Source organism: Mercenaria mercenaria, chromosome 13 (assembly GCF_021730395.1).
Source record: "Mercenaria mercenaria strain notata chromosome 13, MADL_Memer_1, whole genome shotgun sequence".
NCBI lineage: Eukaryota > Metazoa > Mollusca > Bivalvia > Venerida > Veneridae > Mercenaria > Mercenaria mercenaria.
This window is the reverse complement of record NC_069373.1, coordinates 4,471,406-4,527,889: the sequence shown is the minus strand read 5'-3', so window position 1 is coordinate 4,527,889 and position 56,484 is coordinate 4,471,406. Positions and strand designations below refer to the sequence as shown.

Genomic DNA, 56,484 nt, shown 5'->3' with positions numbered 1-56,484 from the left:
GCTACACGCTATAACAATCCAGACTAGAATTCCAGCACATGGTGTAGCTCCACATTGTATTCAATCCAGACTAGAATTATTCCAGCATATGGTGTAGCTCCACATTGTATTCAATCCAGACTAGAATTATTCCAGCATATGGTGTAGCTCCACACCATAACAATCCAGACTAGAATTATTCCAGCACATGGTGTAGCTCCACACCATAACAATCCAGACTAGAATTATACCAGCACATGGTGTAGCTCCACACCATAACAATCCAGACTAGAATTATACCAGCACATGGTGTAGCTCCACACCATAACAATCCAGACTAGATCTATCCAGCACATGGTGTAGCTCCCACACCATAACAATCCAGACATAGATTATTCCAGCACATTGTGTAGCTCCACACCATAACAATCCAGACTAGATCTATTCCAGCACATGGTGTAGCTCCACACCATAACAATCCAGACTAGAATTCCAGCACACTGTGTAGCTCCACACCATAACAATCCAGACTAGAATTCCAGCACATGGTGTAGCTCCACACCATATTCAATCCAGACTAGAATTCCAGCACATGGTGTAGCTCCACACCATATTCAATAAGACTAGAATTCCAGCACATGGTGTAGCTCCACACCATAACAATCCAGACTAGAATTCCAGCATATGGTGTAGCTCCACACCATATTCAATCCAGACTAGAATTATTCCAGCACATGGTTTAGCTCCACATCATAACAATCCAGACTACAATTATTCCAGCACATGGTTTGGCTCCACATCATAACAATCCAGACTAGAATTATTCCAGCACATGGTGTGGCTCCACATCATAACAATCCAGACTAGAATTATTCCAGCACATGGTGTGGCTCCACACCATAACAATCCAGACTAGAATTATTCCAGCACATGGTGTAGCTCCACACCATAACAATCCAGACTAGAATTATTCCAGCACATGGTGTAGCTCCACACCATAACAATCCAGTCTAGAATTCCAGCACATGGTGTAGCTCCACGCCATAACAATCCAGACTAGAATTCCAGCACATGATGTAGCTCCACATCGTATTCAATCCAGACTAGAATTATTCCAGCATATGGTGTAGCTCCACACCATAACAATCCAGACTAGAATTATTCCAGCACATGGTGTAGATGCACACCATAACAATCCAGACTAGAATTATTCCAGCACATGGTGTAGCTCCACACCATAACAATCCAGACTAGATCTATTCCAGCACATGGTGTAGCTCCACACCATAACAATCCAGACTAGAATTCCAGCACATTGTGTAGCTCCACACCATAACAATCCAGACTAGAATTCCAGCACATGGTGTAGCTCCACACCATATTCAATCCAGACTAGAATTCCAGCACATGGTGTAGCTCCACACCATAACAATCCAGACTAGATCTATTCCAGCACATGGTGTGCTCCACACCATAACATCCAGAATATGATTATTCCAGCACATGGTGTAGCTCCACACCATAAACAATCCAGACTAGAATTCCAGCACATGTGTAGCTCCACACCATAACAATCCAGACTAGAATTCCAGCACATGGTATAGCTCCACACCACAGCAATCCAGACTAGAATTCCAGCACATGGTGTAGCTCCACACCATAACAATCCAGACTAGAATTCCAGCACATGGTGTAGCTCCACACCATAACAATCCAGACTAGAATTATTCCAGCACATGGTGTAGCTTCCCACCATAACAATCCAGACTAGAATTCCAGCACACTGTGTAGCTCCACACCATAACAATCCAGACTAGAATTCCAGCACATGGTGTAGCTCCACACCATATTCAATCCAGACTAGAATTCCAGCACATGGTGTAGCTCCACCATATTCAATAAGGACTAGAATTCCAGCACATGGTGTAGCTCCACCCATAACAATCCAGACTAGAATTCCAGCTATGGTGTAGCTCCACACATATTCAATCCAGACTTGAATTATTCCAGCACATGGTTTAGCTCCACATCATAAACATCCAGACTACCATACTCCAGCAACATGGTTTGGCTCCACATCATAACAATCCAGACTAGAATTATTCCAGCACATGGTGTGGCTCCACATCATAACAATCCAGACTAGAATTATTCCAGCACATGGTGTGGCTCCACACCATAAACAATCCAGACTAGATTATTCCAGCACATGGTGTAGCTCCACACCATAACAATCCAGACTAGAATTATTCCAGCACATGGTGTAGCTACACGCTATAACAATCCAGACTAGAATTCCAGCACATGGTGTAGCTCCACATTGTATTCAATCCAGACTAGAATTATTCCAGCATATGGTGTAGCTCCACATTGTATTCAATCCAGACTAGAATTATTCCAGCATATGGTGTAGCTCCACACCATAACAATCCAGACTAGAATTATTCCAGCACATGGTGTAGCTCCACACCATAACAATCCAGACTAGAATTATACCAGCACATGGTGTAGCTCCACACCATAACAATCCAGACTAGAATTATACCAGCACATGGTGTAGCTCCACACCATAACAATCCAGACTAGATCTATTCCAGCACATGGTGTAGCTCCACACCATAACAATCCAGACTAGTCTATTCCAGCACATTGTGTAGCTCCACACCAATAACAATCCAACTAGATCTATTTCCAGCACATGGTGTAGCTCCACACCATAACAATCCAGACTAGAATTCCAGCACTTGTGTAGCTCCACACCAAACAATCCAGACTAGAATTCCAGCACATGGTGTAGCTCCACACCATATTCAATCCAGACTAGAATTCCAGCACATGGTGTAGCTCCACACCATAACAATCCAGACTAGATCTATTCCAGCACATGGTGTAGCTCCACACCATAACAATCCAGACTAGAATTATTCCAGCACATGGTGTAGCTCCACACCATAACAATCCAGACTAGAATTCCAGCACATGGTGTAGCTCCACATCCTAACAATCCAGACTAGAATTCTACCACATGGTATAGCTCCACACCACAGCAATCCAGACTAGAATTCCAGCACATGGTGTAGCTCCACATCATAACAATCCAGACTAGAATTATTCCAGCACATGGTGTGTCTCCACACCATAACAATCCAGACTAGAATTATTCCAGCACATGGTGTAGCTCCACACCATAACAATCCAGACTAGAATTATTCCAGCACATGGTGTAGCTCCACATCATAACAATCCAGACTAGAATTCCATCCCATGGTGTAGCTCCACACCATAACAATCCAGACTAGAATTCCAGCACATGGTGTAGCTCCACACCATATGCAATCCAGACTAGAATTATTCCAGCACATGGTTTAGCTCCACATCATACCAATCCAGACTAGAATTATTCCAGCACATGGTTTGGCTCCACACCATAACAACCCATACTAGAATTCCAGCACATGGTGTAGCTCCACACCATAACAATCCAGACTAGAATTCCAGCACATGGTGTAGCTCCACACCATAACAATCCAGACTAGACTTTTTCCAGCACATGGTGTAGCTCCACACCATAACAATCCAGAATAGTCTTTTTCCAGCACATGGTGTAGCTCCACACCATAACATTCCAGACTAGAATTCCAGCACATGGTGTAGCTCCACACCATAACAATCCAGACTAGAATTATTCCAGCACATGGTGTAGCTCCACACCATAACAATCCAGACTAGAATTCCAGCACATGGTGTAGCTCCACACCATGACAATCCAGACTAGAATTCCAGCACATGGTATAGCTCCACACCACAGCAATCCAGACTAGAATTCCAGCACATGGTGTAGCTCCACATCCTAACAATCCAGACTAGAATTATTCCAGCACATAGTGTGGCTCCACACCATAACAATCCAGACTAGAATTATTCCAGCACATGGTGTAGCTCCACACCATAACAATCCAGACTAGAATTATTCCAGCAGATGGTGTAGCTCCACATCCTAACAATCCAGACTAGAATTATTCCAGCACATGGTGTGGCTCCACACCATAACAATCCAGACTAGAATTATTCCAGCACATGGTGTAGCTCCACACCATAACAATCCAGACTAGAATTATTCCAGAACATGGTGTAACTCCACATCATAACAATCCAGACTAGAATTCCATCCCATGGTGTAGCTCCACACCATAACAATCCAGACTAGAATTCCAGCACATGGTGTAGCTCCACACCATATGCAATCCAGACTAGAATGATTCCAGCACATGGTTTAGCTCCACATCATACCAATCCAGACTAGAATTATTCCTGCACATGGTTTGGCTCCACACCATAACAATCCAGACTAGAATTCCAGCACATGGTGTAGCTCCACACCATAACAATCCAGACTAGAATTATTCCAGCACATGGTGTAGCTCCACACCATAACAATCCAGACTAGAATTCCAGCACATGGTGTAGCTCCACACCATAACAATCCAGACTAGAATTATTCCAGCACATGGTGTAGCTCCACACCATAACATTCCAGACTAGAATTCCAGCACATGGTGTAGCTCCACACAATAACAATCCAGACTAGAATTATTCCAGTACATGGTGTAGCTCCACACCATAACAATCCAGACTAGAATTCCAGCACATGGTGTAGCTCCACACCATAACAATCCAGACTAGAATTCCAGCACATGGTAAAGCTCCACACCACAGCAATCCAGACTAGAATTATTCCAGCACATGGTGTGGCTCCACACCATAACAATCCAGACTAGAATTATTTCAGCACATGGTGTAGCTCACACCATAACAATCCAGACTAGAATTATTCCAGCACATGGTTGTAGCTCCACATACATAACAATCCAGACTAGAATTCCATCCATGGTGTAGCTCCACACCATAACAACCAGACTAGAATTCCAGCACATGGTGTACTCCACACCATATGTAATCCAGACTAGAATTATTCCAGCACATGGTTTAGCTCCACATCATACCAATCCAGACTAGAATTATTCCAGCACATGGTTTGGCTCCACACCATAACAATCCAGACTAGAATTCCAGCACATGGTGTAGCTCCACACAATAACAATCCAGACTAGAATTCCAGCACATGGTGTAGCTCCACACCATAACAATCCAGAGTAGAATTCCAGCACATGGTGTAGCTCCACACCATAACAATCCAGACTAGAATTATTCCAGCACATGGTGTAGCTCCACACCATAACATTCCAGACTAGAATTCCAGCACATGGTGTAGCTCCACACCATAACAGTCCAGACTAGAATTCCAGCACATGGTGTAGCTCCACACCATAACAATCCAGACTAGAATTCCAGCACATGGTGTGGCTCCACACCATATTCAATCCAGACTAGAATTCCAGCACATGGTGTAGCTCCACACCATATTCAATCCAGACTAATATTATTCCAGCACATGGTGTATCTCCACACCATAACTCAGTCTTTGGCTAAAAGCAATGGATAAACTATTATTGTGTTTGTAAAATAATATATTTTTTAGCAAGAGAATACTTCCGGGCCATTTAATATAAATGATCCTTGCCATTTCCTCTATCAAATGATCCCACTAAAATTAAGTTTGAAAAAAAAATCTTTATGGGCTACCCGATGATATATATGTCGCTAATCTTGCTTTTCATGATGTTTGTAATGTAGGGATAACGCATTTTTTTTTCGTGTTATAACGTCTGCAGAATCCCGAGGGATTGGTTGGTGCCCGAGCCCATAGGGCGAGGTTGCCAACGTATCCCGAGGGATTCTGAACACGAAATAAACATGCGCTTACGCTATTCTAGCATAAAACGCGAAAAAAAAAAGAAAACATTATCCCTCAATGAATACATTATGCCTTAAATTTCCATGAAATGCGCGGGATTATTTGAGTTGTTTCTTAACGTTGACGTCATTTCCATTTGACGTATCCGTTTAGGGGCCGTGATCCGTTTACGCTTTGCCACGGAAAGCCTTATATAAAAAGGAGTTATAACAGCACGTGAGCGCGAGAATCTCTCTGTTAACACACGATTTCTCTCTTGTTAAAACACCCCCGAAAAGTGACAAGAAGAGCAGTTTTATGCTAGAATAAAGTGTGTGATATATTTCTATTTTTGCTGCGATTATAGGTTACTTATAAGCGTGCATGACCAGTTGACACTCAACATGAGGTTTGTAGATATTGGTTGAGCTCAGGGACCACTAATTTTTCTTCTGCATGTGTTCGACTCAACGTTTTTGAATAAAATAGGCAGTTTTATATTCAACTGGTTATTTGTTATGTTTATAGAACTAACGATTCCTGCGGACGGGTAATCGTTGTGTAAAATAAAACAATGTTTTGCTTCATGTAGACGGTCGGGTCTAAAACCATACCCGAGGAAACAGATGTCGGACGAAACGGAAACCGTTATCCATCCATCTAGATTAAGCTCAAATTTGGGAAAAAGTAAACGGTAATGAGACACTTTTCTTACCACCATTATTTTTGTATTGTCGTATGTTTAAAAATATACGCATGCTTTAGGCCAGTCATTTGCAGATGATATGTGACAGGTCGCACAAGGTGTGCATTTTGCCTCAAAATTTAACGTACTAAATCCGGAGTTTTACTCATTTTTTCCCCATAAAATTAACAAAATCGGCAAGCTGAAAATATCACATGATTAAGTGCTAAGTATATGCAGTACAATCGCTCTACATCTCCCTGACATTTCTCAAAATTGTATTTTTTTATGATTTTCTTTCGCACTGGTATAAATCCAAATAATTCATTCTCCCCTGTCCCCTAAGATCAAGCATAGCTGTACTGTTACGTGATAAATCAAAATACCTAATTACGGAACTATATAGTCCGACAAGGCTATTCAGATTTATGTACGTCTGCACAACTTAGTTGAAGTTTTAAACATTGGCATATTTTTTCCTTGAATTACCGTTACCTGAATAATATAGAATCTTCTGAAACATGACCGCTAGTTGATGTGATAATTTCCTTATGTGTTATTGTAGAAACTTTAAAAATCCTTTCATCAGAAACTGCTGGAAGAATTTGATAACAAAATCACAAAAATGTTCCTTACATTCGTCACAAACATAGCCGCCATTTTCTTTGTCAGCTATCGGTATGGCGGTATTAAATACATGTCTTCTTTGCGTTATATTAAATTGTCTGAAGTGTTTTATTTTACTTTTCCATTCTTTCACTTGTTGCCAGACTATGTTCCTTGTTTGAAACAATCCAAGTGCTATTGAAAAGACAGAAAAACAACAATATGTCTAAAATAAAGCAAGAGCACCGGCTAACTTTGAATGACATCACTATTGTAAACAACGTATTCCGCCAACTTTCCCAGCATCCTCAGCTGTCACTAAGTAACACCCTGAAACTACAAATTACCAACTTCCATATATCTGACCTCTTCTAATATACTCTATGAGGACATGATTACTGATCAAATTGAAAATAAAAACAATAACTAGCATGAAAATGACTTTTTAACCCTCATGCCAAAAGACTTTTACATTCGAGCGGACCACGGAGGAATATTGAGGAGTGGCTCACTACTACAGACATACCTATAGTAGAAAATACATGAAAAAAATCCTGTTCACAATGTTTCAGCATTTAGCCTTCTTAAGGTGAAATATTTATATAAAAATATTTTCGTTGAAATGTTTCTACTGATGAAACCTAACACTCTAATAATATGAACGAGTGTAGTTTTATCTAAAGAGGGTAGCATATTCGGCTATACTTTGACGTATGATAGAAAGCGGAACACCAATTGTGAAATAACATAAAAGGTACAGGCAGAGCTTGCAGTAAGCGCGCATTTTCCTTTCCCTTCTTGAAACATCATGCTATTCCATATTTTCTTGTGTCGGGTAATTTGCTTACAAAATGATGACAATGATGATGATTCGAACTCACTATCAAAATTAGAAATAGACAACATCGTAAATATATTTTTTATTATTTATGTTTATGCATATTTCGTTGTATGTATTCCCTACAATTATGTTGCAACTACATGCACCTTGAAAAGAAGCACGTGCAGGCATATAACACCACAGTTACACAGTATGTCATTAATCAGCGCAGGTGATGAAACAGATTTAACAAATATGAAGTTAATATACAGTTTCAAAATGCCTTTAGACTACAAATATAAAACTATTTTGAAGTGAATTGTTTCATGTGGTGGTTAATTTAGGACAGGTCGTTATGTCGCGTTGGCATGCGCGCGGCTTTTATAGCACATTTCATGTTATTATACCTCACTTTTGTCTACAATGATAAAATCCCATTACCCGAGAAAGAGATATTTTGACTATCAAAAACATTTTCAACCTTTCTGACATGTGACCAAGCGAAGGTGACTGTCAGGTCACGTGACCGCGCTGATATTTTGAATGTCACATAAGGGCAATTAACTGCTTCAACTTTTTAGCCAAATGATTGCCTCCCTTGTACACATGTAGTAATGAGGTCACTGTTCAATGTATACACAGGCGATTACCGCGCTAAAGATGAAACTGTTGAATTAAATATATAATTTTTTTTAAACTTTTTAATGTACTACATTTTGTTCGGTATAATGAAATAAATATCATATGGCAGCGTGTGTGACATTGATATTGTAAACTCGAGGCTCGCCTCGGGTGACATTCTGCCCTTGGGTTGACAATATCAATATCACACACGCTGCCATATGATATTTATATAGTGTCGTCTCGGCGCGCACGCCAACGTACAATAACGGAATTTTGAATGTGCCGTTTTTGCAAGTTTACGACCAGTACCAATCTTTTCATAAAATGTATCTGTTTATATAAGCATGTTTATTATTAAATAAGGCTAAACTGTTATTCAACGGACTTGAAACTGGTGCTAGGGGGCGTGGGAAGTGTTGCACTTTCCATTACTACCAATGAAAAGACGCACGCCTGATTTCACGTTTTAACATAAATCGTCATCTCATGGCATAAACAATACTACCATGTTATAGGTCTGTTTTACAACCTTCTTCTGTCACATATTGTTTCCCTATTCAATCCACTGGATATGCCGGGGGTTCACTTTCATCTGAAAAGAGAATTTATTTAAGAATTTTAAAAATGCTATTTTTACGCGTATATACGGGTATAAACCACACTTGGACTTCTTGCGAATCCATGTATCTCGTATAAACGAACAAAAAGTAGCATTCAGTTTTCTTATATTTATATTTTACGGTAGCTTTGTACAAAAATAAATGATTTGCTTTCAATGAGTTACAGAAAATCAAAAGAAATGTCAGAATATTGGTCTTTTCAACATCTTAACAGGACAGCCAAAAAGACTCGCCCACGTTCAACTGTAATTCGCCTTCCGATGAAAATACAGTGCCTGGTTTCTATTTAAAGAGCTCGCAGAGCATTAAATGCTCCCCCACCCCCCCCCCCCCCCCCCCCCCCCCGGCCCATTGACGCATTTCGTAACTGCACGAGGAACAGTAATTATTTGACATTTGACGTACTGACCTCAAACCAATAATTATGGGTCATTTACCAGTCATCAAATGTGATCATAGACCAAAGCATTCTCTAGTTATTTGGCAAAAAGTTCTACTGTTCTGGATCATTGTGACATTGACCTTTGACCTACTGACCACAAAATTAATAGCTGGAGTTATTGTGCTATTGTGCTTTTCTACCATTCTGCTGGAGTTATTCTGCTATTCTGCTATTCTGCCATTCTGCCATTCTGCTGGAGTTATTCTGCTATTCTGCCATTCTGCTGGAGTTATTCTGCTATTCTGCTTGATTTATTCTGCTCTTCTGCTTTTCTACCATTCTGCTGGAGTCATTCTGCTATTCTGTTATTCTGCCATTCTGCAGGAGCTATTCTGCTATTCTGCTATTCTGCTGGAGTTATATTGCTATTCTGTTATTCTGCCATTCTGCTAGAGTTATTCTGCTATTCTGCTATTCTGCTGGAGTTATTCTGCTATTCTGCCATTCTGCTGGAGTTATGCTGCCATTCTGCTGGAGTTATTCTGCTATTCTGCCATTCTGCTGGAGTTATTCTGCTATTCTGCTATTCTGCCATTCTGCTGGAGTTATTCTGCTATTCTGCTAGAGTTATTCTGCTATTCTGCCATTCTGCTGGAGTTATTCTGCTATTCTGCCATTCTGCTGGAGTTATTCTGCTATTCTGCTATTCTGCCATTCTGCTGGAGTTATTCTGCTATTCTGCTAGAGTTATTCTGCTATTCTACCATTCTGCTGGAGTTATTCTGCTATTCTGCTAACTTCACACAGACAAATTCATGCGACAGCAGTTTTAGTTTCGTCACTATTTTCTCGGATTTGCAGCTTCATACGACTGTCGCACATTTGAGAACTTTTAATGTTCATAATACGAAATGCGTTTGAAGTTCGTACGTGAAAAAACTATCATGTGAAGTTTTGAGAAACAGGCCGTAGGTTTCTTGCATGTCTAACAATGAAATACGAAATCATTGAGCAACATATCTTTTATGACTAATCACATATTTAAAATATTCTCCGAGCATTTATGATCAAGCTCTTGAACGTTTAGATGGAAAAAATGTGAACATCAGCGAGTCAGAAATAATATTTTCAAAGGTTAAGTGACATCGGATAAAAATAAACTCATTTAAAGGAGTTCATCACAATATTTTGTGCGCAGCTCAATCGCGCAGCAAGCGATATCCACTGTAAAGTTCAGAATTCGCCGCCGAAAGTGCATAGTTGTCGGATATGCAGCGCAGTCGCGCAAAATATATCGTATGTACTGACAATATAGGTCGTGCATCCATATTTTACCTTTAAAAGTGATGGTGTTTTATTGGAGGAGTAGTTGTAGGAAGTGCTCGAATCGAATACATTGTGGACAGCCAATTAGAAAGTAAACTATTTCGTCCAGTAATGATGCAGCCGACTCCAAGTCAAATAAAATTCCAGAAAATCTTAACATAGATATATCTCCTTCAAGTTCAAATGTAACTTCCTAAAAACGTTGTTATACTTTTTGTGCCCCATCCCGCATTTCACGTAGTAAGACCAGAGTTATGGCCCTTGATAGTCAAATTATACATAAAGGGTCTAAACATTTGTGTCGCATGTATCTCAAAATTATATGCGCCAAGAGTCATGAAACCACACAAGAATTAAATTCAGCATGCGAAGTTGTGCACCAGTGCTTTTATTTGAGGTTTCACTCAATAAAAACAGATTTATGTCCCTTGACGTGGTCAAATATATACGTAAATGGGATGTGAAAGCTTATGTAGCACGTATCTCAAAAAGTATTTGACCTAGAGGCATGCAACCTTAAAGGAGCATTATTCCGCATGTGAGTAAGAATATTGGTTAAGGAACTGATAATTACATTGTGCAATTTGTTTTGTAAGAAAAAAAATGTTCATAATTTTTAGGTGGGTGGGGTAATGAAAAAATACTTTTGTGAGTGTAGTGAATATTTTTTAATTTTTCTTGAAAACAAGCACGGGTCGATATTATTTTTTTGGTTTAGATTTTTTTTGTTTTAGTTCTATCTTACATAATATAAAATTTGGAAAAATTCTGTCCGCTAGATTTTTCATATCATTAAGAAATACTTCGTGTTTTTCTCAGTTTCAAATACTTTCGACATCTGTCAAGAGTAATTTTTTTGAGTTAATATATCTATATGTTGACATTTTATGCATAGTTATAGTGGTGTTATTAATTCGGATGCATAAACAGTAACATCAGAGTGAAACTTCGAATAAATAATTGTTTGCAGTAGTTTTATTATGACATGTATGTACTGTTTCTTCAGACAAAAATACCGATTTGGTGTTCTTAATAAACTTTGAATATTGAAAAAAGAAGCACGGGTACCTATTATTTTTATTTTTTATTTTAACTTGTCATACGTCAATCTATAAATTTGCAAAGTTACAAAAAATTCTGTCCGCTAGAAATAATTGTGAAAAACATCTTTAAAATGTTTTAAGAGTCGATTACAGGATTTAATCTACAATCTGAAACATAATTATCCAGGATACTGTTATATGCGATAATGTTGATTTTAATGGCTAAAACGAGATGGTGTGACGCGCTAAAAGGTTTAGCTTTTTATTCAACCAATCAAAGATGAAATGTTAGTTATGTAGATATTAGTAACTGATAAACATGAAACCAAAGTGTTATGGTGATATACGTATCGAAATCGCCTATTTGCGTTTTCACGCATGGAAACTTTGTATTTTAAAGGTGGTACACGGTGGCGAGTACTCATGCACTCAGTATGTTTAAATAAACAAGGCAAGATATCTAATGTTGGCTCTTTATACCAGTCTCATCAGCATACTATAAGACATTTTCTCTGGTTGAATATCTGGCTAGACGGTAACTATTTAGGCGGTAACGAGGCTCTGTCGAGATACCGCAAAACTGTTATTCCAAAGCTGAATATTCCCATCCGCCACACACAATTAGTGACAGATTTTTTTTTCTTGTACATCGGTTTCTTCAAATATTAGAAGAAATAAAATAAAACGAATGTTTTTAAGCCTTATTTGATTACAGTAGCGAATGAACTTACACATTCCTGATCAATAAACTGCATCACGTGAGTCATCTTTAACCCCGGGATACAAGACGAGTTTTTTCCAGCATTGTAAAGACTCCACCGTAAAGACTCGAAAAAAAAATCCTGTACGTCATGCAAAAGAGATAATTTCCATACCCTTAGCAGACAAGTACGTGTAAAAACCAGTACATGGTAATGAATGTTAAAAAAGATTTGTTTTCTACTTTTATAAAACACAGGCGTACACTATTGACCTTTGTTCTTAAGGCGCTAATTGAAATAAAGCACAACATCCTAGATGTATCCATATATGGACATGTATTAGACTCGTTTTCTGGAGTTTCAGTCGTTTTTGTTTTTGGACTTTGAAATATTACAATTGTGTACTCAACTGCTACAGTTAGATTGATATAGAAATGAAACTTGGAGTGAACATGCGTAAATTATCAATGAAATCTGTAAAATGGTCCTTTGGAAGCATAGAATGCAACCAAGTAGAATAATAACAGACTCGGTTTAATTGTGTCTGTGTAAGGCAGATAATGAAATACGCGACACCTCTCACGCTCCCTAGCATCGGCTTAAACGGAACTTAGTTACACATCTGTTTAATAGCTCCATGAGCCCAAAGGACCAGAAAATATAACAACACTGAATCCAAGTACGGGTAGACTTTTTCAGCCGCCCCACGCCAAACCTTCATGTCCGGTTATTTTTTAAGGGCTACAGCCATGAGCATGAAGTGGACATGCACATGCTATCTGGACTGTGAGGTTCAGTCATTTTTTTCCCAGAGTTATGAGCCATTTCAGACTTGAAATTAAAACAACATGTAATGCTCGGTAGGCCAATTTGCTGCCTTGCATTCTAAAAAGCTTTGTACATCTTACGTGACTGTAACTCCAAATGTTTGTTGATCACTTCATAAAGCTGTGAATTCTAATTGTTTGTACGTGAGTTTATTTACGGTCGCGATATGGGCGACTTCACAGAAGAATGTTAGTTGGATTAGATTTTGAAGGGTAGTGCAAGATACAGATGATACCTCAGTTCTAGTATTAAACGTGGAAGCTGTAAAACACCTGCGCATGACCTCGATTTAAAGTCATATCTAAAGCAACGAAACATTTGTAGAAATGGCATTTTAATGGGCTGATATTGCGACGCTATATTTATGAAAATGTTACTGTCACTGAACGGCAGTAACATAATAACGTGAAAATGGCCCTTTCACTGATAGGGCTACAAGATATTCATGAAAATAGTCCTTTCACTGATATGGATACGAGATATTTATGAAAATGGCCTTTTCACTGATAGCAACATAAATGATTACAATGTAGTTAGATTGGATGAACTTGTAATGTGACACCACTTCCATAAGAAAAAATTGTCGAAAATAAGTGCACTTTTTGTTTTAAATAAGATGTTACGCGAGAACGTGGAAAAGAACTATGATAGTATCTTAATGTTATTACTATTGAAATAAGTTTTCTTCAAATATAAAGAAACATAATAATAATGTAGCAGTAAACACAAACTGAAAGAAATAGAAATGGCACAAATCATCCACCGTATATTTGGCTATTTAATAAAAACATTCTCACATTAAACTACGTTTATAAAAGTTATAAAATAGTTTGTGTCTATGACTGCCGCTTAATATAATTACAGGTATATCTGCGTAACAAAATGACAAAAAAAGGAGAAAAAATAAAAAACAACAACAAAACAAACAAACCTATATTTTGATGTTTGTTTTTGTTCGTTTTTTTTTTTAATTTTTAATGTTAGTACGTAATGTTTGTTTTCACGATAGATTATTACAAGTATTTTGTGGTTTTTACGTCGTTATCCAATCAGAATATAGATAGAAGTATTGATACATGAATCAGTTAACCTTACCCGGATAATTTGATTATCAATGTATCTGATATCCGGATTGAAGACGAAAGACATCACGATCAAGCGGGTATATAAGGCCGTGCTTGTGATCATTTCAATAATAAAATCAAAGAAGACATTTTTTGACTGCTAACGTTTGCAATCATTGCACGCAGACTGGTATGTTCACACATTTTTTCTTTTATGAATCTAATGTTTTAGAAAAGTAAACAAAACGTGATTTAAGAAGAAAATTAAACTTTGCAATTTTCAAGAAAAAGTGATGCTGATGCGCATACATTTTATCTTGAAAATGCTACAGCTTTCATTATTTAAAACTATAAGATAGCTTTGAAAAGTGATGTATAGAAAATGTGAGTGCAAAAAAAAAAAAAAAATAACATTGTTTTCATTTTCAATCATACACTCTTACTTGTAATTTGCCATTGCATTGTTTCTTATCATAAGTTTGTTTGTAGTTGTATTTTATTTTCATTATGTCATGTCGCTCGTAAGTTATTTTAACTTCATACCATAAATATACCATAATACCTTCTTATCTATTCAATTATTCGTCCATTTATTCGTTACAGAACACAGAAGTATGCGTCTTAAAACAGTGTTATTCGCACTTGCTGTGGTAACTTTGACCGCTGTCACGGAAGGACACCCTAGTAGGAGACACAACAAGCTTACTTGGTGGCAAAGTAAGTACACATTCTTATTCCTATACACTTAAGCCTTTATTAAAGGTCGCCTGTAAATACAGAACACGTAGTTTAAATTCAATTTTTATGCGTATTTTTAGCCTGTGAATAAAGACCATTCCCATAGAAAAAGGCCACATTTTGGTTTTCTCTGTGTATTATGCACAAATAGGTTTGACAGTAATTGAAATGTTTTGATAACTAAACACTGCAAAATATGTTTTATAACATAAGATGACCTTTCACTATATTTTTCCATAACATATGTTAAGGAAGAAAACAAAGTAGGCTTGCGAATCAAGTTTCGCTTTCATTCAACAACGTCCTTTAGACTAGTTTTGTTGACTTAGACAAATATTGTACATGAATCATGACGACTTAGAATTTTTATTAATAAATCGTATGTTTACGAACCAAAGAGCATCTTATATACCGATCGCCTTGTACTGTACTGTCAAATAAAGATTTTCTTATTCGTCTTAAAAGGGATCATCGATATTTTTCTAAAACTAAAAACATTTCATCATATTTTACAGATTTCTTATGTTCCAACTGGTATAACTGGCCATGGATACAAAACGGTAAGTTTTTTCTCTCTTTTTGCTTGTGAAATTATAGTTATAAAAGGTATATGCATGTACAATGAACTGGCTGATATTTCGCCATATTGATGATTTAAAATTATACAAACGAAATACACCTGTGATAGAGCTATTGGTTACTGCAAACATATCTCAGCGGTAAATTCAAACAAAAGCTTGCCTTAGCATTCGACGTCGATCTGTTCAATACAAATGACTATAGCAATTCTGAAAAGCACACAAAAAATTATACAAACATTGCTGTTCTTTTACAGTAAACATGTGTATAAACAGCAATATTAAAAGTAATGCATAAAACTTACTCCCTAGTATAGTGACTATTCTCCCCCACTTCATATATTTTACATTTTTTCTTTTATTGAAACTTCTCTAGTAAAATACGACCATTTTTCTAAAATAGTCATTTTCACACATAGGCATAACCCCAGAACCAACAGAACGAATTTCACAGATGAGAACTCTGGTTGGATCTTGCCGAGCCGACGTTGGCACATGTCCAGTGCGTTCCTGTTCAACTAAAACTAAACATTTCAACTTTTGTCCTGATGACGGCTACGTGTGCCCCGAAACAGAGACACGAACTGCAGACTGTGGCTTTTTTGGAGAGAGAACGTACGAGTATGTCAAACAATGTGGATGTTGTAAGGACAATGGTGTCATTGTAACAGGTATTGTTAAAGATGCAGACACTAATGAACCACTAAGTAAAATAATTGTTTATTTTAACGGCAGATTCGTTGTCTACACTGGAGAAGATGGTCAGTTTAAATCGACCATAAAGTCAAGTGTTCGATCTATTGTTGTAACAACAAAGGACAGGAGTAGAAATTACATGGCTGCTGTCAAAATTGTTGATATACCGGAAGGTTTTAGAGGCCCAGTAGAAGTTGAACTATTAGCTATACAAAAATCTAAACCTGTGGAAATTAACTCAACGGTTGATACAGTGCTTTCTCTTTCCAATGATCCACTAGACCCAAATGCTGGTAATACTGTTATTGAAATTCAAGCCAATTCGTTTACTGATCGCCGGGGTAGACCTTACAACGGTAAAGTAAATGCCCGCGTTACATTTATTGACACCGTCGGCAGCCCGGACGCAGTTGCCCCTGGTCGATTCCAAACCTTAGATGGAGATACGATAGAACCTCTCATCACCGACGGAGTTGCTTCATTTAATTTCGAAAGCACTGGCGGAAAATTTATCAAACTCTCTGCACCCGTGAAGTTCACCGGAAGAGAAGGTATGAAGGTTTGGGAACTAAATACGAGAACAGGTTTATGGGAACCTGCAAGGATTGTTCAGGGTAGAAGGAAACGTCAGGTTACTCTTGATGACATAATCAACATTGAAAGCGATCGTTGGTACAACATTGATAAAATCCCAGGTGCCCCTAGGTGCTACTTCAAAGGTAGAATCTTCAACGAAACTAGTGGAGACGAGATCATGAGTAGTGCTACTACGTCATTTCGACCGGAAATAACTGCCTATACCTCTATTGGACAACGGCTCCGATTGTACTCTGGCTTTACAAGTGAACCAAGTACTACCTGCTACGAAGTAAGATGTCCTGTTGTCAACAATCCCAATAATTCTCTGGCTGGGTTCATTAACATGTCTGCTACAGAAGTTATTTCTTTTGGAGGGATAAATTTACCGTCCAAAATTTACCTTACTCCGAGGGAATTCGTTAATTATGATGCCGTTATAAAACCGAGACTGTCTGCCGTGCAATATGAAATTGCACCAAATGACGTAGACGTTTTCGTTAACTTTGTTTCCAATACTGCTGGGCCATTTTATAGGAACAGAAATGCTTGCGAAAGCTCGAGCGTGACACAGCCTGCATTGCATTTCTTAAAACCAGAACCACCAAACTACGAACATGCTCCAGATGTTGATGAAATTTGTACTGCAAGGATCGCTTTCAAGGAAGAAGGATACTTTTTTAATTACGCGTCGAATTTAACAAACTTACCAAATGTAACGGGAATCAGCGTATGGGAACAGAATGGCACAAAATCGTACTTTATTGATGATGCTCAAATGGAATTTTCAACGGACGGGAACGAAACATTTATATTCATATGTCTAAAGTACCGATGTAGTCAAGAAAACGAATCTACCACCGTTTACCTCGATATAGATATTCCTACAGTTAACGTAACGTACAATCGCACGTATCCGAACGGTTCTGTCGTTAGCTTTACCTATCCTAGACAAGAGTTTGGTTGCTATGGAGATATTGCTGAAGGATCTGAATTTTCTAAACAGGCAGGCGGTGATAATGTAACAACAATTGAAGGATCATTCATTGCCCCAGAAGACGTCGCATCAGGACCAGACTTCTACGACTCGGAGACCAACGACTGCACACAAGAGTCGGACCATGAAACATTTGCATATGTGTTTTATTGCTATAGCAAGCAAAGGGGTCAAGTGTCTTAAACTCTTAAAACATTTACATTATCAAAAGATTCACAATTTTCCAGCGTGATTGTGAATCTTACAATAAAAGTTTAGCAGTTAAAGTTCTGTTACTAGAAGGAATTTTGAATACTTGTGGAATTTAACATACCATTTTGCAGTAATTATGAATAGATTATTCTATTAATATAGATATTTGTAACAGCGATGATGCCCATATTAAGGCATGTTACACATTTTAGTTTTTTTTTATTTATTGTCTAATTTTACTTAACTTATCCCGAGCAGTATAATCGATTGAATGTTTACTTAGAGTTCATTGACTTCTTAATAAGAATTTTGATTTGATAAATGTCTTGAAAGTACAATTTGAATTTCAGAAAAACGAAGCGCTCGTTGCACATTAGGAAAATGTTTACTATTACAATGTTGGGTATATTTAGAGGTTTGTATGAGTAAAGAATATTGTAAATATGTTGCCTGATTATAATTTTATTCATCTTTTGTTTTGATTCCTTTCAATACCTATATTTTGTATTTGTAATAAACTCTACATCAGTGTTTCATGTCGGATTGTTTAGTTTCCCTTTGTCAAAAATAGTTTTTAAGACAACTGATAATATGCCAGTTTTCTATTTGAAACGATAAACCAAAATAAGGCACTAAAATACTTTTCAGAGCAAACTTTTAGGGAAATGAGAACTACACATTTTTTTAATCTACCATTATGCATCACTCGTTCTGATTTGGCTTTTAAATGTAACTATACCTGTATAGTGTTATGATACGCTTTAACAACATCATGCTGACTGGTCCGAATATATGATCTTATCTGCATAAGTAAAATGCGTAATATTTTATCAGATCCTTATTTAAAAAGCGATATTGTTCTAGTCAAGCCCTATATGTTTTCTTTTCATCCTCGTGCGTACATTAGTTTCTGCTTGACAAACTGTGAACAAATATTGCATACTGGGATACCTTTGGTTCGCGGTTTTTCTGTCAGTGGCCACGCATAATATAGACTAAATATTGTTACATGAAATCACGTAGCCTTTTACCTGTATGATTTTTCAAAAAAATATCTGACATTTGTGTCAATGTATCACACTAAGTACAAAAAGATTACATTTTTTATTAGTTGTTTAGCAGCATTTTATGCTTTGAGTGTAAAGCGTTCAATCAGAATATTAATACAAACAAATTGTTGAAAACTTTGGCTATTAGTATGTTTTTTTTTTTATTTTATAATTTTTCATTTATATATTTTTGGATATTTTAGGTGAAGTAAAAAGAATTTGATACATTTTATGATTTCGAATAAAGTTATGCAGACACAGACAATGCTGAACAAATATTTTTAAAACTCAAGGTAGTTTCGAGAAAAGAAAGAAATAGAAAACAAGTGAATGCTATATATAACTGGATCTATTGTTTTTATTGTTAATTCTTCAATGTGTTTACAGTTAGTTTTTATCAATTCACAGGCTTATTTATTTACTACGTTTATCAAGTCATGTAATACATAAAGAGATAGGTTCAAGTGACATTGGGAGAAACTGATCCCATTAAAGGCAAAATAATATCAAGATAAAAATCATGACAAATAAAGTAAAGAGGATGTTCAACTACATCCGTTATTGTCCTTCAATGAATTATTAAGCTATGTAGAACCTTAATATGCTCTGCAAAATATCCTTAAATCACTTCCAGAATAGTAATTGTGTTGATATAAGCAGACAGATGTTAAAAAGGTTTAGAACTTTAAAATATTGGAATCTTTCGACCAATTTGTCCGGCTTAAAAACATCAAAGTATTTTTTTTTATAATGCGAATTGAAAACTGGAAAAGCAGCGTTTTGTGAATCCTGCTAACGCTTTGTCTGGATTACTAACTTCTGGACATCGTACCTGGTATAAAGTTTTGCTTGGAGATCTTGTAAATCCGGCATACAATCTCAGTCGTCGGTTTTATGCTGTATATGCAATTATTTCCGGTTTGAATGAGGACGTAACGCTTTCTGTTAATTCTTCATGCCTGGTTTCGTTAAAGATCCTGACTTTAATGTAGCATCTTGGAGCTTTTGGTATTTTATCGATGTTGTACCATCTTCCGTTTGAAACTTTGATCAGGAATTCTTCAGTTAGAGTAACTTGTCGTTTACGTTTGTTAGGAAACACTTTAGATGGCTCCCACACTCCGGTGTTTCTGTTGAAACCCAAGTCTCATATTTTCTCTTACGTTAAGTTTTATAGACTTTACGTTCAAATTATCCCCTTTGTTATCCTTAAATTCAATGGACACTATTCCGTCGGATATCAAATGTTCAAGACTTTCTCCCATGGGAGTTAGAAAATGACCTGGAATTACAGCTTCAGAATCTTAATTAGAGTCTATTAAAGTTACACTTGCACTAACAGGTCCATTATATTGATTTCCATTTCTGTCCGTAAAAGAATTTGGGTCGATGAGAACAAAAGCGTTTCGGGCAGATTGACTGTTGGATCATCTGACAGAGTCAGAGTTGCTCCAACGGTTGCGTCTATCTGTACTGACGCTGATTTCTTTATCATTGCCAGCTTAACATTTACTGGGCCGCGAAATCATTCTGGTATGTTTACGATTTTTACTGCTTCTATGTATTCTTTGACTCTTATGACAACAAATTGTAAATTGGAACAAATATAGTTGTATTAAATACTCACTCAAGATCAGTGTCGGTCCGAGGTCCCTTTGAAACATTTATCTTTATATAACTCAATGGTTTCACTGTGGCTGATCAACGACTATCACCGTTATGTAGATACCATTATCAGTGCAGCATTTACACTGGGTTACGTGTTGGTATTCCCTGAGACCAAACATTCCGCAGTCTGCAGTTCGAATCTCTGTCTCGAGGCAGACATATCCATCATTAGGACAATTAAAAATCTGGAAATGAGGTCTAGTTGAACAGGAGCCGACAGGACACGTCCCAACAACGGCTTTGCAAGATCCAATAAGATTTCTCATCTGAGCAATTCTTTCCACCGAGTTCGCAGACTCATCTTTAACGAAATAAAAATAAACTGTATTATAAATGTATGTAGAGTACAGATATGTAGGAACGAAACATTTACTTGAAATCTAAATTTTGTTTATTGTATATTAACGTTACGAAACTGCACTATGTCCCTTGAACATAAAAGAGATAAAACAAATTCATTTTTAATAAAACATGTTTTCTAATGAGCATTTTAAGTAGTCACCTTATTTAAATTGATTGACATGATAAAACATCATGTAAATAGAAAATATTGGGGATATAACATTACTTTACCTACCTTTGATCCGTGGCCATACCATTTTGAGCATAGAAATTCTAAAATAAGTAAAAGTAGACTGTCAAAAGGTACAAACAAAAAATAACAACTGCCTCATTGATATGAAATAACGAAACGCTAGAAATGAAGGTCTGCATTTTACTAAAGAGAGTAAAAAATTTCATCAGATTGTTCTTTTCTCTCTTTCTTCTCGTAATATCCAAATGTAATACGTCGATTAAACCCAAAAGCCCTTGCACAGGACCCAGGGATTTGAAACTGAGAAAGAGCTCGAAAAAAGACTACAATACATAATATACAATATATAATATTTCTCGAAATATTTAAACATCTAATGCATAATATAGGCAAAGGTTTTTACAAATGCCACCTAACAGTAAGGCAAACGACTGACCTTTGAACAAAGGTGACTTGCATTTTTAAGTATCCTTGCTCTATTATCTTAGTGCAGGTTTCGTACAGTCTCACCTTTACCAATATCAGAACAATGGTCTTTCTTGAGAGGTGGCTGATTGCACAACATTGGCTGAAAATTGACTGTGAAGAAAACAACAACAGCAAGACCCTCTAAGTAGTTACACCAACGTAATCGTTAAAATGTAACACTTGGATTATAGCTGCCTTGTTAATGGTAGCAATTAAATCTGTTAATCTATATCCAAATCTGGATACCGAAAAACATTTTGCCAATATTAGATGTTGTTTACGTTAACTAGAAAAAAGTTACGTTTCGCGTGAGAAAACTTGAAATGTTTGCGATGTGTAGGTAGATGCATTTATCAAAAACCTGTCAAAATACCGATGCAGAAGTCATGCATTACATTAAACATTGACGAAGATTTCAAAAACGATTACAACAAAAAATTAGTAAATCATCACCTATGCAATCTTCAAATTATAGAGAATATTAAATAAATAAACAAATAAATAAATAAATAATGATAATAACAGCTTTGCACACGGTTCGAATATGCGATTTGTTCACATGTGTAGCAGTTGGGATTAGGTTAGAGTTAAGATGAAGTTACCCTAATAGACACATTGTTAGGACCCTTCGGCGATACACAATATGCCTGCGCGGGTCTTGGCACTTGCACAATAAAATATATCATAGAATGACATAGTGTTTTAGTGACGCAAATATTTTGAAACGTAGTTATATATCCACTGTTACTGTTGATTTAAAGTTGTTGTGTCCTGGAGTGTATTGTATAGAGTAATTTATAGAACTCTTGATTTTTCAACATTTTAAGTCTGGCATAATTCATTTTGTTATTTATCGTTGTATCGAAGTAATTCAAGGAAAAATCTGCGAAATAGATATTAAACATTTTAAAACCTTATATAAAATTATTAATGAATATTAGTACGGACCAAGTATCGTGCCAGAGCAATTGAGCTATTAAAGTACACACTTTTCAGGGTAAAGTTACACAGGACTCTATACGAAAACATAGTTATATTCCTCAAAATTTGCAATTTTTGACACTGTCACGATCCCTGCCCGTAAACATGAGCGGTATGATAATATATGAATTTTATGGATGATCTTTGTAATATGTAGTACAAATATCACAAACAAAATATATTAACGCTGGAATATAGCAAGAGAACGCATCTCTTGCCGAAAAAAAAGAACATTTTCAAGGGGAGGCCCCAAAAACCAATTCCGCCGGGAGCTGGAGACTCCCTCCCTCACCTACTCCACACTCAAGCATCTCTGCTTGGTTCGTAGCTATGCTGCTCATATCTGGCGTACAGTTCGAAATCATCCAGGTACGCCACTGGTATAAGTACGTTAATAAACATGTTTTCTACATAATGATCTTAAATTACAATGCAAGCAAAGATACAAGTGTTTCGCGGTTTTAACTTAGGTATCCAATCACAATATAGATTGAAGTATTGATACGTGAATAACCCAATCTTACCCGGATAAACAATGTATCTGATATCCGGATTGAAGACGATGGACATCACGATCAAGCGGGTATAAGGCCGTGCTTGTGATCAGGTCAATAACAAGAGCTGTCCGTAAGACAGCGCGCTCGCCTTTTCTCAGTGCTTGACTCTGAATTAGAGCTTTCCCAGTATAAACTTTATAAAACTTTAACCAAAAAAAAAAAAAAATAAATAAATAAATAAATAAATCAAAATTAAAAAGGGGCATAACTCTGTCAAAATTCAAACCAGAATTATGGGGTTTGTTTCTCCTGGTATAGACTTTGACAGTAAATAACTATTTTGAGTTTCAAGTCAATAACTTTGATAGTAACAGAGATATTTGAATTAATCAAAAACTTTTACCAAATATTCTAAGTTAGAAAAGGGCATAACTCTGTCAAAATTCAAATCAAAGTTATGGGGATTGTTTCTCCCGGTGCAGACTTTGATAGTAAATAAGTATTTTAAGTTTCTAGTCAATAGCTTTGATTGTAACATATATTTGACTCTATCAAAAACTTTAACCAAAAATTCTAAGTCAAAAAGGGGCATAACTCCATCAAAATTCAAATTAGAGTTATGGGGATTGTTTCTCCTGGTGTAGACTTTGTTTAATAGTAATAACTATTTAAGTTTCAAGTCAATAGCTTTGATAGTAACAGAGATATTTGACTTTATCAAAAACTTTAACCAACGGCGACGCCGACGCCGACGCGACGCCGACACCGGGGCGAGTGCAATAGCTGTACCTTTTCTTTGAAAAGTCGAGCTAATAAAATCAAAGAAAACATTTTAGACTGCTATCATTTTCAATCATCGCACGCAGAGAAGTATGTTCACATTTTTTTTTCTTTTATGACTTTAATGTTTAAGTGAAGTAAACAAAACGTGATTTAAGAAGAAAATTAAACTTTGCAATTTTCAAGAAAAAGTGATGCTGATGTGCATATATTTTATTTTGAAAACGCTACAGCTTTCATTATTTGAAACTATATGATAGCTTTGAAAAGTGATATATTGATAATGTGACTGCAAAAAAGTAATGTTAATTTTATCATTGTTCTGATTTTCAATCATACATTCTTAATTGTGATTTGCCATTACATTATTTTATTATTTTAATCATAAGTTTGTTTGTAGTTGTATTTTATTTTCATTATGTCATGTTGCACGTAAGTTATTTTTATTTTATACCATACATATACCATAATACCTTCTTATTCGTCCATTTATTCGTTACAGAACACAGAAGTATGCGTCTTGAAACAGTGTTTTTCGCACTTGCTGTGGTATCTTTGACCACTGTCACTGAAGGACACCCTAGGTGGAGACACAACAAGCTTACTTGGTGCCAAAGTAAGTACACGTTTCTATTCCTATACAGTTAAGCCTACCTTGAAGGTCGCCTGTGAATACAGAACACATGGCTTAAAGACCGTAGTTTAAATTCCAAATTTTTATGCTATTTATTAGCCAAAGACCATTCGCATAGAAAAACAACACTTTTTGGTTTTCTCTGTGTGTTTTGCACATATAGGTTTGACAGTAATTAAAATCTTTTAATAACTAAATCACTGGTTCGTTATTTGGGGTACAAAAATAATCTAGATGTAGTTTTACATTTCAGTTTTCTTTCTCTAACGATACATGTACGGATTAATATTGGGGTATAATAATATCATCAGATCCAAATTAGAAAATAAAAACATTTTAAAGATCAGATATGCGTGCATTATACACGAAAAGTTAATTCATGGATCTATAATTTTAGATAAAACGTGTTTAGATGAACAATATGTTTTATAACATAAGATGACCTTTCACTTCAATTTTTATATAACATGTTTGAAGGGAAAAAGCAGTAGGTTTGCGAATCATGTTTCGCTTTCATACTACACCACCCTTTTGACTACTTTTGTTGACTTGGACAGACATTGTACATGAATCATGGGGACTCTTTGAAATAAATCATAGGTCTACGAGCCAAAGAGCATCTTATATAACGATCAACTTGTACTGTAACTGTCAAAAAAGACTTTCTATTTCGTCGTTTCTAAAACTTAAATCTTTTCATCATATATATTTCATCATCCATGGATACAAAACGGTAATATTTTTTTCTTCTCTTTTTACTTGTTAAATTATAGTTATAAAAGGTATATACATGTGCAATGAACTGGCTGATATATTCATGATTTAAAATGATGCAAACGAAATGCACTTCTGACAGAGCTATTGATTACTGAAAACACAAATCTATATCAGCGGTAAATTCGAACAAAAGCTTGTCTTAGCATTTGATGTCGGTCTGTTCAATACAAATGGCTATTTATGTAGCAACTCTGAAAAGCACACATACAATTTTACAAACATTAATGTTCTTTTACAGTAAACATGTGTATAAACAGCAATATTAAAAGTAATTGTATAAAACTTACTCGCCAGTATAGTGACTGTTCTCCCCCTCTTCATATATTTTACATTTTCCTTTTATTCAAACTTCTCTAGTAAAATACGACCATTTTTCTAAAACAAGTTATCTTTTTCACACATAGGCATAACCCCAGAACCAACAGAACGAATTGTACAGATGAGAACTCTGGTTGGATCTTGCAGGGCCGACGTTGGCACACGTCCAGTGGGTTCCTGTTCAACTAAAACTAAATATTTCAATTTTTGTTCTGATGACGGCTACGTGTGCCCCGAAACAGAGACATGAACTGCAGACTGTGGCTTTTTACGAGTATGTCAAACAATGTGGATGTTGTAAGGACAATGGTGTCGTTGTGACAGGTGTTGTTAAAGATGCAGACACCAATGAACCACTAAGTAAAATAATTGTTTATTTTGACGGCAGATTCGTTGACTACACTGGAGAAGATGGTCGGTTAAAATCAACCACAAAGTCGAGTGTACGATCTATTTTGGTAACGAAAAAGGACAGGAGTAGAAATTACATGGCTGCTGTCAAAATTGGTGATATACCGGAAGGTTTTAGAGGCCCAGTAGAAGTTGAACTATAAGTTACTCAAAAATCTAAACCAGTGGAAATTGACTCAACGGTTGATACAGTGCTTTCTCTTTCAAATGATCCACTAGACCCAAATGCTGGTAATGCTGTTATTGAAATTCAAGCCAATTCGTTTACTGACCGCCAGGGTAGACCTTACAACGGAAAATTAAATGCCCGCGTTACATATATTGACACCGTCGGCAGCCCAGACGCAGTTGCCCCTGGTCGATTCCAAACCTTAGATGGAGATACGATAGAACCTCTCATCACCGACGGAGTTGCTTCATTTAATTTTGAAAGCACTGGCGGAACATTTATCAAACTCTTTGCGCCCGTGAAATGCACCGGAAGAGAAGGTATGAAAGTTTAGGAACTAAATACGAGAACAGGTTTATGGGAACCTGCAAGGGTTGTTCAGGGTAGAAGGAAACATCAGGCTACTCTTGATGACATAATCAACATTGAAAGCGATCGTTGGTGCCCCTATGTGCTACTTCAAAAGTAGAATCTTAAACGAAACTAGTGGAGACGAGATAACGATAAGTATTACTACGTCATTTAGACCAGAAATAACTGCCTATACTTCTACTGGACAACGTCTCCGATTGTAAGCTGACTTTACAAGCGAACCCAGTACTTCCTGCTACGAAGTAAGATGTCCTGTTGTCAACATTCCAAATAATTCTTTGGCTGGGTTCATTAACATGTCTGCTACAGAAATTGTTTCTTTTGGAGGGATAAATTTACCGTCCAAAATTTACCTTACTCCGAGAGAATTCGTTAATTATGATGCCGTGATAAAACCGAGACTGTCTGCCGTGCAATATGAGATTGCACCAAATGACGTAGACGTTTTCGTTAACTTTGTTTCCGATACTGCTGGGCCATTTTATAGGAACAGAAATGCTTGCGAAAGCTCGAGCGTGACACAGCCTGCATTGCATTTCTTAAAACCAGAACCGCCGAACTACGAACCTGCTCCAGATGTTGATGAAATTTGTACTCCAAGGATGGCTTTCAAGGAGAAAGGAAACCTTTTTTATTACGCATCAAATTTAAAAAACTTACCAAATGTAACGGGAATCAGCGTATGGGAAGAGAATGGCTCAAAATCGTACTTTATCGATGATGCTCGAATGGAATTTTCTACGGGTGGGAATGAAACATTTATATTTATATGTCTAAAATACTGATGTAGTCAAGGCAACGAATCTACAACAGTTTACCTGGATATAGATATCCCTACAGTTAACGTAACGTACAATCGCACGTATCCGAACGGTTCTGTCGTCAGCTTTACCTACCTAGGTCGACAAGAGTTTGATTGCTATGGAAAAAGTGCTGGAGGATCTGAATTTTCTGAACAGGAAGGCTGTGATAATGTAGCAGCTATTGAAGGATCATTAATTGCCCCAGAAGACGTTACATCAGGACCAGACTTCTACGACTCGGAGACGAACGACTGCACACAAGGGTCGGACCCTGAAACATTTGCGTATGTGTTTTATTGCTATAGCAGGAGCAAGCAAAGGTGTCAAGCGTCTTAAATATTTAAAACATTTACAAGATCAACCGATTAACAATTTTCCAGCGTTATTGTGAATCTTAAAAAGAAAGTTTAATGCTATTTTCGTGATATATCTTTAGCAGCTAAAGATCTGTTACTAAGGAATTTTAAATACTTTTGCATTTTAACATACCATCTTGCAGTAATTACGAATCTCATAAAAAAGATTTTATTGAAATAGATGTTTGCAACAACGATGCTGCTCATACAACGGCTTGTTACACATTTTTTTAATTTAATGTCTGTTTTTACTTTACATGTCTCGAGCAGTATAATCCTTTCAATTTTTACTTAGTGTTTATTGACGTCTTAATAAGAATTTAGATTTGATAAATGTCATGAAGGTACAAATTTTAATTTCAGGAATAAAATAAACGAACTCACGTTGCACTTTAGGAAAATGTTTACTAATAAAATTTAAGTATATTTACAGGTTTGTATGAATGAAAAGTATTGTAAATTATGGTGCCTGATTATAATTTTATTCATCTTTTGATTTGATTCCTTTAAAAACTTACAATTTTACATTTCAACGGTTATAAAATATAAATCGGTGTTTCATGTTGGATGGTTTAGTCTTCCTTTGTCAGAAAGCGTTTTAAACATACGTTTAAGACAGCTGATAGTGTGCCAGTTTTCTATTTGAAACGATAAACTAACTACGGCGCTAAAATTACGGAAAAAAACTTCTTAGAGCAAACATCTATGGAAATGAGAACTTCACATGCTTTTGAATCTACGATTACGCCACACTCGATCGTTCTGATTTAGCTTTTAAATATAACTTTACCTATATAGTGCTATGATACATTTTAACAACGGTCATGCTGATTGGCCCCCAATATATCATCTTATTTGCGTAAGTAACATGCGTAATATTTGATCAGGTCCTTATTTAAAAGCAATATTATTAAAGCCAAGCCCTGTTTTCTTTCTTTTCATCGTAGTGCGTACATTAGTTTCTGCTTGACAAACTTTGTACAAATATTGCATGCTGGGATACCTTTGGTTTGCGGTTTTTCAGTCAGTGGCCAAGCATAATAATTATAGATTGAATATTGATACATGAATCACGTAGCCTTTTACCTGATCTTATATGCGTCTTAATGTGAACGTAATGGTCACACAAGGTACAAAAGATAAGATTTGCCATTAGTTGGTCAACAACATTTTAATTTTTGAGTGTAAAGCGTTCAATCAGAATATTAACACAGACAAATTGTTGAAAACTTTCGCTATCAGTGTGTTTCTTTTATTTTGCAATTTTTTTAAGTTATACAGAAACAGTCATCACTGAAAAAAATATTTCTAAAACTGAAGGTAGTTTCGAGAAAGGAAAGAAATATAAAACAAATGAATGCTGTATATATGTGGCTATGTTTTTATTGTGTATTCTTCAATGTGTTTACCATTATTTTTATCAATTCGTAGGCTTATCTTTTTATTTATTTATTACGTTTATCAAGTAATGTAATACATAAAGAGATCTAGGTCCAAGTGACATTGGGAGAAATTGTCCCCATTAAAGGCAAAATAACATCAAAATAAAAATCATGACAAATCAAATATAAAGGATTTTCAGCTACATAATTTATTCAGCTATGTTGAAGCCTAATGTGCCCGGCAAAATATCCTTAAATCACTCCCAGAATAGTAATTTGTTCATATAAACAGGCAGAGGTAAAGAAAAGGTTTAGAACTTCAAAAATTGAACATTTTCGACCCCTTTCGTCCGAGTTTAAAACAGTATGTTTATGATAATGCGAATAGAAAATTGTAAAAGCAGGCTTTGTTAACATTACTTCAGCTGTTTAATATATATCCACCATTGTGTAGCTAGAACGATTAAGTTAATTTAATAAAATATTGAAGAAGATTTAACATTGCGTCAAGGTAAGCGAAACTTTATCATATGTGAATAGTGAATGGACTCATGGTCCTATATGATAAAAAAGGATAACATTTACGAATGGTTTTATGATAAAACATTTATGAAGACCCACTTATGATAATAACATATCTTTCTCTCATTTTCGTTTTTAATCTCGTCTTATGAAAGGTTTCATTATAGCCCGGCAAAAGCGAATGTATCATTATATCTCAGTCGTCCCCAAGGACACGTTTCAATATCTTGAATGTCGACTCAAAGTTTGAAATATTTTGATTCATAGCTTTATGTCTGATTGGACTTATATTAAGGATTAGTTTTAATTTTCCGTTCTAGATTGGCTTTGACCTTACTTTGGTTTTCGATCTTCACAGACTTACTTTAAAACCGTGGAATTTTGCGATCAATTCTAACAATAAAACGAGTATGATTAAAACTCCATTCTAACTGAAAATTCTCATAAATTAAAATCTAGGTTCTATATTAATATTTTTCTGGGAACCTGCACCGTTATTTACACCGAAAGCTCCTCTAGGAATGATATAGTCAATCGATATAATAACACTTCAAATCTTTAGGGTTGATAACACTTATAAGTAATATATTCCTTCTTGTCTATTTCATACAAATTACGACCTCTTCACAGATGATTTAATCATTTTTAGGGAAAACACTTTTTCTTTGCCTTCTTTTCATATAAGTCGTATTCAAAATTGACAAGAAAGAAGTTCCTAGTGAAATGTTAATAAGTGGTGGTCTGCGACACTTAAAAGGTGCATTTTATAAGCTCATTTTCTAAAATAAAGACACACTTTCCACATGAAAATGGCAATGCATGGAAAACAAATTTAGGATCTGTTCACAACGAACCGCTGCACCACTGTAACATAATTGACCGAATTACTTACATTATTCCATAAATCTGAACAAAACATAGGAAAACAGATAAAAGTATTATTTTAATAATATAAAGTGTAAATAATCACAGAACGTGTGTAAATAAAGCAATAAGGAAACTGAAACATTCTGTTGCTTGCATTGATGAAATGGTATTATAAATACATGTATATGAAAGCAGTTGTGGAAAAAGATGATAATCTATATTATACAAGGACCAACGAGAAAATGGAAAAAAAAACTTAAATTGAGCTCAATGAAATAAAACTGGTGAGCATAGATTGAGTACAATGAAATAATACTAGCAAACTTACTGAAAAAAAAAATGATTGAAAAATCTTTGCTAAAATATCTTTGTTTTATTTGAATCAAGTTCTTACCCATAAGTACGTTGAAATTTGATATTTAGCACGACCAGTTCCCCAAACAGACATAATTTGTTATCTAATACATAAGAAAAGAAAACCTCTGAAAGGTTTAATACTAAATATTAAAAGACGTTAAGTTCGTTACAGGATTACATTGGTTGCCATGTTTCACCTTCGCCCCGTTCATGAACATTTTCTTCTTTGCTATGAAAACTGAATTCGTAAGCGAAAGATTCAGAGCCAAGTTTATCCTTGCAAGTATTCGGTGTTGAGTCGAAGTAATCTGAACCAGAGTTTGCTATTTATGGAGCGGTGAAAGAGCCATCGATTGATAACCCATTTAAGTTTCCCAGCTGTTTATGGCATACTGGTCCTGTGCATCTTCCGTAGTAGTAGAACGCTGGTACAGAGTGGTTCCTGTTCTTGATAGTGTCGTTCCAAAATGAGTATTTATAGCTGTATGTAATGCTAGGAATATCTAGATCAAGATAAATTGTCGTTTTTGAAAGAGAGTCATCTTTGCTATCTTGTCTACAACGATATTCCAAGCAAGCGAAAACAAAATCCTCACCTTCAACACATCATAGCTCTAGTGTTAGTATTGAGATAAAAGCTTTGATGTTCTTTTTTCCAGACACTGATCTCAGTAACAGCTGGTAACCTTTCAAGTCCTAATGTGTAGTTATAAACATTCCAACTGTCTTTGAAGGCTATTCTAGCCGTGCAGATTTCTGTTTCATCAGAGACAGGCTCATAGCTCGGTGGCTCTGGTTTTAAGAAATGTAAAGCAAGTTGATCTGCGGTTGCACTCTCACAGTTATTTCTGTTCGTAAAGAAAATGCCATCTTCCCCAGAAATGAAATTCAAGAAAATGTTCATGCCATTGGGAGCGATCGTGTATTGTACTCTTTGAAGTTCTGTTCTAATGACATCACTATACTGGTCAACAGGATTTAGTTTTAGGTTATATAAAGAAGGTAAAGTTTCAGAAGAAGTCATGTTTATGAATCCTGCTAACGCTTCGTTTTCATTGTCACACCTAATATAAACGAATATCTCACTTGCAGAAATGGGCAAAGAAAAACGAATACATCACATTTTCATCAGTTTGGAAGGAAAAGTTACTTTTTAAAACAATCAACTTTTATTGACGCATCCCAGTTATGCCACATAGATCCTGCTAATGCATGGCCTAGCAAATCGACCCTATCGCTCCCAAACTGGTCGGGATGATCCGTCTTATCGAGGGGTTCGGAAAGTTATCGACTGTGTTCGTGTGGCCGTCAGTTGGCGGTCGAGTTAATTTTGACAAGAAAATGGGAAAAGGTCAGTAACCGATCGAGCTCAAAAATGGGAAAATGTCAGTAACCGATCGAGCTCGACAGGCTACTTTGATCGGCAATGCTCGAACATTTTATCCGATATTTTGTAAAATGAGTAGCGGTCAGTTGGCAAGGGTTCGTGCAGAAATCGTGGAAAGATTATGTAGCAATCGACTCTTTTTTTTTTTTTTTTTTTTTGAGGCCCCATATGGGTAACCCCGTTTATTCCTTTACATACATGAAAACAGTGACATACACACAATACTATAATCCAGTATACAAAAGCAATGCAATAAAATGCAAACAACACAATGAATAAATATAAGTTTCAGTTTTTCAATCATATTTATCAAATATGTATCGATTCAATTATAATATTCCATATGTATGTAAAGGGAAAGTTTTTTTTTTAAAAGGAAGATTTGATGTTGATTGATGAAAAAGGAAGGGGATAGATAAGAGAAGAAAAAAATGGGATCGTTTCCATTTAAATTGAAAAACTATATTCGATTTATGCTAAAAAAGAATAAAATTTTTGGGGTGGCTAAATTTCAGTTAGAAAAGACCATTTGGATTCATGTTTATCTAATCTATCTTTCATTAAAGCTATTTCTTTTTCCAGGGATATACGCAAATATAGATATTCAAGAAACTGTTTAAAAATTGGGATTGTCTCCCTGTATTTCATTCTAAAAATGAAAAACTTACATAATATAATAACAAAATTTATTGCGCTTTTCATTTTAGTATTTCCTATACAACCAAAACAGACATCTTCAAAATTGACTGTATAAGGGATATTTTTAATTTCGAAAAAATTGTTAAGTCTATTCCATAAAGCCTGCACGTGCTGGTACTCCCAATACAGATGCTCGGTTGTTTCAATATTCATGTTGCAGAAATCACATAGATTACTGGAGACCAGTTTACATGGATATAAATATTTGTTTGTGGGTAACAAACGCATTAAGAATCTATACTGAAAACTTCGAAGTGTTGTATCAATAGTAGTTGTAAGCGGTACTGTATATATACGCTTCCAGTTAATGTCGAGATTTTCAAAAACATCGTTCCATTTGTTTTCTGCTTTTATGTCTTCAATGGGCATACATTTTATTTGAATTTTATATAGTAATTGATTAGGTTTATCAATGTTTTTTATTTAATTAATTAATGTATTGTCCCTATTATTATTTAAGAAATTTTGGGTCATTTATTTTATGCTGCTTTTTGGAATACTCTTTATTAATTTAAAATAGTTAAGGTAATCATGTTCCTCTAAGTCTAACATTTGTTTCGCTTCATTAAATCTGTAAAAACATTTTTTGCCGAAAGTCGAACAACTGGTCTATATATTTTATATTTTTATTATACCAATTATTCCAGAAAATTGTTTTGTTTTGTATTCGTATTTCCGAGTTATTCCATATAACATGGTTTATATCTTCTCTTATTTGGTTGTATTCATGGCTAATCTTAAACCAAGCAATTAGAATATCTTTTAAGAATATATTCCTATTGCAGTTACATTCAAAAACTAATTGAGCACCAAAGTTTTCAAGAGCATTTACGTAAAATAATTTCCAGGGACCTTTATTCTCGTCACATATTATTCGTTTTACCCAACAGGCTTTTATGGAATGCAAAAATAACCTAATATCTGTTAATTTTAACCCTCCTAGTTCGTAGTCTTTAGTTAAAACCATACGTTTTATTTTCTCGGATTTATTATCCCATATAAAACTGAAGACCGTTCGGATAATATCTGTTATAATGTTTTCTGAAGGATTCGGCAAGACAGTAAAGGGGTATATGAGTTTTGACAGAGCAAACGTTTTTACTACAGTCACTTTACCTAAAAGAGTGAGTTTTCGGTGTTGCCATTGTTTTAAACAGTTTTTGAATTCTTGTAATTTCGGCTCAAAGTTTAATTTTATATTTGATTCCCTGTCATTATAAAATGTCATACCAAGAGTTTTTGCGCTTTTTGATGTCCAAATGAAATCTTTATTTGTTGCGTATTTCACATCTGAGTTTTTTAATGATCCTACTCTAAGTATTATTGTTTTTGTTATATTAAGAGTAAGTCCCGAAACATTGCCAAAATCAGTTATAACATCTATTAATCTCTCAAACGATTCTTTATTACCGTTGTTAATATATGTTGCATCATCTGCAAAAAGTGTTTGTTTTATTTCAGTATTTCCTATATTGATTCCTTTGATGTGTTCATCTTTTCTTATAGTATTAGTTAATAATTCCATGCAAACGATAAACAGCGAAGAAGAAAGAGGACAGCCTTGTCGAACCCCACGTTCAATTTGAACACTCTCTGATAAAAAACCATTGTTAATAATCAGACTGGTGATATCACTATAAAAGAGCTTTACCCATTTTATGAAAGACTGTCCAAAATTGAAGTGCTTTAAACTTAGCATTATAAAATCATGGCTTAAACTATCAAATGCCTTTTCATAATCTGAAAACAAAAGAAGACCAGGTAAATTTTGTTGATTGAGATATTCTATAATTTCAAAAATAAGGCGCACATTTTCTCCTATATATCTTCCTTTCATGAATCCAGTTTGCTCGTAACTTATAATATGTGGTAAAACGTTTTTAAGTCGATTCTTGGTTGTTTAGAAATTGCCTAGATCGGAAAAAGATCGAAAAACGAAACTCGATTGCTGTACGAAATCGCCACCCGATCGATGCGATCTGCTGTCCAGTTAGTTCGAACTGCCACTACCACAACCACAACCACCACCACTACTACGACTACAACAACCACTACCAATACTACAACCACCACAACCACTACCACTACTACCACCACCATCATCACTACCACTTCCACCACTACCACTACCACTACCACTACCACCACCACCACTACTACTACAACCACCACTACCACTACTACCACAACCACAACCACTAGTACCACTACCACCACCACCATCACTACCACGACTACCATGACTACTATCGGTACCACCACCACTACCACCACCACCACCACTACCACTGCTACAACTTCCACCACCACTATTACCACTACTACCGCTACTACAACTACCACCACCACCACTACTACCATCAATACCACCACCACTATTACCAATACCTCCACCACCACCACTACCACCACCACGACTACTACTACCACTACCACCACCACCACTACCACTAACACGACCACTACTATCACTACCAGCACCACTACCACTACTACTACAATCACCACCACTACTATCATCACTACCAGTAGCAACACCACCACTACCACTACAACCACCGCTACTACCTCTACCATCACTACTACTACTACCACTACCACCACCGCTACTACCACTAACACTACCGCTATCACTACCACTACCACCACTACCACCACCAAAACCACTACTACTATTACTATATCCACCACTACCACTACCACTACCACCACCACTACTGCCATTACCACTACTAACTAGCGCCACCACCACTACCACCACCACTACTACTTCTACCACTACCACTACCACTAACACCACCACTACCATTTCTACCACCACTACTACTACTACCACCACTACCACTTCCACAACCACTACTTCCACAACTGCCACCAAATGCTACCACTAGATCTACCACCATCATTACCACTACCACTACTACTATAACCATCTCCACTACCACTTACAAATACTACCACTACCATCACTACAACAACTACTACCCTTTGAAATTTCTTTTTCATGCCGCTATTGGTCGCGCCGTTCCAGACAGTGGCGTCATAATAATAAAATACGCTACTTAATTTATTTCATGGACTGCCTGTTTCTTTCCTTTGAGACAGCATGCGTTCATTCGGCGCATGTTTACATGAAACTCAAACATCGGTAATCCCCTGTGTATACATTTTCTTGGAATAACATCGAGTATAAAAAACATTTTACATTTTATCGGTGTAACACTTGGGTAACGGTGTTCGGGAGACCCATGTAGCCATAGGCTGTAATTTGTTGAGAGCCGAAATGCAATTGCGGGATTACCCATAAAAGTATCAGTCACACGTGCGACAATAAAAATACATTTATTGCAAAGCGATCAAGTTATACACAAAGTAAACTTGATATATTTGCATGGCCGGCTCCTGCGGGATGGGGGTAGGGGCAGGGGGTCCGGGGGTCCTTCCTGGAATGAGTTTAACACATATGGAAGAAATAGACCCATCGAGTGAAAATATTTTATATAGCGCAAAGAAGGGATCCTTTAATCTATTTAAATTTATATAAAAAGTATTGTAGGTATTTTAGCTTTGCAAACGATGTGATAATGTTCAATATATTGTCTTCTTACAAATATTTTACTTTCAAAATAAATTTAAAAGAAAATGGTCTTTTTGCGTATACTTTATGTCTGTCTATCTACAACTAGATAAATAGTAAAATACGGATAATTGGCTGAAATTACTTCTGTTTAACAAAGAATAAACAGTTTCTTATTTGCCCCTTCAAAAACTTTGCAAACGGCTTAGTAATAGATATATTCATTTAGCTATTGTTTCATATAAACTTCAGTTTTCTAGGTGAAGCAGAAAATGGTCCTTTTTTAGCGTTTTGTAGATGTGTTTAGGTTGTTTTTTATACGTTATCGGAAACACTCGAACAATCGCGTATATTTCCGCCAATTCTTTCGGAATTTAAGTTCACTAACGGTAAGGACTGATATTTACGGATTTAGAAATTAGTGGATGCTCCATAATCTGATTTTTTTACAGTCAATAGTCAATTTTAAACAGATTGAGGATCAAAATACAAAATTTAGAATAGCAGAATTTCGAATTCGCATCGAATTTGGATCTAGCTCGAAACTGAAATGTTTCAGTAGCAAATTCGAGCCAGCATTGAATTTTGAGACTGTCGAAGAACTGATTTTTTCGAGCTTGAAATAAATTTCCAGCGTGTAAGAAGAAAAAACTTAAAAGTTTCAAAACGTTGAAATTTGAGGCGGCATATATTGGGCAAGTTAGATGATAAAATTTCAAATTTTCGAACGGATGACGTTGAATTGCGCTGACATTGAATTTCAAACAAACTCGGAAATCGAGATTAAAATCAAAAGAAAGCACCAAATTTCGAGGTAGAGTTGAAATTAGAGGCAGTTGGAAGATCGAAATTCAAATATCTCGAGCTAGCATGAATTTCTAGTCAACGGGCTTTTTGACAATTTGAATTGCGATCTTCAAGCTGGCTCTTAATTCAATACCTAATCGATATTCAAATTGTAAATGTGACTTTTGAGAGTTTGTCTGACATGCAGTGCTAGATTTTCGAGACGTCGAGCGGGCTCGAAAATGAAATCTATGCAAGATCGAAATTCAGCTGTTTCAAAAGGTAGTTTCACATTCAATCTTACCTTTAAATTCGATTGTTTTGAACATTTGAGCAGGATTGAAATATAATACCGGCTGTAATCTATTTAGCTTCTTAAAAACTTGAATTTAGATATATCCGATCTGGCACGATTTTTAAATTTTGAATTATCATCTTGAGCAGATCCCAGTTTCAGTATTACATTGAAATTCGTCTTTTCAAAATTTGTACGATTTTCGAGCTGGCTCGAAACACAATGTTAGCTCGATATTCAATTTCTACAAAATTCAGTATCAATCGCTGAACATGCAGTTAATTCAATACAAGGTCGAAATTCGGCTTTTGCAGCTGGCCCAATGCTATTTTGGAATTAGAGGTTTTGAAAATTTGAATTTCGAGTTATGAAGTTGAATTTCGATCTTCGAGCTGATATAAGATTCTCCAAAACGAAATCGGCTTCTTGGGTGATTGGTCCCATCAGTAAAGAGTTTAAGTAAAACGGGGTTAGGTATAGGGTTTGACTATTTTTTGCATGATAAATGTAAAGCCTTAGGTTCTTGCTATTATCATTGCGGTCACTGACTGCCTAGCCGTGGGTAAGTTAGGATTGCTACTCTCAGAATGTTTGAAAGTGAAAATGAGCTGTGTGGCTGATTAATGCTGTGAGGGAAGTTGATATAGGGTAAATTAGGCGTTAGCCTTATAAAACAAGAGGGTCATGATGGCCTTTATATATCGCTCACCAGAGTTGATCTGGCCTAGTGCCTAGTGGCCTAGTTTTTGGCCCCACATGGTCCAGTTTAAAACTTGACCTAGAGATCAAGAAGACAAACTTCATAAAGATTGAGTCAGAACTGTGGTCTCTGTAGACTGTTCACAAGGCAAGTGTTGAGGGACGATGCACGTCGTACGCCTACGGATGCCGGACAACGACCGGCCACAATAGCTCAGCTTGAGCATTTCGTGTGCTGGTGAGCTAATAAAAAAACAAGCAAATGTTCAAGTTTGATGCAAGTTTATTTTATCATTTTTGTATTATAATTCATCACTATGACAATATCATGCATCGAGTCGTGTTCCCTCTATAAATTGGGAAGTTGACATCGGTCTGTAATATTATAGATCTAGTCCACGTGATTGTTAAACCAGTATGGACTAAATCAGAGTCTATTATTTTGAATGGTTAAAAATGTCTGTCTCTGTCCCACTGCTGTATGTTATCTTGTCTAATACAAATCACATCAGCACTTCACAACATTGCTCTGAAAAAGAACAACAAGAAACAGAACATCAGTCAATCAGTGTTCAAATGTTTATGTTCTTGATGTCACAACAGCTTATTCTTTTGCACACATACACAAAATCTAAAATCTAGCGTAACACTTGACACTGAAAATGAATTTCAAACATTTAGAACTATGAAAGTGAATGGAGGCTAGGCCTTAGAGCAAATATGACAAGAATTCAAAACATATGACTGTTACTGTTTTGACATTATACTTGTTTAAATTCCACAGTATTTGTGGAAAGAATACCTGAGTTCTGCTGTGGTCATCACTGCTATATGTTTGCAGAACTTGAACATCTTGGCCCGTACTTGTCACATCACCATTTCTATACAGTGCTCTGGAAAAAATGAAGCAAATCATTAGTCTATCATTGCTTATTATAAGGGTTTTCTACCAAAGTGCATTTTTTTTCACACACATAAAAGTACAAAGATAAAATTCTGGTCTATAAATATTCCCAGTGTGTACAATTTAACGCGGGTTGGACACCCATCATCATCCTCCACTTGCTGACCTAGCTTGATCTAATGTGACCAGATTTTCCAAAAATGCATTCTAAATTTAGAAAATACGCGAGACGGTGAATTACAGGGCTATTTGAAATCAAAATTTTGAATTTGTTTCTGATCGCATAAACATTTTTTATCCATCATTGCGCAAGCAAAATACGAGGTCTCAAAGTTTTACAGTAATTGCATCATTTCTGCACACATTCCGTAGCGTGAAAAAAGTGTTTATTTCTACTACAAGCGTATCAAAGCAAAACAAGTGCAATCCGCTGACACAAAATACACTAACCTTTTCATTTTGATAGATCAAAATGCCTCAAATAATTCCATAAAGCTCCTAAAACCGAGAAAACTGTTTACTATCGTTTTTTTAAATGCACAATATCACTGTTTCTGTCGCGCACTGTTTGTATGTTGTACGCGAAAGATTGTTGTTTTAACTTCATGGATGTTTCGCAGACCTCGATGGTGTTACATGTACATTAATAATGCCTCCGTTATACCAAATCAAAGCTGTCAATTACAGTGCTGTTTCGCGTCCAAACAAAGTGCACAAAATGTTTTTATTCTAATCGGTCTATGTTTAAAGGATAATGTAACTAGGAACAAGTTTTTTCATTTCGTGTGTGCGTTTTTTTGTTGTTGCTCATTGTACGTACGCGTTAGATCATAATACAGCAGAATGCATGTTTCAGAGAATTCTCATTTTTTACTGTCATTATGGTGCTGCAGGTTCATTGATATTGCCTTGTGCATTCCAAATCAAAGCTCCGAACTTTGAACGTGTATTGTTATTGAAATAGGCTTTTCGCGTCACAAAATATGCGCTATGTTGACTATCAGTGTAGCTCTAGGATTTGTCTGTAATTCAGTCTTGAAAAGTCGGAAGCTGTACTGGTTTTACTTTTACGTTACGTAGAGAGATCCGACATTTTCTTTGTCTTAAATAAACGTTCAAAGGATAATCAGTCATTGAGACAAATGTATAAGAAAAACATTATTTATATAAAATACAAATTTGTGCGCCAAATCGGGCACCGCTACGACTGTATATTAAAGTCTTAGAACTTATTGCAGATGTTTTGACTTACTGTTTATGTTTCAAGGGTAGCGATACCAGAAACAAACATAGGTGGGCTGATGGTCTAGAAGTAACACGCTTGACTGTCAATCAGGAGGTCCGGGGTTCGAATCCCGGTCCAGGCACTGGAAATTTCTGAGATGCTCTTGAGTGTCTCCTACCTAACTTAGGTTCTTCCAAGGAAAGACAGCCTCGCGTGTATCGGTGCTATACACCGGGCACGTTAAAGAACCAACCAGACTGTCTATTCGCAAAAAGCTAGGCTAAGTTAGCCGGACAAGTCTTATCTAAAAAGGATTTTCTCTATCTGTTCTGGGGGCATTATCTCACTCTGTCCCTCTGGTCAGATCGCTCTTTGTCTGTACTAGTAGAGGATGAATTTCGCGCCCTGTGTGGCTGCGTTTGCTATATGTAAAGCGCCTTTGAACGTGTTTATCATGAAAAGGGCGCTATAAAAATCTGGTATAACAACAACAACAACAATAACAATAATAATAATAATTCAGTTCGTGTTTGTTTATTGCTCAATGCTTAATGTTGAAAAATGCAATTTATATCAGTTTTCAGCTGGTATGCGTCAAAATTGTTCATAATGTTGAATATTATCAAGATCTATAACACCTCTCTGATATTTCCAGTATTTTGCTTAACAAGTGGTATAATTTCTTCCTGCCATAGTTACTAATGTAACAGTATTGAATTTATTATATTTCTTTCTTACTTTACTCAATCACATCTCTTTCTATATACAGCAGATATAGCGTATGATATGACCAGATGACACGGAAATGGTTTTTTAGCATACAAGTTCGCTTTCTATGAAATAGGTTCAAAAGTTTATAAGCCAAATTGACCAAAAGCAATCAATTCTATATAAATGTTTATGTACATCTTAGTACATGAGGCGGGTGAATTAAAGTAACAGAAACAATCGCATGATCATCAAATGTCAATTTAACATCTGCCTTAGCTAGCGATCAACACTTTCTGATGCAATATACCCACCACATTTTGGAAATGCCATATTTGAATATGTTGTCAAAATACACATGAAATATGTTCAAAAGTTTATACTTTATTAAATCATACTTTTAAAATGTCACATACGACTTATACTGCAGCATCTAGAAAAAAGTAATTATAGCTGAATCTTATACTCTTTGTCAGGGTTAAGCGTTTAAATCTCGGCGGAAATTTTGTATATATAATCATGATCTAATGTTCCTATGAAATATTAAATCTCAAAGAAAAGAATTTTCTCTTCATAGAAATGAAACTGTTTGTTTTCAATCTGACCGCGAGCCAGATGGTTTTTTTTTCCCAATGATTTGGCAGTCAATAAGCTCAAAATAGTTTTCACATGCAACTTTTATCACAAGTATTTAAACAACCAAACAGCGCCAAAATATTCGCCAAATAAACAAACAATTATGTGCAATAAAATGTACGCGAACAATCTCCAACCTTTTATAAAGTCGGAATGTTTTTGCCAAAACAAAGCGTAAAGCTAGATGTGCTTATTTTGATAAAGAAAAATGCAAATTATCTTATATGGGTCGACACTCGCCAAGAAAGTTTATCAGTTATATTAAAAGAATTCAAAAGTAAAAAAAAAAGAATGTAAATACTGATGAAGATTGAAGATTAATTAAATTGACATTGAAGATTTTAAGAACCATTAAAAAAATAGGAAACTAGAATGTGTCTGTAGGACACAGGGTGTGCCCCCACTTGTACATTTGTCACAAATAAGGTGCAATGATTCAAATATTTACAATCTTAAGGGGGTATAGCCTCAACAAACATTTTATAAAAAGGATTCATTATTCTAGGCCATATACTTTTTGAGCTATGAGCATCACAAAAAAAAAAGATCCACTATGTTGGCTAGGGCCATAACTATCATGATAAAGACTCATGCAAGGTTTAAGCAATTTATATTAACTACTTTTTGAGCTAGTTTATACCATGATAAAGAAGTTTATATCCATTTATATCATATACTTTTTGAGCTAGGTGCGTCACAAGGTGAAAACGTGCATTTTTTACTATTTCAGGGGCCACAACTGTGGAAATAGGGGGCGGAGGCAGTCAGAAAATAGAAGGTGCGGAAGTTCATATCATGATAAAGACTCGTGCAAAGTTTATTAGATTTATGTCAAATACTTTTTGAGTTAGGCGTGTCACAAGGTGAAAATGTGCATTTTTGACTATTTTATGGGACATAACTCTGGAAATAAGGGGCGGACCCAGATAAAAATAGGAGGTGTGAAATTTCATTTCATGATAAAGACTCATGAAAGGTTTAATCAATTCAAATTAAATACTTCTTGAGATAGGCGCGTCACAGGGTGGAAATGTGTATTTCTGGGGCCATAACTCTGGAAATAGGGGGGCGGAGACAGATGAAAAATAGGAGGTGCGCAAGTTCATATCATGATTAAGACTCATGCAAGGTTTCATAAATCGATTTCAAATACTGTTAGAGTTAGGCGTGTCACTATGTGAAAATGTGCATTTTTGACTATTTTAGGAGCCAATAACTCTGGAAATAGGGGATGGAGCCAGACGAAAAATAGGAGGTGCGTCTTATGCAAGGTTTCGTCATTTTATATCAAATACTGTGAAATCATTTAAATTCGCTGGCATGATATTTCGCGCAAATGTGAAAAAGGACTGTTTCGCATAGGCTTTAATTCGCGCATTTTCAATTTTAGAAATGAAAAATAAAATAAAAAAATAGAAATACGCGAAAATTCGTCCTACGCGAATAAAAATGATTTCACAGTACTTTTTGAGGAAGGCGCAAACTTCAGACGGACGCGCGGACGGACGGATGGACGGACGGACGCACGGATGCACAGACAAGACAAAATCTATATGCCGCAACAACTCATTGGGGTGGAGGCACAAAAATATAAAATATTCTATTTCGGCTGAAAAATTTAACGATTTTTTTAAATCACTGTATGCAAATCACAATGTTTATACGACAGATGATTTTACGACGTTGATTTTACTGTTGATGAAGTTGTTAAGGCAAAATGACATTAAAAACAGGTAAAAGTGTGTATGTGTGGAGGGGGATAATTTGATCCCTGAAATGTTTATTGAATGTAAGCATGCTTTTTCACCTATACTGTGTAAATGTTTTAATTTCATTTGCTCATATGGAGTATATCTTCAGACATGGTCTAGAGGTATTATTGTACCTATTCCAAAAAAGGGAAGCTTGAACGATGTAAATAACTATACAGGGATAACTCTTACTAGTATCTTTTCTAAGATATTTTCAATATTACTCTATACACGAATACGTAAGTGGGCTGATGATAATGATATTATCTCTGGTAATCAATTTAAATTAACAATTGCAATCGGCCAAAGCACCCAAATTTTATAGACAAGAAATAGCCTAACTGGGCCTCACTTTGAACTCTGCCATTCATCCATTTCTATTTTTAAATCCGATTTCGTAGCAAATATGTATAGTACGAACATAGATGCATACCCAGGTGGTGTGGAATGTGTCTGCCAACCACTACTTTATTTCCCTAATTTTCACTGGCCGACTTTTTGTTCTGATATTTATGTTTTAGCCTTAACCGGAAGTACGGAGCTAGGAATTTTAAAACACCCGCCATGTAGAATCATTAACCGTTCCGCATTCCCCAGATATATTAAAGAATTGATAATGATAAATAACCAGTAAGATGGATATGCGTTTATATCTACCCTGTCCTGTTTAAACAGAAAATCGAAGGGGCCAAAACTACGAAACCGCTCCCCTGCCACCTAAGCGTATGCTAGATAAATATTAACTGCTGAAGGAAATATACAATATATTTATAACCCTGAAACAAAATACATGTTTAATCAACTAATTAACTTAATTAATTAGTGGAAATGTTAATAAAAAGCATCAAAGTAAACATACACTACATCTTAGTACATCAGTTAGATGAAATAAGTAACCAAAAACAATTCCATTATTTAACATCTGTCTTAGCAAGCGATCAAGAGCACTTGGTTCTGAAGGAAATCATACCTTTTTAATGTCACATACAATGTATAAACTGCAGCATGTGAGAAAACCAATACTTATACCGTGAAACAAAATACATGTTTGATCAACTAATTTAACTTAACTAATTAGTGAAAATGTTAATCAAAGCACCAGAGTAAAGTATAATGTATGAAATAATAATCTTTGAAAATGCAAATCGTGAAACGAAACACATGTTTAATAAACTAATTAACTTAATTCATTTGTGATAAATGAATTAAAGCATCAAAGTAAATACATGCAATAATATACTGTAGCATGTAGAAAAACTAATTATTATATATTACATATGCAAACCCTGAAACAAAATACATATTTAATCAACTAATTTACCTAATTGATTTTGTGAAAATATTAATTAAAACATCGGAGTAAATACAATGTATATATATGCAATAATGTACCAATAAATATTTCAGGGCCAAATTGAATTTGATTATCATTTTGCAAGCCCCTCTACCCATTGGCATTTGCGGCGTTTTAAGTGTAGTCTAAATTTAAAGAAAGTACTTCCAGTGCTTTGTAAGATATTGCTGATTACTGATTACTCATTACTGATTGCCATTACCGAATGTCATTATTGAATGTCATTACCGAATGCCATTACGGATCAATTACCATAAAATTAACTTAGCAATCGAATAAAAATTACTGAATGTCATTACTAAATGCCATTACCGAATGTCATTATTGAATGAAATTACTGAATGCCATTACTGAACGTCATTACTGAATGCCATTACTGAATGTCATTACTGAATGCCATTACCGAATGCCATTACTGAATGGCATTACCAAATCCATTATTGAATGCCATTACCGAATGCCAATACTGAATGCCATTACGGATTAATTACCATAAACTTAAGTTAAGATTTACATTAGCGTACACTTAAAAGGTTATGAATTTAAACTACATACGGCAAAACATTATTAACAGAAGATCAATTGTATGCCTATTATACATTATAATGTTTTCATTTGTTAAATTGTTATACTGTGCAGACTTTGCATTTAATTTATTTTAATTCAATTTATTGTTCAGTTTATTATTTGATCTTTGTAAAGATTTTAGGCAAGTTATTTAAAAAGTTTCTGGTGTTTAACATTATTAGCTTCTAAATTCACTTTGTGGTCCAAGCTTGATAGATTAGTAGGTTGGAAATCTTTTCAACCTTAAGCTAGAATTTTCCAGCCCCGCCTCCCAGTAATGCAGTATATTGATTGGCCAGTTAAAAATAACCAATGGACAGTGAGAGAGCCCCTTAAAACATTCTTTTCCAGCGGGCAGTATCATTCTGCCTTATAATTTTATAGATAAGGGAATAAAAGCTGGAAAAAAGAGGATCTAATCTTTCTTATCACCCTTTTATAGGTAAGTGGTATTTTTATGTTTCTGTATATAACAATTTCAGTTTAGAATTTCTGTTAAAAATTTCATCTGTTTTAAATATTTTAAAAATTGACTATAATTTAGTAACTTATAGTTCTAATCATTTCGGTAGTCTTGTTAGAAATTGTTCTTAAAATTTTGGACAGAAGATTAAAATGATCATAAAGTGCCTTTCGGCAATGCGATGTGTAGCTCGATACTGAAAGACACTGCGAATCACTTTAAATACTTATAAAAAACAGTGAAGTATATAGTATTAAATGATATATTTTATGATGTTGAAAATATGTGTTAATGCTTACAATTATGTCCTTCGGTAATTCAAATCTCTTATAAAACACTTTAAAGTTTTATTAAAGTGATACAAAATTATAGTTACAATTATATTTCATAGGTGTCTTTTCTGTAATAAAACTGTTTTATCATTGAATCAAATATGTAATGAAACTGTACATTAGTAATACATGGGCTTGGATGACACACGAGCGAATACAGCAATGTGGGCCAATAACTCAGGGATGAGAGAATAGAATTCGCTCTTTTGGTTTAAACAGTATTTTATTGACATAATTACATCTGTTACACTAAATTGTTAAATGTACAAACATATAGGATTGAGTAGAAAGCTATAAGCTTTTTTAAAACTCTCTCCCTATAACTAATACAATTTCAATAGTAACAATATAAACAATCAATCATAAATGTTCTGCTTGTAGTTTCTTCGTTTATCTATGGTATCTGACTAAATGTGTCAACTGTAATTTCAAAATAGATTGACAAAAAGGATTTTTGGATAAGAAAATTAAAACGTTTATATGAAATTAACTCTAAATTGAAACACACTCAGTAAAAAGATACACAACGCTTAAGATGATTCCAAGACTCTGTATGGATTGATATACCAAATCTGAAAACCCACTGCCTCAAGGAGAGTCTAATTAATTCATTGACCGAAAAATTTGCAGACTTTTTCATGGCAAAAAATTAAAAAATGCGGAAATCCTTAAGTGAGTGCCAAAACTTCGAACCTCAAGTAAAGGATATACAAACTTTAAACAAATTTACTGAACTGACTCAAGATGAAGTGAAAAATCTCTTCAATGAATTGAATATTAAGTCTTCAGAGTTAAATATTTTGCCAACACATATTCTGAAATCACATGTAGATCAACTTCTCTCTAGTATCACTAAATTGGTGAATCTCTCATTACAACAAGATGTTTCCCTATGAAATACAAACAAGCAGTTGTTAGACCTCTGCTAAAAAAGCAGGTCTTGGACTAGAGCTTTCCAAATATCGTCCTGTGAGTAATGTATTATTTCTATCAAAACTTATTGAGACAGCTGTTCTTTACAGATTAAACAAACTTGTAAATCAAACCTGTTACAGTCTTTTGCCTAAGAACCAGTCTGCATATAGGAAATACCACTCTTGTAAATCTGCGCTACTTCGGTTGGTCAATGATCTTCTAAGTGGTATGGAGAAAAAGGAAGTCACGGCACTTATTGCAACTGACTTAAGTGCGGCATAGTTGACTGTATATCAAACAATTTATTTACATGCACATTTGATTGTTAAAGCATCGTTTTGAACAGCCATTTCTCAGAACAAAATGAAGGATTCTTAGTGACATAAAGTAGAAATATTTTCAATTGAGTAAGTAACCCAAGAAAAAATTACTATATAAACAATTGATAGGCAGAATAAAATAAGTATTGTTTTCCGCAGTAGACATATGAATAATGAGTACATTAATTATCAGAACTTCTTTCCACATGATGTTTACAATGAAAATGCTTCAATATTGAACCTGGAATCCTAAAGCTTATCGAAACGAAATATAAGCTTTTTAGGGCAGGTAATACCGATAATGTTTTAATATTACTTTTCTATAGCTTGACAAAATACTTGTTTATTAGACAAGTTGGTTAGACTAAGTCAACATCGGATAAACAATCATGTATAAATTTACAAGTACACTGTATGAGCTTTTTGTGGAGCAATTCATCTATGCAATATACATCAAAAACATGAACATTAAGTATACTCCTTAGAAACGTTTCTGCATCACAATATTTAAGAAAGTTGCTCAGTTCAATACTGTATTGTCTTTCGATACAAGACAGAAAGCTGGAACGAGACCTTTTATGAGATGCACATTCTGATATTAAATGCAAATTTAAGTCAGCGATTTGTGTATTGCAATGTTGACAAGCTTTGAAATCACTTTGCTTTGCTTGAACAACAATTCTGGCAGTACGTAAAGCATATTTCACTGAGCTTAGAGAGTCTGAGTGTCTCCACAATATTGATGGGCTGATGTCCGTTTGCAAAGTTTTAAAACGAACAAAATCGTCATCGTTACTTAATCGTACTGACCATTGTTGAGTATGGTACAAGCGTATAGCGTTTAACACTGTTCGTTTCCATTCGAATTTGCTAGGAAATTTTGCTGTCTTCAAATAAGATTCGATAACATGAAAAAGATTCTATTTTCTCAAAATTCTGCAAACATCAGGGATAAATCCAGTCTGTCCCGAAAAACATCTATTCACATATAAGTGCAATCTAAAGTTAAAGATTTTACTTTTAAAAAGATAAAAGTTTGTAGTTACAGTTATATTTCATAGGTGTCTTCCAGTAACAATGTAATTTATAAATGTTTTGTTATAAAACTGTTTTATCAGTGAATCAAATATATAATTAGTAATACATGGGCTTGGAAGACACACGAGCGAATACAGCAGTGTGGGCCAATACCTCAGGGATGAGAGAATAGATTTCGCTCTTTTGGTTTAAACAGTATTTTATAGACATAATTACACCTGTTACACTAAATTGTTAAATGTACAAACAGTCTTTTGCCTAAGAACCAGTCTGCATATAGGAAATACCACTCTTGTAAATCTGCGCTACTTCGGTTGGTCAATGATCTTCTAAGTGGTATGGAGAAAAAGGAAGTCACGGCACTTATTGCGACTGACTTAAGTGCGGCATTTGACACTGTCGACCACGACATTCTTCTAGATGTCCTAAAAGCACAATATGGCGTCTGTGATACAGTTCTTCAATGGGTAGACTCCTATTTCAGGCCTCGTACTTGTAAGATTAATATCAACAATGTATATTCATCAGACCGCCATCTTGAATGCAGTGTAACCCAGGGCAGATGCCTTGGTCCGTGGCTGTATCTCAGCTATGGTGGAACTCTTTTTGGTGTTATTCCAAAATCCATATCAGTCTATGGTTTTGCTGATGGTCATATAGCAAAAAAGAGCTTCCGTCCTACATCTGTCTCCGTAGAATCACAAGCGATCGGAGACATTGAAAGGTGCGCAGTTATAATCAATGAATGGATGAATAGAAACAAATTTAAACTGTACACTTCCAAAGCTGAATTTAGGGTAGCAGACCTCAATTGAACAAATGTTTTACAAATTCCATTAACATTGCTGGTGATGATGTCAAACGTGAACGCACAATTAGATATCTCGGTGCATTTCTTGACGAAACCTTGAACTTTAAAGATCGTGTAAATCGCAACAGCCATATTGAATAACCTACGAATTAAGAACATCCGAAAATACTTAACAAAAGCAGCCACTGAAATTTTAGTTTTGTCTCTAGTTATTTCACATCTTGATTATTGCAATGTCATACTGTATGATGTGGCTAACTGTAAGGTGCTTAAGATGCAACGTATTCAAAATATGTGCGCAAAACTTGTCCTTATTTTTATACAATGATATATTCAATGGCGTTGTACATAATAATAATAACTACAAATTTATGAAATTAAGAAAATATTCATGTGTTAGCCATTCGATGTGTTAACTTGATGATATAATTACCATCACAAGAAATTCTAAAAAGGAATTGAAATTTACACTGGACTTTGTGTTATTTGAATCACACATTACGTGAACTCGGAGGGTTGACTTGACTTGTGTCGGGGCACACTGCCTAGCGAGTTCGCCAAACCAAAACCCAAAACTGATGAATTACTGCCCTGACGACGACCCTCGGTCATGATATAATTTTATACTGTGGAACGTTTTTAACCGCGATTAAGGTTTATTATCTCACTGCTTGTATCGTGTCGTCTTCGAATAGTCAAGTGTCTTATTCGGAATTTTTACCTGAGGTCTAATTCTCATATTCGTGAAAATACCACTTATATCCTTAAAACATTTATGACGACAATGTATATGCACTTTTTGAAAAGATTTTATTGTGATTAAAATATTTCCGTTTTCTGTGCTTTATTCCTTATTCGAGACAAAGGTATAGGGAACCAGTTCCTTATTCCTTATTCGGTTTTTCTATGTAACTTACGTCCTTAAAACATATTATGACAAGAATGTATATACACTTTTTGAAAAAATATTATTGTGATTAAAGTATTTTCATTTTTCTATGTTCTATTCCTTATTTGACTTTTGAAAAAGGCACAGGGAACAATCTCGATCTTACTTACTCGTCGTATAATCTAGCGTGTTCATTTTATGCTGTTGAACCGTGTAAGGATTATTTTTCCATTGCTTTTACCTAGTGTTCTCCGAATAAAGAATATGGAACTAGCTCCTTATTCCTTATTTAAAAAAGGTCTAAGGAATTAGGAGCCAGCCTACTTGTCATGCTTTTGAAAATATAGAAAATATGACTGCAAAACAGTAATATTAATTTTATTGTTGTTTTGATTTTCATTCATTCATTCTTAACTTTAATTTACCATTGCATTGTTTCTTATCATAAGTTTGTTTGTAGCTGTATTTCATTTTCTTTATGTCATGTTGCACCAGGTTATCTTTATTTCATACCATAAATATACCATCATGCATTCTTATTTATTCATTTATCCGTTCATTTATCCGTTACAGAACACAGAAGTATGCGTCTTGAAACAGTGTTATTCGCACTTGCTATGGCAACTTTGACCACTGTCACGGAAGGACACCCTAGGTTTACTTGGTGGCAAAGTAAGTACACATTCTTATTCATATACAGTTAGGCCTACCTTAAAGGTCGTCTGTAAATACAGAACACATGGCTTAAAGACCGTAGTTTCAATTCAAAAATTCTATGCGTATTGTTTTAACCTTTTAACAAAGACCATTCGCATAGAAAAAGACCACTTTTTGGGTTTCTCTGTGTGTTGTGCACATTATAGGTTTGACAGTAACTGAAATATGTTTTATAAGATAAGATGACCTTTCACTACATATTTTTTTGGAAAAAATACACAGTAGGTTTGCGACTCAAGTTTCGCTTTCATACAACATCTTCCTTTTGACATTCTTTTGCTGACTTAGACAGACATTGTACATGAATCATGTGGACATAGAAATGTTTTTAAATAAATCGTAGGTTTACGTGCCACAGAGCATCTTAAATACCAGTCGCCTTGTACTGTAACTGTCGAATAAAGATTGAATGGGGTCATCGATATTTTCTCAAACTAAACACTTTTCATCATATTTTACAGATTTCTTATGTTCCCACTGGTATAAATTGCCATGGATACAAAACGGTAAGTTTCGTCTCTCCATTTACTTGTGAAATTATACTTATAAAAGGTATATAAATGTACCATGAACTGGCTGATATTTCACCATATTGATGATTTAAAATCATGCAAACGAAATACACTTGTGATAGAGCTATTGGTTACTGAAAACACCAGTCTATATCAGCAGTTAATTCGAACAAAAGCCTGTCTTAGCATTTGATGTTGGTCTCTTCAATACAAATGGTTATTTATATAGCAACTCTGAAAATTACATATTTAATAAAACAAACATTAATGTTCTTTTACAGTAAAGATGTGTATAAATAGCAATATTCAAAATGATTGTATGAAACTTACCCTCCAGTATACTGATTGTTCTTCTCCTCTTCGTACATTTTACATTTTAATTTTATTTAAACTTTTCTAGTAAAATATGTCCGTTTTTCTAAAAAAAAGTCATTTCACACATAGGCATAACACCAGAACCAACAGAACGAATTTCACAGATAAGAACTCTGGTTAGATCTTGCCGAGCCGACGTTGGCACATGTCCAGTGGGTTCCTGTTCAACTAAAACTAAATATTTCAACTTTTGTCCTGAAGACGGCTACGTGTGCCCCGAATCAGAGACACGAACTGCAGACTGTGGCTTTTTTGGAGAGAGAACGTACGAATATGTCAAACAATGTGGATGCTGTAAGGACAATGGTGTCTTTGTGACAGGTGTTGTTAAAGACGCAGACACCAATGAACCACTAAGTAAAATAATTGTTTATTTTGACGGCAGATTCGTTGTCTACACGGGAGAAGATGGTCAGTTTAAATCGACCATAAAGTCGAGTGTACGATCTATTGTGGTAACGACAAATGACACGAGTAGAAATTACATGTCTGCTGTCAAAATTGTTGATATACCGGAAGGTTTTAGAGGCCCAGTAGAAGTTGAACTATTAGCTATACAAAAATCTAAACCTGTTGAAATTAACTCAACGGTTGATACAGTGCTTTCTCTTTCCAATGATCCACTAGATCCAAGTGCTGGTAATACTGTTATTGAAATTCAAGCCAATTCGTTTACTGATCCCCAGGGTAGATCTTACAACGGAAAAGTAAATGCCCGCGTTACATTCATTGACACTGCTGGCAACCCAGACGCAGTTGCCCCTGGTCGATTCCAAACCTTAGATGGAGATACGATAGAACCTCTCATCACCGACGGAGTTGCTTCATTTAATTTCGAAAGCACTGGCGGAAAAGTTATTACACTGTCTGCGCCCGTGAAGTTCACCGGAAGAAAAGGTATGAAAGTTTGGGAACTAAATACGAGAACAGGTTTATGGGAACCTGCAAGGGTTGTTCAGGGTAGAAGGAAACGTCAGGTTACTCTTGATGACATAATCAACATTGAAAGCGATCGATGGTACAACATTGATAAGATCCCTGGTGCCCCTAGGTGCTATTTCAAAGGTAGAATCTTCAGCGAAACTAGTGGAGACGAGATCATGAGTAGTGCTACTACGTCATTTAGACCAGAAATAGCTGCCTACACCTCTATTGGACAACGTCTCCGATTGTACGCTGGCTTTACAAGTGAACCAAATACTACCTGCTACGAGGTAAGATGTCCTGTTGTCAGCAATCCAAACAGTTCTCTGGCTGGGTTCATTAACATGTCTGCTACAGAAGTTATTTTGTTTGGAGGGATAAATTTACCGTCCAAAACTTACCTAACTCCGAGAGAATTCATTGATTATGATGCCGTCATAAAACCAAAGCTGTCTTCCGTGCAATATGAAATTGCACCAAATAACCTTGACGTTTTCGTTAACTTTGTTTCCGACAATGCCGGCCCATTTTATGGGAACAGAAATGCTTGCGAAAGCTCGAGTGTGACACAGCCTGCATTGCATTTCTTAAAACCAGAACCACCAAATTACGAACCTGCTCCAGATGTTGATAAAATTTGTACGGCAAGGATCGCTTTCAAGGGAGGATACTTTTTTTATTACGCATTGAATTTAACAAACTTACCAAATGTAACGGGAATAAGCGTATGGGAACAGAATGGCACAAAATCGTACTTTATTGATGATGCTCAGATGGAATTTTCAACGGATGGGAACGAAACATTTATATTCATATGTCTAAAGTATCGATGTAGTCAAGAAAACGAATCTACCACCGTTTACCTCGATATAGATATTTCTACAGTCAACGTAACGTACTTTGGTTGCTATGGAGATAGCGCTGAAGGATCTGAATTTTCTGGACAGGAAGGCGGTGATAATGTAACAACTATTGAAGGATCATTCGTTGCCCCATTCGTCGCATCAGGACCAGACTTCTACGATTCGGAGACTAACGTCTGCAGACAAGAGTCGGACCATGAAACATTTGCATATGTATTTTATTGCTATAGCTATTACGAATACGAATACTATTTATAAAAAGCATAAAACATATTACAATGTTTATAGCCAGTATAAGTATACAATACAGTGAGAAAATGACAGATTCACCATTTTCTGAAGAGTACATTAGTCAACTGGAACATTACAGACATAAATAATGTTCAAGGGTAATTCTTTCAGATAACTTTTTTTCAAGTGACACGTTTCTTATTTGCAAAGTATAAAAATATAAAAAAAAACGTGCGAACAGTTTTCTTGGATTTTGACGACAAATGATTATCCAGTTTAGACACAGACGGCTAATGACAATAATATGGTTTATTTTATTTTATTTTATTCTCCGATCCCTATAATTAATTTGGACAAACAAGCAAAAGTGGTATTCTGTATCGATTTGTTTTATATTACAAGATTTGCATAACGTCTGTTCGCCCGGTATATTGTCGTACCACCCTGTTTCAATATAAAGACTATGCGAAGATCTTCTAAATCTAGCTAAAGCTATTCTATAATTATTTGCTTGTACTAAATCTAAATAGTTTTCTAATTCAAAGTTATGTTTGAATATACAATATGTTTGTTATCGAGCCGAGTTATTAATCTCAGTATACCATTTTTGAAAAAAAATGTGTCTATTATTTGATACGGTTAAGAGGTATTTGAATGTTAAACTGATTATCCCAGATGTACATAAAACAATGACTTGACAAAATATCCTTTATAGAAAAAACAACAACAATTTTTGTTGCCGTAAGTGCAACCAGCATCTGCGTCAGACTTGAGAAGTAAGTAAGACTGTTTAACTAGAGAGTTATCATTTTGTTTAAGTAAATTTGTCCAATATCTAAGCATATTGAATTTGAGGAAAATATGTATTGGAACACACCTAATTTGCCACAAAGTGCTGCTAGGTTTGTAGACTTTTCTGATTAATTGGTAAATCTATATGTTGCTAAACGTAAAAGCTTATGCAGTGCAAATGACGTGTGTTGTGCAATTCGTTTGTCCGTTTTGTTCCATTACCATTTTTAAATAGGGAAATTCCAAGATACTTAAAGGAATATACAATTTCCATTGGAATATCATATATGAAAAAGTCATGATGGGATTGTCTACCTTTTTCAAAGTCTTCAAAGATCATGGCTTTTGTTTTAGACGTATATATTTTCAGTCCCCATTGTTGATAATATTGCTCGATATCAGTTAGCATTGACTGTAAAGATTCGGGAGATTTTGCATAATCGTCTGCAAATAAGATTAAGAAACTTTTAAACTCATTTATGGTGAAAATATCACTTAGATCTGTATTTATACTAGTATTAATGTCATTGACGAATAACATAAAGAGCAGAGGTGAACTTGGGTCACCCTGAATTTTATTAAAATACTCTGAAAGTAAAGAATTATATTTTACACAAGATTTTAACTTGTGTATACATCGACTTCACTGCTTTGACATATTTTGAACTAACATTTTCTGAAATAAGTTTTTTTCCACATGATCGACCTATATATTTGGTCGGAGCATTTTTCATAATTTATAAAGATGCAGTACAGTTTCTTCCCCGAGTCAAGTACTTTTGATAAAACTGTGTGAAAAATGAATATACAATCAACTACAGATTTGCCTTTCTGGAAACCAAACTGATTTTTACATTTCTTTTTTCATTCTTTACTGACCATTTGGTAAGTCTATTTAAAAAAATGGGCGAATAATTTTTTGCAATAATATTGATAAGAGTTATACCGCGATAGTTTTGAGCACTAACATCCCTCCTTTTTTTAAATTGGCGTCATTGTACCCTCCCTAAAGTTAGCGGATATTCACCGTCATTAAACAATCTGTTATATAATTTTAGTAAAATTGGGGATATAATATCATAGGTTGCTTTAGATATTTCACTTCTCAGTATCAGGTTTGTTGTTATTCTTTTTGAATGTATTCTTAATATTTTCTCAGAATTTGCGATTTTAGATTTTTATTTCGCCTTTTTCTTAATTTTGTTATACGTGCTTTTACAAAGGAAGTACGCGTTTTATTTGTTTTATGTCTATTAAAAGCATTTCTAGCCTGTTTAAATTCCTTTCTTGATACAAAAATCCGCGTCGAACCATTATTACTTATTTTCCAGTGTTTTTTTCGATAAATTTATGTTCCGTTTCGTACCAAATACTTCAAACGCATTGACAGACAGAAATTGAGTAAATGTATGTACCACGTGATAAATATGTTCGTCTGTCACATTGCGGAATAGCTGTTGTATAGAGTCATTATTATTTATAAGCTTTATCCCCAACAGGTGTATTTTATTTTCATCTT

The 56,484-nt window shown here is 35.4% G+C and overlaps 3 protein-coding genes and 2 long non-coding RNA genes across 5 annotated transcripts; 4 read left to right on the top strand and 1 right to left on the bottom strand.

Moving 5' to 3' along the window:
• Positions 1-14,511: 14,511 nt before the first annotated feature.
• LOC123530054 (cartilage intermediate layer protein 2-like) lies at positions 14,512-18,780 on the top strand. The gene is made up of 4 exons (XM_045310742.2): positions 14,512-14,662; positions 15,076-15,189; positions 15,726-15,770; positions 16,208-18,780. Exons 2-4 carry the CDS (start codon positions 15,087-15,089, stop codon positions 18,238-18,240), a joined length of 2,181 nt encoding a protein of 726 aa, XP_045166677.2. The 5' UTR covers positions 14,512-14,662; positions 15,076-15,086; the 3' UTR covers positions 18,241-18,780.
• Positions 18,781-23,605: 4,825 nt separating this feature from the next.
• Positions 23,606-28,493, top strand: LOC128547811 (uncharacterized). Its single transcript, XR_008366651.1, has 2 exons — positions 23,606-24,843; positions 26,043-28,493. It is a non-coding gene; the product is annotated as an uncharacterized LOC128547811 (long non-coding RNA).
• A 3,956-nt stretch (positions 28,494-32,449) lies between these two features.
• LOC128547647 (uncharacterized histidine-rich protein DDB_G0274557-like) lies at positions 32,450-35,735 on the top strand. The gene is made up of 4 exons (XM_053520690.1): positions 32,450-32,546; positions 33,369-33,472; positions 35,295-35,351; positions 35,484-35,735. Exons 1-4 carry the CDS (start codon positions 32,450-32,452, stop codon positions 35,733-35,735), a joined length of 510 nt encoding a protein of 169 aa, XP_053376665.1.
• Positions 35,736-38,910: 3,175 nt separating this feature from the next.
• On the bottom strand, positions 38,911-40,220 carry LOC123530052 (uncharacterized). The gene is made up of 3 exons (XR_006682253.2): positions 39,993-40,220; positions 39,441-39,531; positions 38,911-39,167 (listed from the first exon to the last, which is right to left on the bottom strand). It is a non-coding gene; the product is annotated as an uncharacterized LOC123530052 (long non-coding RNA).
• A 5,848-nt stretch (positions 40,221-46,068) lies between these two features.
• LOC123530051 (cartilage intermediate layer protein 2-like) lies at positions 46,069-55,144 on the top strand. The gene is made up of 4 exons (XM_045310741.2): positions 46,069-46,225; positions 51,125-51,223; positions 51,730-51,774; positions 52,225-55,144. Exons 2-4 carry the CDS (start codon positions 51,136-51,138, stop codon positions 54,198-54,200), a joined length of 2,109 nt encoding a protein of 702 aa, XP_045166676.1. The 5' UTR covers positions 46,069-46,225; positions 51,125-51,135; the 3' UTR covers positions 54,201-55,144.
• Positions 55,145-56,484: the final 1,340 nt, after the last annotated feature.

What these genes read in the sequence shown, in the direction of transcription:
- LOC123530054 (XM_045310742.2), top strand. Translation starts at nt 15,087, where the DNA reads ATGCGTCTTAAAACAGTGTTATTCGCACTTGCTGTGGTAACTTTGACC. An exon ending in CAAGCTTACTTGGTGGCAAA is followed by an intron (nt 15,190 to 15,725) that starts GTAAGTACACAT and finishes CATATTTTACAG; the next exon opens with ATTTCTTATGTTCCAACTGG. An exon ending in CTGGCCATGGATACAAAACG is followed by an intron (nt 15,771 to 16,207) that starts GTAAGTTTTTTC and finishes TTTCACACATAG; the next exon opens with GCATAACCCCAGAACCAACA.
- LOC128547647 (XM_053520690.1), top strand. Translation starts at nt 32,450, where the DNA reads ATGATCCGTCTTATCGAGGGGTTCGGAAAGTTATCGACTGTGTTCGTG. An exon ending in TGACAAGAAAATGGGAAAAG is followed by an intron (nt 32,547 to 33,368) that starts GTCAGTAACCGA and finishes AAAATTGTTAAG; the next exon opens with TCTATTCCATAAAGCCTGCA. An exon ending in ACTACCAATACTACAACCAC is followed by an intron (nt 35,352 to 35,483) that starts CACAACCACTAC and finishes CACAACCACTAG; the next exon opens with TACCACTACCACCACCACCA.
- LOC123530051 (XM_045310741.2), top strand. Translation starts at nt 51,136, where the DNA reads ATGCGTCTTGAAACAGTGTTATTCGCACTTGCTATGGCAACTTTGACC. An exon ending in TAGGTTTACTTGGTGGCAAA is followed by an intron (nt 51,224 to 51,729) that starts GTAAGTACACAT and finishes CATATTTTACAG; the next exon opens with ATTTCTTATGTTCCCACTGG. An exon ending in ATTGCCATGGATACAAAACG is followed by an intron (nt 51,775 to 52,224) that starts GTAAGTTTCGTC and finishes TTTCACACATAG; the next exon opens with GCATAACACCAGAACCAACA.